Source organism: Rhipicephalus microplus, chromosome 5 (assembly GCF_043290135.1).
Source record: "Rhipicephalus microplus isolate Deutch F79 chromosome 5, USDA_Rmic, whole genome shotgun sequence".
Taxonomy (NCBI): domain Eukaryota; kingdom Metazoa; phylum Arthropoda; class Arachnida; order Ixodida; family Ixodidae; genus Rhipicephalus; species Rhipicephalus microplus.
Genome location: NC_134704.1, coordinates 148,213,934 through 148,274,881, shown reverse-complemented (window position 1 = coordinate 148,274,881; position 60,948 = coordinate 148,213,934). Strand labels below are relative to the sequence as shown.

General features: G+C 45.5%; 1 protein-coding gene and 3 non-coding genes across 4 annotated transcripts; 2 read left to right on the top strand and 2 right to left on the bottom strand.

The window, feature by feature from the left end:
• Nucleotides 1–15,015: 15,015 nt before the first annotated feature.
• On the bottom strand, nt 15,016–29,070 carry LOC142817407 (uncharacterized). Its single transcript, XM_075894432.1, has 4 exons — nt 28,856–29,070; nt 22,680–22,806; nt 19,522–19,775; nt 15,016–15,910 (listed from the first exon to the last, which is right to left on the bottom strand). Exons 1-4 carry the CDS (start codon nt 29,033–29,035, stop codon nt 15,380–15,382), a joined length of 1,092 nt encoding a protein of 363 aa, XP_075750547.1. The 5' UTR covers nt 29,036–29,070; the 3' UTR covers nt 15,016–15,379.
• TRNAT-CGU (transfer RNA threonine (anticodon CGU)) lies at nt 23,303–23,375 on the bottom strand. The gene has a single exon. It is a non-coding gene; the product is annotated as a tRNA-Thr (tRNA).
• TRNAT-CGU (transfer RNA threonine (anticodon CGU)) lies at nt 23,609–23,681 on the top strand. The gene has a single exon. It is a non-coding gene; the product is annotated as a tRNA-Thr (tRNA).
• On the top strand, nt 24,065–24,137 carry TRNAT-CGU (transfer RNA threonine (anticodon CGU)). Its single transcript has one exon. It is a non-coding gene; the product is annotated as a tRNA-Thr (tRNA).
• Nucleotides 29,071–60,948: the final 31,878 nt, after the last annotated feature.

Below are 60,948 nucleotides of genomic sequence, written 5' to 3'. Positions count from 1 at the left end.
TGGACACTGGTGCGGACTATTCCATAATTAGCGAAAAGCTGGCCGCCCTTCTCAACAAAGTAACGACGCCTTGGAACCGAACGCCAATTCGTACACCTGGCGGGCATATCGTCACGCCACTCGGTATGTGCACGGCAAGACTGCAAGTCCGTGGTTGTACATTTGTTGCCAGTTTGAGCGTTCTCCGGCAGTGTTCTCGAGACCTGAGTATTGGATCTCAGTGTTCTCGAGACCATGGATTTTCTCAGGGAGCATGGTGCTATAATTGACATTCGACGACGTCTAGTCACTTTCGCGACCACAAACGCCACAACAGCTTACGACGACCCCAGCCACTCCCGAGTATTTCTTCGCGTCGTCGACGACGCTGTCACGTTACCACCCCGTGCAACTGTTGTGGTTCAGGTGGCTTGGGACGGAGTGATGCTCGGTGAAGCCGTCGTGGAAAGCAATCACTCGCTTCTGCTGTCTCAAGGGGTCTGCGTAGTGAGAAGCTTTGTTGACCTTCGTGAAGATCACTGCGACGTTTTTGTCACAAATTTCAGCTACGAGTACCGGCACCTTTTTCCTGGAACTGTCATCGTCTACGCCAACCCAGTCGCCAATGTCACCGAGTATTTTGCTTCCGAGGCCATCGGCACGGATTAAGCGCCTTTACGCAGCGTCGACATCAATAAAACGCTTCCTGAAGCGAACAAGCAGCGTTTGAGCGAGCTGTTGCTGGAGTTCCACACATGCTTTGCACGTTCTTCGAAGATATGTCAAACGCCGATAACGAAACACCGTATTATCACCTACGACGACGCGCATCCCATACGGCAGCAGCCTTATCGTGTTCCGCCAACCGAACGGCACGCTATTCAAACGCAGGTTAAGGAAATGCTTCAGGATGGCGTGATACAGCCTTCAAGCCACTGATCTCCACTAGGGTGCTGGATGGCGCTTCCAGCTCGCCGGCGTGCGGCCGCCGGAAGTTCGAGCGCTCGTCCCGGAAGTCGGACAAATGGCCGCCGTTCCAGCATAGCGCGTGCTACGTATGGGCTGGTTTCGCGCGCATTCCGCTAAAAATGCCTGCTTGTTGCGCCGTCAACTGCACCAGCAGACCAGAGAAGTCGTCTGGGAAGACGTTCCACTTGTAAGTATTACAATATTCTGTGCGACGTGCGTGATACGCAGCGAAACGCAAACGTCATATCAGTGTCGTTGTTAAGCTGTGGCTCTTGTTACGCAGGTTCCCACGCTCTAAGCCGGATTTATACCGGCGTTGGGTGTTAAACTTAAGAAGGGACAAACGGACTCCATCCCCAGGTAGCAGACTCTGCAGTGACCACTTTACTGACAACTGTTTTGACAGAACGGGCGCACGAACTCGGCTACAGCCTGACGCCGTGCCCACCTTGTTTTCTTTCCCGAAGCACCTGGAAAAGGTATAGTACGACATCTCGGCATTTTGGTATAGCGGCCCGGAAAAAAAAAAGCATACTGTTCGGACATCGCAGTTCGCTCGTTTAGCGTTTGTATAACTACCCCTACAGTTGATGCTACGTTTATTAGACACTGAAATCGCCTGAATGGGCGCTTCAAGAGAAAGGGCGATACCTTTTGTCAGGCAATGATGAGAAAGCGCGTTTTAAAAGAATTTACTTTGACCTGCTGGTTACACACATATGCTTGAATTCATATTGTAAAGGGTTCCGATGTACTAACCTTCAAAGGTAAAACAGGAGCAAGCTGCACACAGCCATTTCAGGATTTTTTTTTTGGCTGGCACGTAGCAAACATCAAATCGGTTATTCTGTTTCAGGCAGCTTCCTCCGCGTTGTTATCGAACTCGCTTAGCTAGTTGATTTTCCGATAATCCAAGGCCTTTCACGGCTGTTGATTTATTGTTTTCGACTAATACAAGCCCCTTCATGACTGTTAATTTATTGTAAGACGTGCATCCTAACACGAATCATAAAGTCCACTCGCCAGCATAAATCCCGTTCGAGCTGCGTCGTCTCCTCTCGAACCGATACCTAAGTGACATTTTCGTTCTCCTTCGCAATTATAAACTGCTTCATATTAACGTCGCATGTTTCGGTATAGCATAAGTTGTGATCTGAACGCGATGTGTATCACCAAAATGCAATTAAGTGAGAACAAAATGCAAAATGCGTCAATGGGAACGCTGATCAGCGGTTGAGAAGCGTAGCAGACGCTCAACTTCCGGGACGAGCCATTGAACTTCCGGTGGCCGTGCGCACGCCAGGCCGCGACAGCGGCGAAGCGCCATTCAGCAACCCTAGTGGAGATCAGTGCTTCAAGCAGCCCTTGGTCATCACCAGTCGTTCTTGTGAAAAAGAAAGATGGCACGCTTCGCTTTTGTGTCGACTACAGGAAGTTGAACAATGTCACAAAGAAAGACGTGTACCCGTTGCCCAGAGTCGATGATTCTCTGGACAAGCTGCGACGCGCGAAGTATTTTTCGTCCGTAGACTTGAAGAGCGGTTATTGGCAAATAGAGCTCGATGAACGTGACCGGGAAAAGAACGCTTTTGTAACGGCGGATGGCCTTTATGAATTCAAAGTGCTCCCTCTCGGCCTCTGTTCCGCTCCAGCTACATTCCAGCGAATGATGGACACCGTCCTGGCAGACCTCAAGTGGAAAAGCTGTCTCGTCTACCTCGATGATGTCGTTGTGTTTTCAGAAACGTTTGACGAGCATCTTCGTCGCCTTCGGAATGTGCTCAAAGCAATTAGATCGGCCGATCTCACACTCAAGCCTGAGAAATGTCATTTCGGCTACGAAGAATTAAAGTTTCTTGGTCACGTCGTGACCGCCGTTGGTGTTCGGCCTGATCCTGACAAAACTGCTGCCGTCACCGCTTTGCCACCTCCAACTGACAAGAAACGTCTTCGACGATTTTTGGGTCTGTGCGCGTATTACCGGCGCTTCATTGAAAATTTCTCTAATATTACGGAGCCACTATTACGCCTCACGCGTGATGACACACCATTTGTCTGGGCTGACGAACAGCAGACTGCCTTGGCGGAACTACAGCGCCAGCTCTCTTCCCCTCCCGTGCTCGGTCACTTCGATGAAGATGCTGACACTGAAGTACTCACTGATGCCAGCAATATTTGTCTTGGAGCTATTTTGGTACAAAGACAAGATGGAATTGAACGGGTAATGGCCTACGCAAGTCGCACACTGTCTCGCGCAGAATCTAACTATTCCACATCAGAGCAAGAATGTCTCGCGGTCATTTGGGCAATTGCAAAGTTTAGGCCATATCTCTATGGAAGACCATTTAAAGTGGTGACTGACCATCATGCTTTGTGCTGGTTGACCAATATACGAGACCCTTCAGGACAATTAGCAAGATGGAGTCTGCGCCTACAGGAATTTGATGTCACCATCGTGTACAAGTCAGGCAAAAAGCACGAAGACGCCTACACGCTATCACGAGCACCTTTTCAATCCGCCAGTACTAGCGCAGAAGAGGACGGCGCCTTCGTGGCAACTATGAGCGGATCGGATCTGATGTCCCGTCAACGAAATGACGCCAATCTAAGAATGATTATAGATCACTTAGAAGGTGGTACCGCGCCCATTCCTCGTCTGATGTCGCGAACGTCGCCATAATTGTGCCTACGAAATGACGTCTTATACAAAAGGAACGCCGGTGCTGGTGACAGATCTCATCTTCTCGTCGTGCCTGAAGCCCTCCGCGATGACGTCTTATTAGCTTGCCACGACGAGCCCACATCTGGCCATCTGGGCTACTCGAGAACTATGGATCGGGTGCGACAACTCTACTACTGGCCTAAAATGTCTGCCTGTGTCAAACGCTACGTGAGGGGATGCCGTGAATGCCAGCGTCGCAAGACACCACATTTAAAGCCTGCACACCATCTACAACCGATCGATTCAGCACGTACACCGTTTGAACAAGTGGGGATGGACCTCCTAGGCCCGTTTCCTTTGACTTCTTCTGGCAACAAATGGATTATTGTCGCAACCGACTACTTGACACGTTACGCTGAGACGAAGGCGTTGCCACGAGGGACCGCATCTGAAGTTGCCAATTTTTGTATGCATCAAATTGTGCTACGGCATGGCGCCCCATCATATGTCATCACTGATTAAGGGACATCATTCACAGCGAAACTCTTGGATGATATCTTCAGGTTGAGTTACACAACCCATCGAAAGACCACTGCGTATCACCCTCAGAGTAATGGTTTAACTGAAAGGCTAAATAAAACGCTAGCCGACATGATCTCTATGTACGTGGATGTGCAGCACAAAATGTGGGACGACATCCTGCCGTACGTAACATTTGGGTATAACACTTCAACGCAGGAAACTACACGCTTCACGCCATTCCGGCTCGTTTATGGTCGAGATGTTAGAACTATGCTAGACGCCATGATTGCGTATGAGGACATCGACAAGCTCGACCAATTAGCCCCCGACATCAATGAGTACATTCAGTTCACTGAGAAAGCACGTCAACTGGCCCGTGTGCACATCCGAACTCAACAGTGCGCAGATGCACGGCGGTACAACATCCACCATCGAGAAGTTAATTATGAACCTGGAGACGAAGTTTGGATTTGGACACCCATTAGGCGGCGAGGTCTCAGTGAGAAACTCTTGAGGAAGTATTTCGGACCTTACAAAGTACTCAGACGTGTGAGCGACGTGAAGTACCAAGTGGTTCCAGATGGAGGCTCACCATCATCCCAGCGCACGTTACCACGCCCAGAGACTGTACACGCAGTCCACCTAAAACCATACTTTACGCGGTGATGCGAATTTTCTTCTTGTGCCAGCGAACTCTTCATGTGAACAGTGAATTCCGTTTATTTCCTAATGCCGGGCCCAGGACGCATTTTCTGTCGCGCACTAATTTGTTTATTGTTTCTTTATGTTGCCTACTTCGACCCACTGCTGTGCGCACTTTTGTTTGAGCATCTGGTTGATGCTTTCTTGGGGAGGAGGAGTAATGCCACCTGGTGTTCTGTGCCAGTGAACAAAGGGTCAGCTCTGTGCCGGTGAACGAGGAAGACGAGGACGAGAAACCCGTGCCAGCTGAGACATCCTTCTTTGTCTCTAAGATTTTGATATCGCGTCCCTTTGTACGTTCCTTCGAGCTCTTAGCGCGTGACAATATAGACGGGTCGCCGGTGAACAGCTGTGCACCGCGTTGTCCCTAGTTGGCGAGAGAGCCTTTTCATCAACGCGTGCTGTTCGCTCTCTCCCTCGCAAGGAATGGGCACTGTGGTGGTGGCGAGAGAGAGCAACCTCTTTCGACCATCACAACTGCTGACGATGCACACCGAAACGATGAGACAAGGTGCTTCACCCCTAAAACGCTAGCACTGCAGGGAAGCTTCAAAAATACACAGGGAAATCTGGCAAAACCACTTTTATAGAGTCCATCCTTTACTCACTTGGCGGAACTCGTACAACTAAAGTGCAACTTAACCACCACGCCATCAGTTATATTTTTTGGAAAGTAAAGAAGCATTCTCTACGCTACAGTTCTTAATTTTGTGAAGAAGCGAGTTACATATATCTGTAAAGCATAACGTGGATGGGGTGGCTGGTGATGATTTAAGGGGCCCTGAGACACTTTTTCGACAGCTTGAGTTAGCACCGGAACGCATGTAGCAAAAATTGCTGAGACTAATGCAACAAAAAATCACAGGATATTCAAGGAGTAAATGATGATGAGTAGGATGAAGCGTCCATCCGTCCGTCCATGCATCTGTGCTTCTATCCGCCTGTCCCTCGATCTGTGCGTCTGTCTACGCAACCGTCAGTGCGTCCATGCATCCGTATACCTCTGTCCGTGTGTCCGTGCATCCGTATACCTCTGTCCGTGTGTCCATTTATCCGTGAGCCCGGATGAACCGATGAACAGAGGCACGGACAGACGGACTGACGAACGCAAGCACTGATAGACGCTTGGACTGACGGATGGTCGGAAGCAAGAACGATCACGACATACAGACGCACGGACCCACGGACAGATGGACGGACAGACGGGCGAATGCACAGATGGACAGACGTATGGGCAGAAGCACGGACGAATTGACTAAAGCACGCACGGACAGAATCATGCACGGACATACAGACGAACGCACGCACGGGCAGTTGAACACACGCATGGGCAGTTGAACACACGCATAGACGGATGGACGCTTCAGCCCACTCATCATCATTCACTCCGTGAATGTATTTGCTGTTAAAACCCCTAACGCCATCTAGATATAAAAATCTCAAGGATATATACACGCAATGCCCTCTATTGAGAAAGCCCGAAACTATCGGTGCCTATGTACCACATACGGAGGAGGGACGACCCACGGCCTAAGAAGCTTCGCCCCTAGTACGATGACAATTGCTGCACGAAAATTAAGGTTATGAGTCCTCAAAGTTTAAAAATTTTTTTGGCATTTAACTCGCCTGCTGACATCACAGACCACTTCCAATCACAGTGCGCGTATTATAAAGGCATACCAGAGATATCACCTCATAATGGCCTTCACACAATATCTCGCTGCCGCTCTTTCTGACGGCGTCCTTAGCATGGTTATGACCATGGGTTACGACATACCACGGGTGTCGGGCAGCAAATGCTACCACAGTCACACTGTGTAAGACGTATACATGCGCTTTGGGCGGTGTCTCTTCTCGACTTGCATGCAAGACGCGTTCTAGGGCAACGCTGGTGTTCATCGCATGTTGTATTTCTGGCTCCCTATAAACGCGGCATGCGTTTGCATCTTTAGTTACTTTAGTTACTTTAGTTACACGGCACTTACACTGCGTACCATATTTCGCAAAGTGAGTGCCGTGTTACTTGTTCTGAAAATTTACATCTGAATAACAACAATAATTTTTTTCAAAAGCTATGAAAATTGTTTTTGCCGTTTTTAGCACTCACTTGTGTGGCCTAGCTACCACAATATGAATAATGCACGCTACCTGCCGCGTCACGCCATTCAGTAGCGAAGGGTTTCGTCGCATCACATGACTTGACGTCACTTCCCATAAGAAAACTAGCTGATGTGTGTCACCAAAGTCCAAAATGAAGGCCCTGTTCATCGTGATTTAAAATCTTAACAGCGCCGATTTGGGCGTTGCCACTTGCGCAACGATATCGGTTCATTGCACAGCAACACAAGGAGTGATGAAAAATACATACACAAATTGTGTCGCAAAGCCCCTTTAAAGGGCCACTCACCAGGCCCCATAACAATTTTTAGTTAGACCGTGGAAGTTGTTGTGTGTCCGATGAGGAACATTTTGATGGTGAAATGGCCGGCATGGGGCCGCCTAGATGGCCGCTTGGAGCTGTTGCTCCCGCGCTGCCTCCAGGGCTCGCTGGACGACCCAAAGTTGGTCCGTGAGTCCTGAGCTTTGCAGCGTGGCTGATCACTGCGCCCGCAGAGGTTCTGTGGAGACCGCCATTTGATCTTGGTATACTCGACATCTTACAACATGTGTTGAAGGGTGGCTCTACTAGACTTGCATAGCCTGCATGTGTCGGTCGCGTATAAGGCAGGGTAAAAATTCTTTAATTGCACGGGATTGGGGTAGATTTCTGTCTGTAACCGCCTCCAGGCAACGGACTCTGCTCTGTTGAGTTTAGAGTGAGGTGGTAGATAAATTCGACTCTGCATTTGGTAGTATTTGGTTATATCACTGAATGTGGTTAATCGATCTTTTTCGCTCCATATCCCCTCCTCCACGTTCACCTGACCTGTAGAAGTCACTCCTTGCTCAGCTCGGCGAGTAAGACCTCAAGCCTCGCAATGTGCTACTTCATTGGGATTGACTGCGGGAACGTCTGGAGCTGTATGTGCTGGGAACCAGAGCAGTTGTCTGTCATTCGTTTCTACGGCGGAAAATATTGCTTCGTTTACACTCATGATGTGCTACGCCTCTGGGGAGATTCGGCCCTTAGCGTAATTTCGAATGGCCGCCTGTGAATCACTAATAATGTATTGAGCATTCATGAAGACCAGTGCTAGTGCAATGGCTACTTGCTCTGCTGCCTCGGAAAACTTAGTATTAACTAACACGCTGGTAATGAGCTTGTGGTTGTTATCTACAACTACTGCCACGTAGCTATTTCTGTTCGGGTACTCTGATGCGTCTACGAAGGCGGCTCTGTCGTCTGACCCGTAGCTCTGGATCATTTTTTCTGCTCTACTCATGCGTCTACCTTTGTTGTAACATGGATGCATGTTCTTGGGTATGTTAGGTACGAGAAGCTTCTCACGAATTTCTCTCGTGATCGTCCTCTTTTCTCCGTTTTGGTTGTGGTAATTCATTTCTAGCTCGCTTAGTATATTCCATCTAGTAGATGTTTTTGTTAGTCATTCCACCTGAGACATTTGTTGTGCTTCTATGAGTTTTTCCATTGTGTTGTGGACTCCTAACTTTAGAAAAAGGTCTCTGCCTGTACTAATGGGAATCCTTAGCGATAGTTAGTACACCTTTTTGATCAGGTTGTTAATTTTGGTTTTTTCAGCTGCAAACCAATTATGGAAAGCACCTGTGTGTGTGACTGATAACAAAAGATTGTATCAGCCGTATGATACTTTCTTCCTTCATACCCTGGGGCTTCTAGCAATTCGTTTTATTAATCTTGTGGTGTTCGTCACCTTAGCTTCTATTTTTTAATGGTTTCCCCATTTGTGCCTTTGTTCTCGATTACAAGGTCCAGTTCCTTGAGTTTGTTGACAATAGAGATATTTTGACGATTCCCTGTGTGTACCTTAATTTCCTTATAAGCCTAGTTTCTGTCATATCCAGTGGGAGGTCTACCCCTAAGCGTGAGACAGTACAGAAGAAGCTTTGATTTGTCCGTGGAGCACGTGAGACCTGTTCCTATCAGGTGTTCCTCTACTGTGTTTATTGCGGTCTGTAGTCGTTGTTCTCTAGAGCCGTCGCTCCCATCACTAACCCAGATAGTAATATCATCCGCGTAGATTGAGTAGTGTAGAGATTCAATTTCATTTAGTTTCCCAGGAAGCATTATTAAGATGAGATTGAAGAGCATCGGAGATAGGACAGAGTCTTGCGGAGTGCCCGCGCCGTCGATGTCGTTCTCAGGCGATTTGAACCCTCCGACGGAGATGACTAACTTACTGTCTGACACGAAGCTCTTAACGTAGTTATACATCTGCTAACCTAGTCCTATCCGTTCGATGTTTTTCAATATGGCTGTATGGTTAGCATTATCGAAAGCCTTTTCAAGGTCAAGACGCACGATGGCCATTGTACAGCGCGTTTTATAGTCGATTATATATTGCTTGAGTTGAAGCATCGCATCATATGTCGAAAAGTTTTTGCGAAACCCTATCATTGTATCTGGATAGATGTTATTGTCTTTAAAGAAGTTATCGATTCGGTTCAGAATTACATGTTGTAGTAATTTTCCGACGCAGGATATTAGAGAAATCGGTCCGAGGTTGTCGATGGGAAGCTTCCTACCAGGCTTTGGAATGAGCGTTATTGTCGCTTTCTTTCAGTCAGCTGGTACTTCTCCTTTTATCCAGCACTCGTTCATGTATTTGGAGATTGATTCATCATCGAGGCTTCTAACAGTTTTGTCACTTATACCGTCAGGTCCTGGGGCTGATTTGGTGTTTAAATTTTGTAGGGCTGCACGTATTTCCACCTCTGTAATTTCCTCGTCTACTTTTCAGTTTGCATTACCATTGTAGCTTGAATGGTTAAAAGTGGCTGCCTGTGTGGTGTATTTCTTCTCTAATTCTTTGACAAATTCCTCCTCTGTGCCATCATAGCCATGTATTACCTTAGTAAAGGCATTGCTGTTGTTTTTCTTGTTATTTTCCGGATCAAGTAGGAACCTGAGCAAGTGCCAGGTTCTGCCGGTGCCTGATTGCCCGTCCATAGAATTACAAATCTCGTCCCATTGTTGTTTACTGAGTTGCTTAACATATTGTTCTATGTCTTTGTTAAGAAGCGCTATGCGCTTTCTCAACTTCCTGTTATGTTTTTGGCCGCTAAGTCTACGTTCAAGTGACTGCTTAGCTTCCCACATGTGGAGAAGTTTGCTGTCACATTTCGTTAAGTTAGCTTCAGGTGGCACGATTTTAGTAGCAGCTTTGAAGTCTTCCCTGAGCTGCTTAGTCCATCGTTCTATGTCTGTGATTGGTTGTTGTTCCGTCGCCTCTCGCGTTCTACGAAGCAGCTCCCAGTCTATTAAATTCATTTTTCTTTTTTTTTTGGGGGGGGGGGGACTACTTGGGCCATACGTGAAGTGTAACTCTGATATATGGTGGTCACTGCCCAAATCTTGTAATTTGTTGTGCCACGCTGCCGTTTCAATATTTTTGATAAATGTTAGGTCTGGGGTTGTGTCCCTGTTTAGCGCCATGCCGATTCTGGTTGGACTGCCGGGATCTGGGACGAGTGTTAGGCCCAACTCTTGCGAAACATCCCATAAGGTCCTTCCTTTTGGTCTTGCATATAGATATCCCCAGGCAGTGTGCGCTGCAATAAAGCCACCTGCTTTGACTACTAGATTTTCTCCAGCCAGGCTAAGTGTTTTCTGGGATAGATTTTTAAATTTATGGTTATGTTGTGAAGGGTTGCTTATAAATGTTCAGAATAAATAAGCTACGCCCTGTCTCCTTTTGCGGGAGGAGTTCCAATAAGATATTGTGAATGTGCACTATCCCTGTTGCACGCACGTGACGCTTCTTTTTACTACCGTGGTTAATGCCATGGTCTCCCTTTCGGCATAGCCAAAAGATCTGTATCCTGCTAGCTTTGCGATACCGTGTGTTTCCTGCGAAATATGACGTCCGGTTTATCTTTGCCTTTTAACTACTGCTGCAAAACTGACTTTTTGTTTTTGTAACTTCTACAGTTTTATTGCCACGTTGGGTAAGCTTTCTTTGGCCGCATCATTGCGGTTGTGGCCATCGTCGGAAATGGAAGTGGGAGGTTAGAGAGAAGCTGATCTTATATAATTTTATGGTTGAGACTTTGATATGGATTGTGGCGCTTCCGCTGTGCTGGAGGAAAGTCCATTGCCTGGTAACTGCTTTGTTTCTAGAACGTCTAATCTATTCATAATCGTTGCTATTGCCTTAGCCATTTGGATCATCATTTCGTCCCGTTTTTCATTTGATTTTTGTAACTCCTGAAGGGTCTTCTGTATATAAGCTAATGTTCTATCTACCATTGCGTCATCCTGTTTAACACTTCTTGCTTGAGCATTGCGTTCGAGAGGAGGAGAATCATCCCCTTCGTTAATCTTGTTTTCCGTAATTTCAGTTATTTCATTTGTGCTCGCATGTGGAGCGGCAGTTACCTGGCTTACTAGGAATTTTTTCTCTTTGAGGCTTTTTATTTCATCACTCATGCATGGTAGCATTATCCTCAGCTGCACGTTCTTGAGCTCTACTTCCCTTAACTCATTGGTAATGGCCGTCTCCCCGACAAACCGCGGACGCGAGCCCTCGAACACGTCTGCCCAGCTCACCTTAAATTTCGGGTCTCCTCTAGTGCGTGGCCTTGTTGTGGTCCTAGACCAGGATAGGAATTGGTGTCGTGTCCCCGGTTTTTGGAGTCAAAATGGGATGAAGATCGACGGGTCGATGGGGGTCTTGATCTCATGCTTGACCTTGTTCTAGACCTGGAGCGTTGTTTCTTTGCTTCTGGGAGACCCAATTTTCCGCGAAAATCAGCCTTCTCTTCTCCTAATGTAGTGTCTTCATAATCTTGTTGTCGCTCCTGTTGCAGCCTTTGCCATTGCCTTTGCTTAACAATGAAGTTTTTTTTTTAATTTGGCCTTGCATGTCCTGTCTACTGTGGCATGGTCCGCACCGCATAGCTTGCATTTGGGTTCGCATCGATGACCTTGATCTAGATTTGGTGTTCAACAACTGGCACAAAGCTTGTTGTCAAGATTGGGGCACACGTCTCTCCGCTGTCCAAGGCAGTTTTATTTGCGACAGAAATCCACTTGTTTCCGGTACAGTGAGCATCGGAGCAGAGTTGCCCTGTATCGGACAAACGTGGGCACTTTGTGTCCGTCAAAGAGCACAATCATTGTGGTAGTGTTACTGTGCCTCTTCACTGCTATCGCCATTAGATTTTTGGTAGTAACTATAGCTGCTGTGATGTCTCTTGGACCCTCTTCGAGTGGGATTCCTTTGATGAATTCTTTGGCCGTCATGTCCAGCACTGTCTCGTAAGCATTTGTCTCGTAAAACTTGCCTTGAACTTTGATAGGTCTTATAGTCTGATATTCATTGGCATGCTCCTGATACAGTGTACTGGCGATCAGAATATTTTGATTGTTGTTGGGGCAGATTATATTCTCCTCCCATTTCTCTAGAGGGATACCCACCTCATCTTGCCCCGCCGCTGTTAGGTAAACAACACCGTGCTCAGATATTTTGGTTCCTCCAGTCGGTCTGATCACAATCTTGTAATCCCCTCTGGGCAAATGTGGCATCCTGCTTGCTTTGCGTATTTGGGCTAGTCTTCCTTTCCTGGGTGCATCGCTGCGCTCGACAGGCCGCGTCGGCGACGAGTTCCTCTCGTGATGTTGGGGGTCTTGCTGGCTTGACCTTCTGTTCCGCACCTCTTTCCATACCTTGCTCTTATCCAGTTCTTCCTCTGTGACGCTGTGTCCCTCTACAGTTACTTCCATTATTGTGAGAATGATCAGCAAACAGTGAGAACCTTGGCTCTACAAAACGCCAGCCGCGGCCGGAAAGTTGCAGGAACGATGCGTCACTGTTCACCAGACGCGAGGCTTGGCTGCCTACGCAGCATCCGCGGGAACGCTGGCGGCGTGCCTACGGGCGTGGGGCCGGGCTTCCTGCTACGCGTTCCTGGGACAACAAACGGCCGTATCTTCGCGACAATCGAAATGCTCACCTAAAGCTTCGTGTCCACTGGTTCCTGGTGATGAGCTCGTTCTGCTGATGTAGAATATCTGATGACACTTGGTGATTTTCATCATGAAAACATGCGAAAACTCTGAGGGAAATTTTGCCACAATTTTTTAATCGGCTCATTAAGAACTGGGAAAACTTTTTTTATTGAAGTGGCGCGAAACGAGCATGAGAGAAGGCGAGGCCGAAATCCCTGCCGCTTCCCCGCGTAGCCTGCAAAGCCTAATCTCTTCCCTACTCTTTCCGGCATTTGACCAAGAGGTGACCTGTGCATGACGTGCCCGAACAAGCCCAACGCCAGAGCACACGAGTGGCGTTGTTGTTGTTGTTGTTGTTGTTTTGACCAGTGGTATTTTATGCTCTACTGCCTGTTTCTGCAGAATGCTTTGGAAACGCTGGCTTAGACGTGGTAGAAATGGTGAGCACAATGAGTGTGCCAACGCTTAGGAGCTTTACTTTCACATCCACGGCTGTCGTCTGGTCGATGCGCTGACCATAGGGAGACGAACGCATGTGAAACGCCCGCACATTAGCCCTGCACCTCATTGCAATTCACCGGTTTCAATAAAGAGTTCTCTTTCTCTCTCTCTCTCTGCAATTCACCGGAGAAAATGAAAAAAAAGACGCGCGCATTGCTTTATTGCTTCGCAATATTTGTCTCAACTTCTATTAATCTCTTCAAGCAACAAACTACATAACTGCGCATGTCGTGGTAAATAATGTTCGCCATGTCACGTGCCACTGTTTGCAACGTCAGAGCCAACACCGACTAAATTCCAAAGCCGAAAGGCTGCCGCAGTGACGTCGGAGGTTGGAGGCCCAGTTACCCAACTGAGCATGCTCAGTAAGACTTTTTTTTCACATCTTTTATTCGGCCCAATCAAGCCGCAGCAGCTGCGAGAGCGGGAGCGTTTGTTCTCCTAAAACGCGAACGAAACACCGGCTTTCCGCAGCGTTCGCGGCGTAACTGGGCCTCCACCCTCTGACGTCACTGCGGCAGCCTTTCGGCCTTGGAATTTAGTCGGTGTTGTCAGAGCACAGTCGTCTACGTAGAGGCCCAACGTCACCGCACTGTCGTGTACGTAAGGCAATTCATGCGTGCACGTTATTCCCTCACTCTCTGGGCGCGCGCCCGCGTAAGTAAGGAGGAGCAGCGTTCAGCTTCAAATTTAACCCAATTTGACGGGGCGTAGCGTTGCAAATTTTGGCAGATGTGATCGTGAGTGTCCCATCTACGCATTGCACTTGTCGGCTCAAAATTGTCAAACCTGGTGAGTGACCCTTTAAAGGCCCCTATTATGGCTGCGCCCTTTAGTATTGGTTGTAGGTAATATTTTTTCTCACAGCGCTACATGTGATATGTTAACATGACTCCTTGGCAACTAGTACAAGTACACTTTTCAGGTACCGACTACACTATCAATCATAATTTTCGTTATGTAAACTGCCAGTTTACCACAATTTTAGATTCCGCCAAGAAGCGACCTGTGACACTCCTGTAAGCGATTATGTGGAGTTGGTTAATGAAGTGGTAGATTGCAATGAAGAGTTATGGCAGAGCCTTCTGTACAGGGTTTGAACCATTCAACATCCCACTCATTACGCAACCCACAGTGTGTGTATGCCTTCCTACAAAATTTGCACACTGTGACGCATGGTAATTTCCTTCTTATATAGGGTCTTTTTGCGACAAAATATCAAGCACTAGCTGTCTCTGCCGTTGAAATACTCAGCTGCCACACAATGGAACCAGGACACTGGCGTAGGCAGTGGCAGCGGCGGAGGCGGAGAATGACTATGGCGCCAAAAACGGCAGTTTTCACCTCATTACAGCTTCTACAAAAAAAAGGCTATTTGGGACTATTGTGAAGCTGCGATAGCTTTTCTGCTAAGGTATTTGTTTAATACATGCGTATTCGCGATTTCAGGCGTAACACACTACGAGAAAAGCGTGCCCACCAAGCCGATTCATAATAAGGGGGAACGTTCGAAGAAACTGGTGAGCTTAACGTATCTGTGAAAATGTGCATTGGTTACTTAGTCTAGATTTTAGATTAATTAAGCTCAATATCAATTTTGCGGACATGGCGGGCTCCATGTCCCATTTCCGGAACCGTTTTATTCCCTGTTAAAGAATTTGTATTCAAACAGTTGAAGGCCCTGCAATAAAAACGTGGACACCACGCTTTCACCTATGTATATTTTTTTGTTACACAGGTCTGTTTTTGTACGCATGGCCTGGCCATTGGTGTTGTAAGGCTCTTGGCGATGTCTGTCGATCCTTCTCTCGAACGGCGTTGGCACTTGGGCTCTCTCTCCCATCTCAAAGATGTGCCACGGCCACAAATTACGCTCACGACGTCTAAAGTTACAAGACCTGTGGGGGCCGCACAATGTGAGCCATGTGCCTTCCCCTGCCACGTGATCTTCGGCTCTATCGAATGGCTGCGACGAGCACAATGACCGGGGTCTGAAGACAGATGGCAGTCTGCGTGTCTCCACCCGGTTCGAGGCCGAACGCGAACGGATTGGTGTCTAAATCCAACGAGCAGGAGGTGCCCACAACATAAGCAGCTTCAGTGAAGGCCAAGCATATGGTTTGAATGACGGAAAGCTTCAGTTCTCCTTCCTGGAAGAAGAGCACCACGACGTCGCTGATGTCGCCGAGACCTTCTCGAAAGGTTTCCAGGTGCTTCCACAACTGGTACACCGTCGTCCAGCCGGCGTACTTGAGGCACTTGGTCGTCATGTTCTCACCGAACGCCAATGCGCCCCAGAAGGCATGTGCAGGCGGGCCCTCTCCAGAAACGTTGTGGTAAACGCGCAGTCGCGGGGTCCAGAGGACGGAGGCGCCTATGCCGTAAAGACTCGGTGACCGTTTGAACAGCACGCCTGTAGTAAAAGAGCTGGTAATGTACAGGGCGAACCGCGCCGGCAGCCCCGTGTTTCGATGCCGGTGCACCTCCTGGGAAGGAAAATATAGGCGCCACAATGTGTGTTCGAGCATCAGTCAAGCTCTAAACACTTCGTATGATGTTTACAAAGTACCATATACACTATTTATTGTTTCATTTCAAAATTTTAGAAGCCCTATGAGGAGCATATTTTAATATGGGTTCTTGATAAATATACCGATACACAAACACAAATATTGAAGACAATACAAAAACAGAATAAATATTAAATTTAGCGTCCCAATAACTTTGTAAATACAAGTTACGTAGGTGTAAAGAAAATGGAGCGTAGCTTGCATACAAGAACACAAATGGCGAGAAAATAGCAGTACTACAGTTAGTCATTGTAATGGGTATGAAAAAAAACATACCAAAAATGCAGAAGTACAATCCATGAAAATTACAGAAATAGAGTTACTACTACAAAATAAAAAAGACGTACTATTATGATGAATCAGAATGTACGACTGTACATTCGTAGGGTTATTTTCCTCTATTCCGACAAAGGGCCACCAACCCAACCATGTACTCGTTCATTGCTGGCCGTGCTTTGCTGTGGTGGAACCATTCCATATTAGTGCACAAATTTTTACGTGGACAGGAATGTAAGTGAAACTGAAGCGCAATCCCAACACGGATTTTCAGAATGTACCTCCACGGCCAACCAGATCTCATTAGGTCACTTGTTCTGTCTGCGCACACCACTTGTCCTCTCTGCAAATGCCCCGCGCTGGAAAAAGTCAACTACTCCACTCTCCCGTCGTGTTTCGCTGAACGTGGCTGCAGAGTGACGCATTCAAGGTTTTAATGCGCAAAACTTTACGGCAAACTCAAAAAAGATAACATAGTTTGGCTTCTCAGTGTGCCACTTCTTGGACCTTCTTTAAAGCATCGCAACTGGCGTAGGGGCGTAAAATATTAGAATACTACGTGTACTCATTATCAAAAAAGGGGTAGGGGAGACGCGACTCTTGGACAACAATGCACTAATATGCAGAAGCTTCGTTATCCTTCTTTTTCTTTCTTTACGCAAGGCCAGTTCATAGTGTTCCGGCTCACTCCTTTGTTGCTGTTTTCAAACAAATAATGTTAGTATTTGGTACATAGTAGCATACCCAAGCTCGTTTAGTCACACATTACAAGAACTGACTTGCACTTGTTCATGTTGTCTAGCGTTAACTGATGAGCTGTTTATATTGATACGTGTTGTTTGAATGGCCAAGTAAGTGCGAAGTAATTATATAGTAATGAATAACTAACGAAGACGGAATTCGGCAGTGAATGGTGGTGAAATGTGGATTGATTATAGCCAACGCTGCTTAGCACTAATTCAGTGGTAGTAAGCATTGAGTTATCTAGGTTGACTATCACTCAATAAAGACGTTATCACTCAACATATATCACTCAACAATATCACTCAACACTCGATAAAGACGTTAAAAGCTAGAATTTTATGTGTTGTAATATCAGTAGATATTCATATTCTATCACATGACAGCACTAACTCAGTGGTAGTAAGCATTGAGTTATCTAGGTTGACTATCATGAAGGCAACACTCAATAAAGACGTTAAAAGCTAGGCTTTTATGTGCTGTAATATCCGTTGATATTCATATGCTATCACGTGCCAGCAAACAACAGCATTACTGAACCCTGCCTTGTATACCTTTTGTGTAGAAGAAGATACAGAGAAAATAGACGAAATACAGAGAGGCTCCTTGAGCTAGTAGATGCATCATCTGACAAAATTTGGAGCACAAAAAAGCGACGCGTCAGTCCTCTATATGTGCCCTAATTTGTCGCGATAACCTAGTAGTGCGACAACCAACTCTAAGTTGTCGCGACAACCAAAAGCAGGACAATTAAGGTTGATTGATTGACTGATATGTAGGGTTCAATGTCCCAAAACCACCATATGATTATGAGAGACGCCGTAGTAGAGGGTTCCGAAAATGTCGACCCCCTGGGTTTCTTTAACGTGCACCCACATCTGAGCACACGGGCCTAAAACATTTCGGCTCCATCAGAAATGCAGCCGCAGCAGCCGGGATCCGATCCCGCGACCTGCAGATCAGCATCCGAGTACCTTAGCCACTAGACCATCGCGGTCCTGTCCCGTTTTACTGGCCCTGGTTTCTTTATACCTCCAATATTTTAACAAGCTACAGATAGTTTTCTGTCCTGAATGTGGGGTAGCTAACGAGGAGGTCAAAATAGTTGTGATCACAATGCCAGATTTAGGGCGTTGAGAGTATATTGCTCTCACACTGTGTTAATAAACTTGCGCCTAATTGTGAGGGAATTAATTTTTTTTCGAAGAAGGTTGATGAACCTTCATCCTCTTGCTATCAAGAAACGTTCTGACCATATCCAGGTTTCGAATTGCCCCACATGAAGCATTGCAAGCCTTCTTCGCCTAACTTGGTTTTCTGCTGCATCGTCAATCTGCACTCCTTTGGCCATGGGAATTCGTTCACCTGGGCTTCTTTCGTTGGCAGGTCGCACGACGCTATGCGGCGTCATAGTGACCGCAGTCATATGGTATCTGAGGTCACGATGACGTCGTCTAGTTCTCGTCTTTTACCACGCGACTTCTTGCATCGTTCGTGCTGAAGACACGCTTTTCTCGTTTGATGAGGCATACACGTTTTTTTTTTGGCCCTTCGTGTCGTTGGCACAAGTGTTAAGTTTAACCGCAATCGTAGAGTTCGTACCGCTTCGCAGAAACGACCCTCAGAGGCCAAACAGAGAGAAACCCGGAACTTAGATCTGCCCCGGCGAGCTTCCGCAAGGATTACAGCTGCTCAGAGTATTTCAATAACCTTATCTAATTAGGTTTTTTCGGGTAATCTGGCAGTCACTTGGAAGTTATCTGAAATAATTTGAAGCTTTGATATCTCATGTAAATTTAAACCTCAAAGGGATACAAGAGTGAAAGGCAATTTTCCTCGTATTAGTAAATTACTGTATCGGAATGTCAAAATGATCAAGCCCGTGGCAAGGAAAAGCTTGGCATGCAAGAAAACGTGCAAAAATAAAATAAAGTAGCGATGTCACATTCAGCAAAGGCACTAATCTCCACGACGTCATTTATTTTAGCGACGTTTACTGGGGCCTACATCGTTCCTCATCGCTAATAATGGAATACATTCTCCAGAGAGCGGACCAAAAACCTACCGTACCATCCTTTAAGAAATTTCGTCTAGCCGATGCCACCAAAACACGATAGATACATTTTGAAATGTGTAACGTCGCGCGCAGAAATTTCGATTCCAAATTTAATAAGCAAATTTCGCCTTGGTTTTCTCCACCACTAGTAAACCAACAACACTGAAGATAGTGATATTTAGAGGTCACAAAGTATCCTTCATAAGTGTATCCTAATTCTTTATGTTTTTTCTAATGTGCCTCTAACATGAACCTGAGCCATTTGTGTTGATACTTATGTTTAATATTTATGAGTTTTCAGAGATTCCTGAGTTAATTATTCACAATAAAACAAGAAAGAAAAACCTACTCCTCGTTACGTGTGCAGCTAAAAACAGAGAAAAAGCACGAGTGTGTAATCCTAGCGAGCGTGTAGGGTGCAGAGCATGTATACTTCCGGACCCCAAAGACGTACCTCACCGCCGCCGAGGGGAATGGAGCGTTTGAGAGTGTCAAAGAGAGCGGCCGTGGATGCGGGCACCCCGCATTCGACGTACGGCGACCACTCGCACTCGAACGCGACGCCGGGTGTCTCGAAAAAGACGAGCACGCAAACGCTGGTGTCCCAGCGTCCCTTGACACCGAGCCTCTGAACGGTGACAGTGCTCTGCACGTCCATCTGAACCACGCTCACGTCCTCGGTGAAGCATCGGGCAATCATACTCGTATCTGCGCAAAGTGTCACTTCATTAATAAATAGGCTTCGTGTTTACAAAAGAGAGGCCTGAAGGCAAAGGTGGAAGCTTGAAACGAAAAACTGGCGAAGAGTGGGCGTGCGGCGGAGCCGGCGTTCCGGAAGGTTGACTTCTTCAATGCTGCAACTTCTGCGGCCTTGAAAAAGTGAAGCCCACTTGTCGAAAAACCGGCTCTACTGGACACTCAGTGTCCGCTAATCTGTTTCTGCTTATAGTAATGTGTTCACATGCAGCTTTTTGCCTCGTTAAAAAAAGTGATTTCTTAACCAGCCCTGACCATTCCTTGCAAGTGAGCGAGTTTCATAAGAGAGTTGCTGGTCACACTATGAGGGTAGTCTTAGAATTTAACAGTTGCTTCGACTGTACTTTTTCGTATCTGCTTTGTTATTTTACTTATGCCAAAAGCTTAAAATTATTTGGTTGCGCTTGATCAGGTGGTTGTGTTAATGCACTGATGCTTTAGTGCTAAGCGTGCAAGAATAAAGAGCGAAACAGGTGACAAAATAAAGAAAAGAAAACTTCTTGATTGATGTATGAACATACAGATTGCTTTTTTTGTCAAAGAGCATAGCAAGACGCACACACCTTGCTTAAGGGAGTAGAATGAAAGCGGCGTTTAGGCATACCTACATTCACACAGAGTAGGAAACAAAACCATCTGTAATCTGATTTAGCTACGCTCAAGATACGCATATTTTGCTTGCATGACACAACTTGTACAAAATATATGCGAGGTAAACATGTGAGTTGTGTAAAAGTGGAATACCAAAAAGTTGACCACATAACTGCATACTTCGCTTCAAAGGATGTCGAAAGACAATAGTGTCATTTCTGCAGGAGTTTCGTGAGATATGGCGCAATCTGGTAGCCATCTGAAGAAAGTGACGTTTTTTTTTTAAACACAGAGACACTGTATAGGTGGCCGCACCATGTCCTTTTAATGAGGCGTAAGACATAGCCATCTTTTTTTTTCAAAGCGTCGCTGTGTCAACGCAGCGGAATAAACACTGCTGTCTTTAAAATTGTGTATCTATGTCTTTTTTAAATAAACACTATACATAACAATTACGTATATATGTTGTTCCTCAAATTCGCGAATATTTCCTTTTTGATTAACGATGTTCAAAAGTATGAACGCAGCCACCAGATCAAGATGGCTGAGCATTGAGAAAACGCTTAAACTTTCGCCGCCAGCTGAATTGCTGGACATAGAGACCAACAACTACACAGACACACCAAAAGTTTTGCGCTTAAGTATCCCAGGAAAGACTATCTTCTTTATTAGGATTTCGAATAGATACAACATTCAATGGAGCACCGCATCATCCTAATGTTCAGCAAACAATGTAAATTTCCATCTCCTTAGCGCCGACTTATCTATGTATTCTGACACAAAGGGTGCACACAATATGGAAACAATAATGTGTATGCGGAGTGACATGTGCTCTTTAGTGTTCCTTTCATAAGGTGGCTGTTAAGGCTAGTTAGCAAATCATCTTGAAACGTCTCTGGCACAGAAACACAGATAAATAAGGAAGGAACCGGCAACGCGAGCCCTCCCCTTTCGTGTGGCGATGGAAAATAGGCGCTTTCTTTTTATCACAACTGCACGTGCTGATCTTATGAATCGAGGTGCAGCAAGCACTTTTGGTCGTTAATTTTCTTCTACTTGAAAGAGGTGGCAAGGTTTCTTTGCCCCCATTACCGCGATAATGCCCTGAAGAATCCGTTATCATCTCTTGGGGACGAGCCTTGATTGCTAGAGAACTGTTTGACGCAAGAAGGGTATCGCTATCCCCTTGTTGCATCGGTCGCAGAATGCCTGCTTGTAAAACCATATTCTGGTCGCCAGTCCGGTAGAAAGGCTAAAGTCAAACAGACGCAAAAAGCCTGCTACTACCACGCATTTGCAAATGACATCCAACACCATGCAGAAGGTGGGTACTAGAGGGCAAACGTTAACGTCGTGCTCGAGGCATCGAATAAGTAGGCTAAACTACGGGAACGGAGCAACCCTGCTGTTCATGGAAGGCTTGGCTGCAGCAATAATCGCAGAGCACGTTACATGGCCTGCAACAAAAGCGTTCTCTATCATGTGGTAATTGTTACGTTGGACAAACAGAGCGATGTCTGAACGATGGGCTCAGGGGGAATTGCAACAATGTAAGGGAAAGAGCGGGTGGCATGGACAGCCCCGCATTGTAGAGCACGCGTCGGGGCGCTTCACTCTCTGATTGATATGTGGGGTTTAACATCCCAAAACTACCATATGATTATGAGAGACGCCGTAATGGAGGGCTCCGGAAATTTCGACCACCTGGGGTTCTTTAACGTGCACCCAAATCTGAGCACACGGGCCTACAACATTTCCGCCTCCATTGGAAATGCAGCCGCCGCCGCTGGGATTCGAACCCGTGACCTGCGGGTCAGTAGCCGAGTGCCTTAGTCCCTAGAACACCGCGGTGGGGCGAACTCCACTCTTTACTAACTCTTTCACTGTGCAAACGCACGTTGACAAGTGTACTGTATTATTTGATGAATGAGCAACTTTTCATAGGCTCGACTATTGTCGTGGTACCCCGTGACTATGTAGGAGAAAGAGACAGTTTTTCTTGATGCAGCTGTACTTGCGTATGCCTTAGTATATTGCTCTTTGTGTGTTGAATGTATGTGATTCTGGTTAAAATTCATCATTTTCTATAGTTGGCACCCTGGCGTTTGCTCTTCGTTCTTCCTCGTTTAGCTAAATCTGCGCTAAACAAAGAACCTGAATTGTGCCGAGTCCTTCGGGGAATGGCATCACCCTCTGTTACATACCGTGGAAGCAAAATACCTGATAATATTACTCACTCATTAGATCGTGTTGCTCGGAACTTACCGTAATGCTTATCCGCGCAGAGGATAAGGGCAAAGGACGGACGCTTTGAGGCTTTCTCGGCGATCGCAAGACGCGACCGCAGCTCTTCAGCAACTTTTTTGGGGTCGGTTCCGTCACGCAACTGGTCCTGAAAACACCACGAAAAAAGAGTAATCGATGGCGGGGCGAATGCACCGGAGAAGGAGATAAAGACAGTGCTGTGAACCACTGAATCTATGCAATGACGCCAGTTTTGACATTAAAAACACTAGAGATGTGGGAAAGGCTGAAATCTGGCAGCGCTGTAAAAATGACAAGGTATGGAATGGCACCGCACTGTTTAAGCTTTCTTTCATTGAATGAGAGTGCTTTCTTTACAGATAAGAAGTACCTCTCATTTCTATTTCTCTCTCTCTCTCTCACTCTCTCTCTCTCTCTCTCTCTCTCTCTATATATATATATATATATATATATATATATATATATAAGGGAAAGAAGTGTATACCTAAGGGCTCGTTTTTCCGTGTTTTTAACACAATAATAATGAGATATAACAGACAGTAATGCCAAGGAATGTACAGGGGAAGTTATTAACATTAATAGATTGTAAATAAGAAGAAAGAAAAGTGGATGAAAAAATTACCAACTGTGAGCAGGAATCGAACCTACGACCTTCGAATTACGCGTTCGATGCTCTAACCACTGAGCTATCACAGCGGCCCTCCCTCCATCCACTTTTTTGGGTTTATCTGTGAGACTTGGTGTGTTTAGGTTGTATAAGAGGGACAATTAATCAGCTGCCCGCTCATAATAAGTTCACGTGCTACGTGACGCCAAACATGCGCATAAGAGTGTTTTCACACTCGTTGTTTGGCTTATAGATGGCGCTGACTGTCGCTCCTACTTCTAAATTCACAGATAAACCCAAAAAAGTTGATGGAGCGAGGGCCGCTGTGATAGCTCAGTGGTTAGAGCATCGAACGCGTAATTCGAAGGTCGTAGGTTCGATTCCTGCTCACAGTTGGTAATTTTTTCATCCACTTTTCTTTCTTCCTATTTACAATCTATTAATGTTAATAACTTCCCCTGTACATTCCTTGGCATTACTGTCTGTTATATCTCATTATTATTGTGTTAAAAACACGGAAAAACGAGCCCTTAGGTATACACTTCTTTCCCTTATTTCATTGAACGAGGGTCTCGTACTGGCAGACTTGGTGTGTTTAGGTTGTATAAGAGGGACAATTAATCAGCTGCCCGCTCATAATAAGTTCACGTGCTACGTGACGCCAAACATGCGCATAAGAGTGTTTTCACACTCGTTGTTTGGCTTATAGATGGCGCTGACTGTCGCTCCTACTTCTAAATTCACAGATAAACCCAAAAAAGTGGATGGAGGGAGGGCCGCTGTGATAGCTCAGTGGTTAGAGCATCGAACGCGTAATTCGAAGGTCGTAGGTTCGATTCCTGCTCACAGTTGGTAATTTTTTCATCCACTTTTCTTTCTTCTTATTTACAATCTATTAATGTTAATAACTTCCCCTGTACATTCCTTGGCATTACTGTCTGTTATATCTCATATATATATATATATATATGTATATAGTAGTTTCCTAGGTGATATATATATATAGATAGATAGATAGATAGATAGACAGATAGATATCACCCAGGAAACCACTAATGGTACAAACGAGCACCCATCTAGGAACACACCCTGTGACACTGTGTTCGTAAACCTATCGTACACGAGCTTGTCACCTGACGAAGAAAAACGGCTATCCAAGGGGCTAAGCTTTTGCCCGACCACAAAATGTTTCGATGAATTCCACTTGCTCCGAGACCTCGACAACTTCGCTCGAAGCTTAAGGTTGCGCGAATATTTCTTGGACAGGCCTTCTAACCACGAAACAATTTACCGTCGTAAATCAAATGATTGGACACCGAAGAGTAATCGAGACAAGTGCTTGGACCTTTATATCACCACAGTACAGAGAGATATAGTACACGAATACCACAGACAGAAGGGAAACCAAGAAAACTTGACAAAATCTGAAAAAGTAAGTATGAGAAATTTGGCATCTAGGACAGACATAACAATAAAACCCGCTGACAAAGGAGGAGCAATTGTAGTCCTTAATACAACCAACTACTTACAGTAATCATACCGCCAACTAGACGACTCAAGATTTTACGAACGCCTCCCAGGTGATCCGACAGACGAATACAAACGTATCGTATCAACACAACTAAAGAAACTGTTGGATGCAGAAAAGATAACCAACACTGACCACCAACTGATGCGAGCAGCATACCCTCGTCCAGGTCGCTTCTACATCCTCCCGAAAATTCGTAAGCCCGGTAACCCAGGCAGACCAATCATATCAGGCATCGGTACAATAACTGACCCCATATCAGGGTACGTGGACAAACTAATAAGCCACATTCTATGCACCCTCGCGTCGTACATAAAAGACACCATACATTTTTTTCGAGACATTGCAGGTCTGTGTGTGCCGAAAAACTCGTACTTGGTTACTCTTGATGTCTCTTCATTGTATACAAATATTCCTCCCGATGACGGCATAGTTGCATTACAAAACATGTACACAAACCATAGACAATCTAACACCCCAGATTTCTCTGCCATCGCAACTTTGACGAGGATGGTCCTCGAATTAAAGTCATTCGAGTTTAACCAAGATTATTTTCGACAAACCAGCGGGACTGCTATGGGCACTAAAATGACACCTAAGTATGCCAACATATTTATGGGAAAGCTAGAATCGAAATTTCTTGCACAAAGTTCCTTGACACCAATGTTATACAGAAGATACATAGACGACATCTTCCTTATTTGGACCCACAGCGAGGACGAACTTCTCAGCTTTATCGACACTTACAATGCTGTACAGCCGAACATACACTTCACACACACATATTCGCAAGTAACCATAAATTCTCTTGATGTCACCATAACGATAGAAGAGGAGAAGCTCTCTACAACCCTATATCGCAAACCAACGGATCGACAACGATACCTCCATTAACAAAGCGATCACCCACGCCACTGTAAAAACAGTATTCCATACAGCCAGGCTCACCGGTTTAAGCGAATCTGCTCTAGAGACGCTGACTTCGACACGAGCTCACAGAGGCTAAAACTTATGCTCGAGAAACAAAAATACCCCCCACATGTAATTAAGGACGCTGTTCAAAAAGCTAGAAAACTAAAGCGTGAAGATGTACTTATGAAGCGACCACCGCAAGAACACCCACAACGAACAAACCTCTGCTTGACTTACAGCACAAACTTCCCCAGTGTAAACAAAATCCTTAAACGACATTACAACATTCTGGAACAAAGTGAACGTCTGAAACGTGCATTCCCATCAGCTCCAGGCGTAGTTTACCGACGACCACGTAACCTCAAAGACACACTTTTCCACTCTCAAATTAACACATCACCTCCCAATAATTCATGCCAACCTTGTTTAAAGCCACGATGTCTTGTATGTAAGGCGATGCGAGAAACACACAAAGCAACCAGCACACAATCCAAGTTTTCGATTAACATACGAGGAAACCTAACATGAGATTCCTCTATTGTGGTATACCTACTCGAATGCAACGTGTCTGGTATGCAGTACATCGGACAAACAGAAATAACATTTAGGATTCGCTTCAATAATCACAGAGTCCATGCGAAATCAGCCCCAAGTCTACCTCTATCAAAACATCTCAATCTTCCCGACCATGCATTTGACAAACTATCAGTAACGCTCTTAGAGACGGGATTTAAATCAAATCGAGAACGTGAACAACGAGAGTCATACCTTATACACCGATTTAACGCCCTCGATAGAGGAATAAATCAGAATCCTGGTACACTTGCAGCAATCAAAGCATTAGAAAACAATAACGGCAATAATGAAAATAGTAACTGAGTTCACGGCACTGCAGCTGCAAAGTGCACTGGACCACTAAAAACAATTCCAAGTGTAACTACTCTTCCTAAGTGCAGCTGTCGTCTGTTTTCTGTCTTATTTTACTACCCAATCAATTGTGCCATGCCCAACAGCAACCCTGTGCACAGCCGGGAGGCCCCTACTGCACGCGTAATCAAGAAGCGGGCAAGTAATTCGCATTGCTTCGCTTACCAGCCTCTGCCGCAATACGCGGCACCCCTCTTTCTACGACAAAATTTTGCTGGGGCTCCGAGTAGTTAAAGGCTTAGAACTTCCTAAAAAAGCTCTTTTTTGCCCCATACCGAACCGCCAGTGCCAGGAGGCGCCGTCTGGTCGGGAGGAATGCGTTAGTGAAAGGAAGCATACACAGACCACTGACATCAGAAAGGTGAAGGGGAGAAGGGGGAGAGAGATGAAGGGGGAAGTGAAAGGAAGAGTGGAAGGGGGGCGCCCGAGGGTTGTCCACCTTATATTCTTTTCTCTTTTTTTCTTTTTTCCTTTTTTTCTCTCCTTTCCTTTTCTTTTTTTCTCTTTTTCTCTTTTTTTCTGTCTTTGTCTTCTTTCCTTTCCCTCTGATTTGAGATTGTATAAAGCTGAGCACCAACAAACTGTACCTTTAATCCTGATGAAGGCCAGACTTTAGGCCGAAACGTCGAAATAAACCACGTTGTGACCGCTCACGAGGATCTACTGGACTATATGCAACGCTACGGTCACTCAACCACCATGCCTGCCTATGTATATATATATATATATATATATATATATATATATATATATTCTCTTTCGGTGGTTGCATCAATCAGCTTGTGATATCCCAAGAAACTGCATGACAACAATGAATGACGTATCAAAGGTTTGCTTTTCTGTCTTCAGTACCGGATGTTACCATATATTTAAAGCCTGCATTCGGAAACATATGATTATAGTATCATTTTTTTGCACTTAGGGCTAACGAATTAAAACACAAAAATACATGTTGGTAACTGATGGCATATAAACCCCCAATTTGTTGATTCCTAACTAGCAACATTTCATAAAAAATGCAAGCAACTCCGTGTCATGAACGCCACTGAGTTGTTTGCACGTGGTCGTAACTCGGATATTGAAAATATGCATATCAAATATATGCAGTCGCTCAGTTGCAGCAAGTTCACATCGAGCTTGTGAGCGAACATGAGTGCGTGTTCATTAGGTGATCTGTATTCATCAAGCAGGGAGAAACGAAGACAGTGGTGCGTCGTGAAGTATTTTTTTTTTCGCGTATGCAATCGCCGAGAATTTGTCTGCGAGTGATATGATCAGCGAAAGTGGTACTACAGCCACCTCAACCGTGACACCGGTGACCTGCCAGTCTTCAGCAACATAAGCAGCGATGCTTGGACGAAAAAGGGTGACTGGAAAGTGTACGTAAAACCAATGACCCCTTTCCTAAGTTGCAATGCATACGTTGTCGGCATTGCGGCTGCCTACTATGGTTGATACAATAAAGCTGACGATTGCGTACCGCAACACCGCTCCCATCAGCGTCTACCGAGGAAGTTGTTTCTTGCGCTTTGCCTGGGTAACAGACTCGTTCATGTATAATACCCTGTTGACTGTGGAAAAACAGCATTCTTTGGCCGAGTTAAAATTGTGCTTTGTCCACTTCGATTTACGAACGTCAGACGCCCGCTCATGACCGATCGGTGCCAGCACTTTTGTTCCACATTGTTTTCTTCGCATCCCTAAAAGAAATTTCTTGTATCTCTAACAGAAGGAAAACAATGATGCCGAATAAGTAAGCAGTGAAATTCAGGAAATGATTTCTTGGCTTCACGTTGTTTTAATCACCCAGTACCTTCTCGGCCGCACCTTTTTTTTTTGAAACAAACCTCAACGTTTCAACCAAGCTTCGTGTTCTTTACTTTAAAGAATGAACATTTTATTTATTTCCTCCAAGTAAATGTACGATTCATAGTATGGTGGTCGTGCGAAAAAGTACATGTTGAATGCGCTTGCTAAACTAAAACGAAACTCGAATGAGGTCAAACTACTTGGCGTAGTAACACCTGTGCAGAAGCTCCGCCCCATATCTTTGGATGTGCTGCCACAGAAAGTTGCTGCCGAGTATAAACCCGTTTTTCAATGACTCATTGGACGTAGGGAACAACCATTGCGCTCTCTTAATCTCAGTCTTAACGTAAGGGCAAATAGCGAATGCATGCATAATGGCGGGGCGGCACATACCTGCACTAACGCAGAGACGCGAAGCTTGCGTCCAAGAATCGGGAGGACGGCCTCTTCCCAGAGCGCGTTGATACGCGCGCAGTTGAAGAGGTCGCTCACATGCGCGCCCTCAAGGATGTCCTGAAGCGGCACTCCGTCTACCTCCAGCGGGGGCCCGTGAACCTCGGCCATGGTCCCCATCCCCACAGCACAGGCCAGCCTTCTTGTCTGCTTCTTTGTCCTCGACTACGATGATCATAGCGATCGGCAACGATCTCGAGCCTTCCGAACATGATACATACACCAAGGAAGCTCAAAAAATCTACAAGGAGTGGTAGATTCTTTATTGCAATATTTATCATATTGTTATGTAAAAAGGGTACAAGAAACAGGCACAAGTACCGCAACTCCCGTATTTTTAAATGAACCTCGACTCGAGCTTCATCCTACATTTGATCGAGTTGAGCACCGCGCCGGTTCTCGATTGAAATAACTCAGTGCTTCTCAAGAATCGCTGCAGGTTATCGGTGATATTCAGTGACCTTTTGTGCCTAGAGACGGAGCTCCCATCGACTTTTTCAAGTGGAGGTAGAGAGTTCAGTGAAACGTATATAGCTCTACACTCGGCGACAACTTTTCTTGGCACTTAAGGGAACGCTGCGGGAGGGAGCATATACCCACTAGGCCAATAATAAGAAGTTTTTTGGGTAGTAGGCCGGCATACGCTATGCTATTTTGCGTCATTCTTTTGAGAATCGTGGTATTCGCTAAAAACTTGCAAGCAATTTTGTGTATATTGTTCGTGCAGCGGGTGAAGACAATGAGGATTTGTGGCAGAAATGGGTATGTGCCAAAGTTAACAGGGGAACAAGAACAAGCTTCTGTAATGGGTTGGAGCATTGGGCGGCCCAATCGTTACGCTATTTGCACTGTGCGACGACTGGTTGTTCTTTCGCTGTTTTAAAACGCTTTATAAGTCGTAATAACGCGATTGCTTTCCCGACATCAAGCCTGGCTCAGACGAATTCGCTCTTGGTGATGAAAAGCAACACGAACTCCCCCAGCAGAAATCACAAATTGAGTCATATGGCTCCATATACACAGACACACAGCAAATAACCGCTTTTGAGTATCTTTACACAAGCCTCTTCACCATGGCTGAGCTTACGGATGGCTATGAAGAAAAAGCTGAACGATTCATTGCTTTAATGCCATGTTTAGAGGAAAATGATGGCCTCACCATCGTTGGACCCATAAGTAATGAGGAAATTAAGAACACAATCGGAATTTTGCAGAGAAACAAAACTCCAGGCCCAGGTGGCCTTAGCGCGGAATTTAACATGACGTTTTGAAAACTTCTCATTCCTTTCCTTGAGGCACTTTTGAAAGAAGCCTATGAACATGGGGAACTTCCTCCTTCCTTTTATCAGGCCCATACTACTTTGATAGCAAAAAGAACCGATCGTGAAGATTTAAAAAAAGCAACTGGATATAGGCCTATATCTTTATGTAACGTTGATTATAAGATATTTGCGAAAAATCCTGAAAAACAGGTTGCAAACAATAATTACTAAATGTGTAGGCGCCCATCAAACATGTGGAATAAAAGGATGTTCTATACAAGACGAATATCGATATAGTGCGATTAGTCCTTGAGTGCATTAACGATGACATTAATCAGGTGTAGCTCTTCTTCAGATTGACCTTTCTAAGGCTTTTGATGAAGTATGACATGATTTTTTGTTTCGACTGCTCAAACATCTACAGATATAGGATGTATTGTACAATGGCATATCACTGTGTTGTAAAAAGTGCACAAGATTATTTGCGAATCGCGCGCTTTCTGGTTTAATAGAAGTAAATTCATCAGGGTGTCAGGGTTGTCCACTTTCGCCTTTATTATTTGCAGTATACTTGGAACCACTTTGTCTAAGTGTACTACTTAACTCTGTAATTAGTGGATATAAACATGAAGCCTAAGAAATTAAAATACTAGCCAACGCAGATGACACTGCCTTCTTCTGCGTAGACAAACTCAGTGTTCAGGAAGCATTAAACACCACTATGTGTTTCAGTCAAATTTCCGGAGCTAATGTAAATTTTGATAAAACCAAGGGATTCTGGCTGGGCGTGTGGGCACTAACTGCCTCAGTTTTGTCAAATATTCGTTCGAACAGAGCTCCAGCACGTTATCTTGATGGGCCTCTTACTAACTACCGTAAAAGTGGCCTTTATTAGACGTCCGCCATAGCCACAATTCGTCGAAAGGTATTAACTTGGCAATGACGGGATCTTCCCGCTTTTTCGGGAGACAAAGCATGCAGCATCTTCCTTGCATTAAAGCTTGTCTACATTCTGAAAGTATTGCATTACTCTCGCATAGATATCCAGGCATTTCACGCGATATTTGCCTGCTTCATTTGGAACTCTTCATGGGAAGCCATGCGAAGAGACAACCTTTTTCTTCCGCTTGATAAAGGGGGACTTAGTCTTGTGCGTTTGTTTGTACAACTGGTGATGTGATTTTTTCACCTTAAATATGTGTCCTCCGTTTTTTCTGGCTGTTATCCAGAACCGTCTTGCTTACCGCCTCCCTTTTCTTTTTGTCATGGCAACTGTTTCTGAAAAATTTCATTTGTGAGTTTTTTAAGAAATTGTTGAGGCTATGCAGTTTTTGAAAGCCAGATTCACTTTAGGGTATCTGTACAATAGAGACAGAACGACACTCACTGCTTCACTTGTTAACATTCTTTTTCCTGAATGTGTTGACCAAAACCGATATGTATCTCGATCTGGCCATGATGTGTTATACCGATAGCGCAAATGGTGTATACCACAGCGAAAACGTTTTACATGCGCATCGTGTTATCCTAGGGGCTAGTCATGCGCCGTCGCCGTCCGCAGCCTCCCCTCCTCCTCCGCCAGCCATCTGTGCATCCCTTCCTCCTCTCAACACAGCGCGTGCTGCGCTCGCTTCTCCCCTCCGCGCGCCGCGCGACCTTTTGTTTTATGTGCGCCAGCTGTATGCTAACGCGCAGATGCACAGGCCGGGGCCGGCGCTCGTTATAAATAACCGAGTGTCGGGGCGCGCCGCCCTTCGTCGGTTGGTTCGTGCGGTCGCTCCACGTCCGATGTCGGTCGTGAAAATGCATGCTAACGAAACCGCAAACACACTTACTGACGTCCCTTCCTATAGCGTCAGCGGAACCGCAAGCAATTCCGAAGACACTTCGTCCGTGTACAAGGCCGCGCTGAGAAGAAGCCGTGGAAGAATATCTAAAACAATGACGGCAACGACGATCCTTCGTGATAGTTGGCGACTTCGACGTCGACGTCACCAAGGACGATTGGGTGGTCGACTACATAGAGTCGCGGCACTCGCTGAAACGAGCAACGCACGACGGCAAACATCATCCGACCACGGTTCGCAGGACGTGCATCGACCACGTCTTTGCAAATTTTCACCTTCGACCGCTGCAACCAGACCCACTCACCCTTCACTTTACGGACCATAAAGCCATCCTGCTCAAAATACCCAGAGCGTCTCATCAATAAACACCGTATTTCGCAGCATACGTGCATGCGTGTTCACTCTTGTTCACTCGTGTTCACTCATAACACACACGCATGTCGCAAATTACAAACCACATTTATCGCAGTTCAACATATATGCTCCGCATGCTAACCAGTGTTCCAACTCGGGAAGCTGCGGTCATTTATTTCTTTAAGATACACACCTCAATGTTACCAGTAAAGACGTCGATTTATGCAAAAAGTAAATACGTGCCCTAGTATTAGGGCACGTATTTACCTTTTTCATGAATTAGCGACATCACTAATTTCAGACTGTGCAACGAGCCTGAAACAGTCGATCATTGTTTTATTCATTGGCGTGATGCGTGTCATTTCTGGGACATCTATAAGAAAATCATCAAAAGAGAGTTTCCTATTACAGCTCGTGGTGTTAGGTTCTTACCGTTCAAAAAGACCATTAACAATAATGCACCATACCATTTAATTATGTTATTGGGCCTTTATTCAATATGAAGGATTGGCAGACATGCATGATTGGCAGACGTGCTGAGCCACCTCGTTCGACAAAGGCTGTTTTCCGAGAAGCAGCAGCCAATGTGCTTAGTGTTGTAGACACTTTCGATCCTGTTCCGGAGTGGCCTGGACTTCTGGACATGTGTACTTGTTTACCGAACTTTTGAAGGTTCGTTGGACTGTATGAAATTGTGTGTGTGAGAGCATAATTTCGAAACACTTAATTGTATACATATATCGGACAAACATTGATTGCATGATTTCCAAGTGTTAAAGAAAATAAATCACAGCATATCCACGGAGTGAATGATAATGAGTGGGGCGAAGCGTCGTCAGCCCGTTCGTGTTTCCGTCCGTCCGTTCGTTCTTGCTTCCGTCAATCCGTGCGACCCCCTGTGCGTCAATACATTCGTCTGCCCGCCTGTCCATGTGTCCATCCGTGAGTCCGTCTATCTGTCTGTCCATCTGTTCGTGCGTCCATCCGTCCGTCCGTCCGTCTGCTAGTCTGTCTGTCCGTCCATTCATGCGTCCGTCCATGCATACATATAGTGAACACTTCAAGTACCGCCCTCTCCCATCTCGCAATTCCTGTGGCACCACATACCCGCTCTAGAGCAGGTATGTGCCGCCGGTGGGTACATACATACATACATACATACATACATACATACATACATACATACATACATACATACATACATACATACATACATACATACATACATACATACATACATACATACATACATACATAGGGAGGAGTGACAGACCCACACCACAAGGAGCTTTGCCCCTATAAGCACCAGGGTAGCTCAGTGGTAAAATGCTGGGCTGGCACACAGCAGACCCGGGCTCGAGCCCTACTGTGTCCTTAGTGCGAGGTTTTTTCTAATTTAGCGCCATGTGGTTACGGACACCGGCAGTGGCGGACCACTAGACGTGACCCGTGTTGTGATCTTATAACAGTTTTCACGGTAAAATCAAGAAGCAAAGCTTGAAAACAGAGAAACAGGGTGTTATTCAATCTTGTCCAAAGATATATCACCGTGAATAAGCTTGTCGCCATCAACATGCGTTCTATAAAGTAAGTATACTTCGAATGCACTGCGACGATAAGAATAAAGGGATACTAAAGAGAGCGATTTTTTGCTTACCAGTACAATACAACTTCACAATCCCGAAAACAACACCCTTACCACGAGGCGATGCTCGCTAAACGAGAAAACGAACGAAAAGAAAATGCGGGTGCAGAGGCCTCCTCGAGATTCCCGCACCAAATACTATGACGTAAGAGAATTTGAAGGTGTCCTTCAAATTCTCTTACCTGGTCTTTTCTACCTTCTAATCAATAAAAATGAAGTGCTCTATTGCTGCCACAGACCAAGCTAGCGAAGTTTCCAATGCTGTGAAACACAAAACCAATGCTGTGAAACCAATGCTGTGAAAACACAAAAATATAAATTTTAATTTTTTGTCATGCACAGACATATAGGCGCTAAATAAAAAAAATGAAAATGCAACCTTGATTATCTCTGCTAGTAATGAGCTTATAACAGCGCAACATATACCATTATGGTTCTCAGAGTGCAGTTTATAAATGCAGACCAGTCATTGTTCCTTTATAAATTAGCAATGGTGTGTATCGCGAAAAAATTGGTTTTGTTTTTCGCTTTTCTTATTCTATGCGATGCAATGTCGGGATAAATTATTGACTTTATTGTGCTCCCATGTAGACGCGCCACGAAAAAATAGGAGGAAGACGACAAAGAAACCAATCCGGCACTCGGTATCATTAATGCCGCCTACGTAGATTAATTGTGTATGGTCCCTATGGAACCAGATGAGCGCATAGGTACGCCATCTTGCCTGACTAGCAACCAGCTTTGCGGCAAAGTAGCCCTCTGTTTTTGCAGATGAGACCCTTGCCGTGTGTTTTTTTTTTTTTGCCGTGTTGCATATTGACATACTATCTGGGCTTGCGTCCTTCGCGCACTGTTTGCAGTGTTTGAAGCACGCTTTTCTGCCCAATTGCCAACAAAGTGCAACGTCAGAGCCGACTAATTAGCGTGGTAAAAAAAATGCGATGTTCATGCTCAGCATGTGGCGAAAAGTGCAGAGCGAACATTATCAACTTCGTTAAGGACGGTAGTCTTTGTTGGGGAACTTTCGACAGAACAACTTTGGTCTGTCTGTCTGTCTGTCTGTCTGTCTGTCTGTCTGTCTGTCTGTCTGTATGTCTGTCTGTCTGTACATTTGTCTGTTTGTCTGCCCTTAACTATACCCTAAACGGCACCCAACGATACTCCAAGCAGCCGACCCTACCCGCAGCGCCCTCCTATATTGCTCAAAATTCAGCGTTCATACTTGTGCAATTGTCAGTTAAAAAGCAATTATTGCGCATATCTGAGGGACCATAACTACCCGTCAATATTCTGCATGTGTGTATTTTACCAAAAAAAGGCATACATAAGTAATTCTAAGGACTGTAGCGGTTGTGACGCTCGCTGATAATGCAACGCTTGCGCAAAAAGGAAAGTATTTCCAGTGCTTTGCTAATACGACATGGTGGTGCCACCTACCCGTCACCTTGCGTTCTACACCTTATCGCCTTCGAGACGGGCACACACGCCGCGTGTATAGTTTGCAAAGATAACTGCCAGATAGCGCTCATGTCTCAGGACACACTCCTGATTGATTGCACATGTGGTTATTGAGGACATGTTTTCGCGAAAAAGATGCACTGCAGTAAACACAAGAGAAAAGACGCTCTCCTGTGTGAGAGCGCATGTGTAGTATAAGAAGCGTTCCTGAGAAAAGGATGCATTGCAGTGGTCACAGGAAAAAGCACGCTCTCTCCGGCGTGAGTACGCATGTGTTGAACAAGGTATCGTTTCATCAGAAACGATGCATTGCAGTGGACACGGGAATGGGGGCGCCCTCGTTCACCTCCACTGCACGCTCGAGGCACTCTAACACAGTGCCTCCGGAACACCATTCACTGATTTTCTTGCGCAGAACATCAAATAAACGTTTTGTTCCCTCTGTCCAGACGCGAGAATATTGTCTTTCGACGACATTTGCAGTGTAACATGCAGATACGGGGCTATTTTTTGTTTTGCGACATTCACATTTTGCAAATTTTTGGAATTTTTGACTGGATAACGAGCAGGAACATTCAGTATTCATTTAACGCTGGTGAAATACGCGACAGTCGTTGACCTTGACGGTACATAAAATCGCCCGATTAGTCTGGGTGAATATAACAGTTATGCCTTATTCTTTTGAAGTACGTAAGAGCATAACGGTGCACTCTTTGCACAATTCGCGTTGTGTGGCACACGGTTGTTACTTCACTGTTTTAAAACAATTAGTTTCCCACGTAAACGCAAATTCTTACCCGATATGCAGCCTACATAAAGTCGAAATGTATGGCTCTTAGTTTTGGCGTGGTTTGCGGCAGATTACTCTGCTGCCACGCGCAACATTCGTATTCGTTTCCCAAGTAGGACACATATGTTTTGTTTTAGTATGGCCTTGTTCCTTTTTTATTTATTTCAGGCAATAGTAACCACAGACACCAGCAGTGGCAAGCATCTACGGCGCTGGAGTTGGTCCTTGTGTTCTCATAGGAGCTTTCGCTGTAAAATTCAGTGACTTCCACAACCACGCCCTTGTCGCTACATTAGTGGTGAATAAGTATATTTCATTTGCATGCGGCTAAGTAACCCGGCTCCCTTTGGACATAAATGAATGCGCAACAAAGAGCAGTGCAGTTCTCTTTTACCATGTACACTACAAACGAAGGAGCACTCAGCAGCTGGCAAAACGTCGTTTACCAGTTTACCCAGTCATTGTAACATTCCGATGGCTGCGATGGTTGAACTGCAGACCTGGTGCACACATAGAGGGGATCCACAATCATCCGCATGCATCTATGAACCACATTCAGAAAATGCGCGAAGAACAGCTGGATTCGCTTTGAACTTGACTGGATATGATTCGCGCCAATGCAGTGGTGGCGTCGGAAAACACAAAATTGTACTGAGCAACAGCTTCTCCGCAATGCATGGTTGCTGGCGGCACCGGTGGCGTTGGAAAACAGTTGCGCTACTCTGGTTCCATAGGGACCATATGCAGTTACTCTACGCCTACGTGTTCTGGTGGCTTTGGTTGTTAAGAATCGGGTAGCTTGATATCTTTAGAGTCTAATTGTATCTCTTCACTTGTATCAGTTTGCTTTCAGGGATCATCAAGGGATCGCAGCAATGTCCAGGAATTCTCCAGGGCAGGGCAGTTCGTCATGGACAGCCTTTCTTCGATATGATGCGCTACCCCTCGATCTTTTTCAATGCAACGGCGTTAGCAGCATTCCAGTTGCACTGGTGCCCTTGGGTAACGGTTCAATCCGGTTGAACAACCCTAAGGCGATTCAGGAGCAGCTTAGGCCGATAATGAAAGCATCACCGAGGTACGACTGTTTGGCCGCGGAGGTATCGTGTGCAGATCACCAGTCAAAGATTGTGAAGCGGATCTTCTGAAATGCTCATCATTTGCCGCCATCCCGGTGAGTGCATATATCCCACCTCATCATGCATGCACCAAAGGCGTTGTACGTGGTGTCGACTCACAATTGAGCCCATATGAGACGCTGGATAAACTATCCTTGGCCGGAGTAATAGCTATCTACCGGTGCAATTGAGTAGTAGACAAAGTAAAGGTAGCCACCGGGTCAGTCATCACAACTTTCGCTGGAAAATCGTGCCCATCCAAAATAAAAGCTTGGCCACTAATCTTTAGGGTGGAACAATCAGCATTGTGTCCCCTGCAATGTGAAAATTGTTGGCTGTTTGGCCATAGTGCTGGTGGGTGTAAATTTGGAACACGGTGTTGCATTTGTGGTCAGGGTCACTCACATACTGATTGCATGGTCCAAGGTGAGACGTGCTGCCTCTGGGAGGGTGCTCATAAAGCAGATTATTCCAGTTGTCCTGTTCTCTTTCAAGGGAAGCAACTGTTGGAAGTAATGGACAAGCGACGACGCTCGAAAAGTGAGGCAATATAAGTTATCAAGGAAAGGACACAAAGCTATGCTGGGTTACCGCTCTACAAAATGCAAAGGCAGATGCTAGCCTTGCCCAAACCATTGAGGCGGCAGTAGAAAAGGCAGTATCAAAAGCAATAGACCAGTTATTTACCAGCCTCTCAGAATGCCTGCATCAGATAATGAGTGCTCAGCTAAGTCAGCTGATGAATAACTCAGCAGCTCCTTTTCAAACAAGTTCTACACTAACATCTCAGCAGGAAGCAGGATGCAGCACGAGAGACGATAGGTTGCCCTAGAAGACCTTTGAGAGAATAATAAGGCCACACAGAGAGAAAGTCGCCTCCCTGCTATAGACCTGAGTGTCAAAACTCATGTTGAAATCGATTCACGTGCCCAGAAACATAGCTGACCTCCCTTAAACCCACCTTCCGTGTCGTCACAGACAAAAGCAGAAAAGGATCCGCCTAGCCAGGTCGTAAAAGCCAGCATACTAGAGCAGGTTGTTTCGACTGTTGGTATATCCCACCATTGAGCCGTGAAAAGTCTTACAGTGAAGCTGTCGTTCTATTTTTACAGCTTTCACAGATATTTTGTCTCTTTGTTGCGAAAAATCCTGATATAATATTGTTACAAAAAACTTGGTTAAATATAGATCAGTATTTTCATTCAAAAATTATAGATCATTTCTTCTAGATCGATTGTCAAGAGGGGGCAGGTTACTCACTTTAGTCTCTACCAGATTTTGCCACAAGGCAAACATAACACTTCAGCTTCTGTCACCGAAGTATGAAATTTTAATAATTTCTTTGATCCTTCCTTCATGTAGAACACTTCACATAGCGAATAGATATTATCTGTTATAGATATATTGTCACGTTCATCCCACGAGAAAGAGGAAGGCGGCAGTGCATGCGCGCATGTGCACGCTTTTATGCGGAACGCAACAACGAGGTGGAATGATAACTGTACTCGGGATTTCAGGCGTAGAAAAGCTGCCTGGAAGAAGCTATTACACAATCAGTGTCCTAAAAACTGATCAGATTATAAATTGATTGCAGTCACATTTAAATGGACAGTGGCTAAAGCAAAGGCAGAGTATGATGAAAAGCATTTTGAATTTCTTTTGAAATCAAATAACAAAGGAGCTCTATTTGGATTTCTGAGACATAAGAAAGCGAATACTCAAGCAGTAAACCCTGAATCTATAGTTTTATTGTCTGAAAAGTTGAAGCAGTCATTGGAAAGCATAGCTCAAGGCTTGGAAAAGCAATTTTCGACTAATGCTTATCTCCCTCCAGTAATCTCACGATCAAGTGACAATTTACCAGAAATATCGATGGAGGAAGTGTCAGAGGTTATGAGAATCCTCCTGACCGCGGCCCCAGGCCCGTATGAAGTCTCTTGAGCAAAGCTGAAAATTTTATTCAATGAGTCACTGGAGGATATACTTAATATAATGAATTATTCGATAGGAGAAGCTTGGATTCTATCTGAATGTAAAATCGGAAAAAATTATACCTGTTCTAAAAACCAAGTGAAGGCTACGTTTTAGACAATATATGAGAAATTGTGCTCACGCCAATTTCGTAATTTCGTAATAGAAAGAGTAGTGCACGTTCTCACAATAAAATTTGTGGACACAGAAAGGATTCTTCTCCGATGTCAAATTGGATTCAGGCAGGGATGTTCCATATGGCATGCACATATTAAAATAGAGAGTCGCATACATCTGGTGCGACGTCAAGGGCAGTTACGCAACTCTAGTTATGCTGTACATCACAAAAACGTTTGATAGTGTTGAGCATAGTGTACTAGTCAGCTCTCTGAGAAAAATCAATTTGCCGGTTCATTTAGAAGCATGAATTGTGGCATTTTTAGAAAATAGAAAGTTTTACTGTTCACAAGATGGTAGTTCGTCACGTACTTATAAACAGGAAAAAGGAGTTCCCCTGGGTGGTGTTTTGACTCCAGTGCTTTTCATTATTTTAATAAGCGCGTTCCCACATAATGAGAATGTTCAGACGAATGTGTACGCTGATTATATCGCGCTCTTTTTGTCAGCTCATGTTAATCACGCTCTCTATCAAAAACTCCAAATGTAGTTATTTAAATATCTATAGAACACTGGCTCGACGTTATTCGTCTTTCTCTAAACGTGAACAAGTTTGCATTATTTGTATTTCTTATAAAAGACCCAATACACATCTCTCATACAAAACTGATACAATTCGACAAGTTCAAGCCGTTAAATATCTAGAAGTGATATACGACAGCTCTCTGGTATGGCGAAACCACATCAAATGTACTGCGGCAAAGGGTGTTTGGGCAGTTGGATTATTACGAAGGATAAGCAACAGGAGATCAGGAATGCGCAGAGCCACGTTATTACCAATACACCACATGTATATGAGGCCAGTTCTAGGATTTTAATGTGTGTTATACTTCGGGGCACCTGGTTATAAGCGGCGCCTTCTTGTTCTTCTGGAGAAGCAGGCACTGCGCATGTGCTTAGGGCTACCTAAATTTATAGCGAATAACGTTTTATATAAAGAAGCTAGAATTCTCTCACTCCTCACCAGATTCAGAATATTGGCTGTGCAAACGTACTTAAGGGCATTTGAATCTCCTTTAAGGCGTAAAGAAAGAGTTTTTATTGCGCAACCTGGTTTATTTTTTCTTGTCATGGGTCTTGATTTCACACAACTCAAGTAAAGTGTGTACAGTCTCTCATCGATTCATTGTCCGCGCAAACTATGGAGGTTCTTCCACATTGTAGCTCGAAAAGTTCTATCCAAATATACTTTGATGACATTCTCTCTAATATTGCTAAACCCCTACCGAATACTATTTTAAGAGCTACTTTACAGGACTACCTGATAGGAATGCAAGCCCATGTCATCATTGTGACGGACACTCATAACGAAATGCAGAGATTGGCATCGGTATATTCTGCCCTCTTTCAGACAAGTCCTTTTCCCTCCGAATTCCAGATTTCACACCTATCTTTAATGCAGAATTTTCAGCTGTGGTACTGGATCTTCGAAAGCTGCCAACATCAGTAAATTCCACCGTAATAATAACAGGCTCCTTGTCGGTCTGCAGTGTGCTCGCGACATCTCGTGATTCGAAAGCATTAAGCGAATTTGATTCCTTTGTACCGAATCACTTAACTCAGGTGCGATTATTTTGGGTTCCGGGCCTTAGATGCATAACTCTAAATGAAACAGCTGATGCACTAGCGAAAGCGACGTTAGGCGGACCAGCCATTATTATTACCCCTACAACAGCCTTTATAGTAGCGTCTAGATTTCGGAGGCTAATGATGATGCGAGAATTCTCTTCACCATCTTCTAAAAAGTTCTCCTGATTTCTACCATCTAATGACACCCTGGAAAAAATCTTCATGTCATAACCGACACCTGGAAGTTTTAATCACTTGATTACGCTGCCGTATTCCTTCGTTAAATTTTTATTTGTTTAGAGCAGGCTTGACTTCCACCCCGCTTTGTTCTATTTGTGGAAAAGAGGACACGGTGGAACACTTTTTGATCTCTTGCAGAAATTTTTCATCATTAAGAAAAGTATTACTAGAAATTGCGTTACAAATCCTTGGATTAGCTTTGACAACGTCAAATTTACTATCCCTAGGTGCACATACTCTAGGGCACAGCAAGAGAAAAGTGTGCGAGGCCATGCAAGACTTCATCGTACAGTCGAAGTGATTTACTCAATAACCTCAATTTCAAAAAGTTCTCAAGTTACCAATGTAAACTATTGAAAAAAATTGTGCTTGAAATCAACCTTTTATTGCTCCTTCAGTAGGAACTAATTCATCCAAATATTTTGTCACGAATACTTTACTAAAAATCAATATTTCTGTCAATATTCATTTGGCTAGTATTTGAATATATGTATTTCTTTTCGTTGAGCTACCCTATTCTTGGCCAATCTCCCATGGTAGGTGTGAGCCACAAGTTTAGGATCTACATCTACATCTACTGCCTAGCAGTAAGGTGAGTGCACAGATTAATGTGGATATTCATGTATTCTACCTAACCAGACTTGCCCTGCAACTTTATGACATCATAATTTTTTTCTAATTGGCCAGCCCAACGCGCTACGCGCATTATAATGAATCATGCGCATCAGGAAGCAGTTGGCAACCGAAGTCATTTTCTATTTATTTCACCATTCTTGATCCTTCAGAATCGTCGCATCGGTACCTACACTAAGTGTTGTTGGTGTCTGCTAGGATGTTATATCTTGATGCACTATACTGGTAAGCAGTTCTACATGAAATTACAGATAAAGGCGGCACACCTACATCAACTGTTACACAAAACAACCGTAACATAAATATTCTAGCAATCGGCACGCACGCATGCAGTGAGCTTTAGTTACGCCTTTAAACATGGCCTTAAGAGCGAAGTTTCTCTTAGTCTAACCTTTTCTCGCATTAGGCGTAACCAGCAGTATCTCGCGAATAGTATATTAGATGGCGCTGTCTCATAAAAGTACATACAAAGTGCAGTTGAGTGAGGATATTCTAGGTGACGCTGTACCACTACTCTCCGACTGACTACTGCGCGGGCTGGGCCTGGGTGCACGAAGAACGGGTGCCTTTCTCAGTCTCCTGAATCGTCGCTGTGCGTGTCAGATCATTGATGGGGCATGAACTATCCTGGATCGTCGACGTACGGGTCGGACAGTTGGTGAGGCTTGGGCGAAGTGGAGCGGTGTATATGTGGAGGGCCATGGCGGCTCCTCCTCGTCGACTCGCAGACAGACAGATGGACGGACGAATGCACGGACGCATGCACGGATGGACGGATGCATGGATGGACGCTGCATGGACGAAGGCACGCATGCACGGACGCATGGGTGGACGGATGGATGCATGCAGAGACACACGGACGCAGGTACGGACGGACACCTCGTCCAACTCATCATAATTCATTACGTGAATATGCTGTGATTTTTCCAAGTTCGTTGCTCTTCTCGCCTTACTGCATCCGCGTTGCCAGCATTCAGTTTTGCTTGTTTAGAGGTACATCCACTTTCTTTTCGTGTGTTCTCTGTAATGTCATTTCTTTTTCCCTTTGGAATCTGAAAAGTGTAAATGGCACGATGCGGCTATTTGAGCTCAGAGGTTTTACGTGGTATACCAATGAAACAACTAAGATAGACGTCGTAGTTGGGTACTCCGCATTAATATGAAGCACCTGTGGTTACTGTTCACCTCAAACCTAATGAACATGTTCGTTTGTTTTTTTTTGCACTTCGGTGCCGTAACAATGTGACAAACATGCACCTTTGTGTTTAGAAGCATAATAGCCCTGGTGCTAGGCTAATTGGAAAAATATCAGTAGCAATGCGTGTTGAAATGCACGCAAGGTCAATGCACCTTGCTTAACATCCTCATGCCAGTGCAAGTTACACAGAGCAAACAATGGTTATCCCGAAGAGAAATATTTTATCGCAAAGCCACACATTAAAGGGACACTTAAGTCAAATATACAATTTACGTCAGAGTGAAAGGTTAATGTATGACAACATCTAAAACGACAATGTTTTCAACAACAGTGCCTTACTAACCGTGAAATAAAGGTAAATGCAGAAGAACACAAGTGCCGCAGTAGAACATTTTCAAAATGACCCCGATGACATCAGAAGGACCGCCCACAATTAATCACCAGTAATCTATCTAGCTGCACTAACTAAAGAACCTTCCGTGCATCAAAAGATGCAATAAAATGCTGCTTTTCGTTTCTGTTTGATTCACGAAAAAGATAACCGCCGGACGTTACTATGGGGATTGGCGCGAGGGATTCAAGAAATCAACTTTAGCGTAGTTACACTGGACATGTGGTGCCGTCTAGCGGGGCGCTATTAAACCAAAAAACGTCTGCCATGGCCTCCGAAGTGCGAGCGCGCGCTCCCGCCACTTCGGAGGTTATGGTTGGTGCTGCTATGTCCCTCTCCGCTTTCGGTCTGCTGCTACTAGCGCTGTAAATACGGGAAACATTGTGCACGACAACAGTGACGTGAACCGGTACGGTCAGTCCGCTTCTTGAGGAGGGTAATTTGAAGTGCGCTAACCCGATGCGAACCACTCAAACGTGATTTTATTTCAAAGCAGGCCCTTCCTTGGCACAAAAGTAACACTACGAGATTTCTAGAGGGCTATTTCAACAATCGATGCCGACGTAATGGTTGCCGTTAGTGTCCCTTTAACAAAAGAGATGGTACTGGCTCAAACTTCTACAGTTGGAAGCTAGTGCTAGTCTCGTCCCCTTAAGCTGTACGTGTGTCGATTTGTGCTAAAATGATTTCGCTCCAGAATATAATACCAACTAGCCCAAGAAACGGTTTTGCTAGGTCAAATGGTTATCGGCAAGGAGTATAGATAACGCTTTCATTCAATGTTTACTTCTTCTGTGTGTTCTTTTTTTAACTTCTATCGTCCAAACATGGTATGCATGGTCTGTCGACGAAGAAAGAAAAGAAAAAGAAACGAAGCTCACTGTGATTGTTGTGACACTTTGCGCTTGTTCTTTGCACAGGTCCTGTCGTCATTCACACGAGGAGGCCAACTTTCAAAGTTCAAAGAGGGGGCCAGCCTTCAGTGTTCAAAGATATGCACGATAAACATTGAAAAAAATATAAACTAAATTTTGGTTCAGTTGAGAGGTACCGCTTGATGCGCTTTCCATTCCCAGCCGAAAGATGCCGGCTACTGACGAAGTCGTTCCCGGTCACGTAAGCAAGCTGTCCCTATATCTCAGCAGCATCCTTCCTGAGTGCCTCAGGCAGTGGGGAGGCTTCATTACTTGCCATGCCAAAGGTCATATGAACCACCTGGTCTCATCCCCTGGCAAGCTTACAATGGTGGAGCCATTGCCCACCATCCATGTCCCAGGAAGACGACGCCATAGATTTCTACCTGCGGTCGTTGGGCGCGGGACTATACTAGAACATCTTGCTCCTCTTCGGTATCGTCGCATTATTCGCACAGGTGCGGCTGCCAGCACCCATCATGTGACTTGCGTTGTACTCGCTCTCATGAGTATGAGCGAGAACACCAGCACCAAATATAATGTATAAAAAACATTCGCCAATAGCTTGTAGACTAACGCCTCTTTATTGTGGTGACTACCAATCTGCATAAAATTTTTGCTACGTGTGTGCGCTTTTCCACAAATAAAAGCGAAGAAACGCTTTATATGATCGCCACCTTTGGAACTCAATACTAGACCAAACATCAATGCACACGTTGGACAGCCTTCGATTAGGTTGCGTAAACACAGAATATTCCGCGTGGTGAAATACGTGGTTGCGCTTTTCAGCTGCTCACTCACAAGCCGCGGATTTGATCCCGGTAGCGGCGGTCTCATTTAGGTGAAGTCAAAATGGCATAGGCTTGTCTACTGTGCGATGTCAGCGAAAGACAAAGTACACGGAATGGTCAATATTTCTGAAGCCCTTCATAGCCATGTTCCTCACAATCATGTCATGTTGGGATATAAAACTCCAAATAATCTATAGGTTAAATATGAGAACTAAATATTGATTACACGCTAAGATACGCACATGTCTTTGATGGACGTATGACACTGCCATACGCCATGCGGTATGCAAAGATAGGTTTTATTTCATCCGTATTTTCCGCCGAAAAAAGGCCTCTCAGTTGATTCTTGGCGAGCATCGGTGCTGTCTCACTGCCTTCGCTTTTGGCAACCTTTGCCCACACACCACTTTTCACAATGACTCCTGAAGCTCCGCTTTACCTAATTCTGACCTTCGGCCCCTCTTTATCACTACATGTCAAACCAGGAGCTTGCGATTCTTATACTGTATAGCACTTTGCTTGGAGCGAGTAACGACGGGGACTATATGAATGTATATTTGATGTATTTTTAAAAGACGTAACATATGACTCTTTCCTTGACAAATGAGTAGCTTACGTTATCTTAGCTCAATCGGCCGTTTCAATGAAGGTAATTGAATCAGGCTGTTACAGTGATGTGAAAAATTTTTGTATGTGGAAAACCCTACGGGTTGAAAAAGAGAGAGAAAAGACTTTATTCACAGGATCATTCGTGCATGTAGTTTCCGGCCGTGCAGGGCTCGCACTACCCTTCTAGTGCTTTAGTCTATAAGAGTCCCAAGAACACTCGGCCTAGATTTTGAGGGTTACGTCTGGCCTAGAATCTGATACTTGGGTCCCTTCGGGTCCATTTGATGGGCCGTTGGTTCTCGTTCTCCTCTGCCTGGCCAGCGCCTCCTCAAGCCGCTGGATCGCCCAAGATGAGTTGCAAAACAGTGCGCATATAGCAGAGCTGGGCTCTTACGCGAAAGAGCAAAACGCACTCGAGTGTGAAGTGTATGTAAATTATGGCTATTGTGACCATTGAGCTAATTCCTAGATGAGCTGAAAATATTATTACGTGCTTTGGCTAGTCTTATGAGAATTTTTCTGCCTTTTCCAGGCTCGCTATAGGAATTTTTAATCAGACATTTTCTACAATGAATAACATGCCTGCATAAATCATAGTTTTCCTGGCAAGCCGACAATACCAACAGCAAGTTTCAGCAAGTAGGCAATCTGCCCGTAAATAGGCATGAATTTCGTGAAACCATGGGATAGACAAGTTATCGCGTATCAACGCCTGCATAAAAACGTAGCCGCTGTTTAACACAACCGGAATTTATAATCCTGTAAAGGGGAGTTTATTGAAGGAACTGAGCAAGCGGCTGGTAGCTCGAAAGGAACGCAGGCGGACCCTGATGACGGTGCTCGATCGTCGATCTCGTGCCTTTTTTTTGTGTTGATGATAGTTGAGCTGATGGTATCAACGTCTTCCTTATTCACTATAATTACACCCGGCGAAAAAGTTGAACCCATCCTGGCAATCTAACACGTGGGGACAAGCGGGTCGAAGTAGGGCTTGAGACGGTTTACGTGAACAATATCACGTCCACGCCGACGACGGTCGCTTGGTGGTGTAAAGGGTTAAATTGTGTAGTTCACGGGTGAGGTACGCTCGACCACGCGGTAGGGACCATGATAATTAGAGAGTAGCTTGGGTGATACACCAGGGGCGCAGGGCGGTACATGAAGCCATACAAGTGCTCCAGGAACGAACGTTGGGGCAGAACGATGGTCGTCGTCACGGGTCTGCTTTTTGCGCTGTTGGTCGGCTGTAGTAAGCCGCTTGGCTAGCTTACGGCACTCTTCTGCGTAACGAGCGGCTTCCGAGACAGGCGTGGATTCGGAGGGATCTGGGGAGTATGGTAGTAAAGTGTCGATGGTGTGCGATGGTTGGCGACTGTACAGGAGAAAAAATGGGGAAAACCCGATAGTGACTTGCGTTGCGGTGTTATACGCGTATGGCACAAATGGAAGAACGAGGTCCCAGTTTGTTTGATCAGAAGCGACATGCGTCGCGAGCATGTTCCCCAGAGTACGATTAAACCGCTCAGTCAAACCGTTCGTCTGTGGGTGGTAGGCTGTACTCTTCCGGTGTACTATATGGCAATGCTGAAGTGCTTGGATTACATCGGAGAGGTAAACACGCCCTTGGTCACTGGGGAGTTCGCGAGGAGGACCATGACGAAGCACAAGACGATTGAGTATGAAAGTTGCGACGTCTTGTGCTGCAGTTGTGGGGAGAGCAGCAGTTTCAGCGTACCGTGTAAGATGATCCACAGCCACGATAGCCCATCGGTTGCCTGCCGTTGTCAACGGTAGTGGTCCCTAGAGGTCAATTCCTACACGGTCGAATGGGCGGTCTGGGCACAGAAGGGACTGCAATGAACCTGTTGCAGGATGTTTTGGGTTTTTTCGCCACTGACATTAGGGTTTTTCGCCGCGAATGAACTGGCGGACGAAGGTAAACATTCCACGCCAGAAATACCTTTTTCGTAAACACTCGTAGGTCTTGAAAACACCGGCGAGAGCACATTGTGGGTCGGAATGAAACGATGCGCAGATAGTAGGGCGCAGCGTTCGGGGAATGACTAGTAGCCATTTCCTACCATCTGCTGAATAGTTGCGCCGGTACAAAAGGCCATCCTGAATACTGAAGTGTGGAGCCTGGCGACGCACGGTTGGAGTGGTTGGAAGTGTCGGTGCCTCGGATAACGCGTCAAGAAGCGAAGCGATCCATGGGTTGTTGCGTTGTGCAGTAGAGATGGTGTCCTCGTCAAGAGCTGACAACGTGTGAAGGTCGAATGAGGCCGCGTTGCAGCATATCGTCCAACTGTTTGGTAATAACTAGGCGTTCCGCCGCAGAGACACGGTATGGTCGTTGTCGTAGTGGCGCATGGGAGCCGGTATCGATGTAATGCAGTGTGGTAGAAGTGCGGCCAAGTGAAGGTTGAACAACATAGAAAGATTCGCGGTACTGGTACAGCAGTTGGAGGAGTTCAGATCGTTCAGATGGTGACAGTCGTCTGCGATCGCCGAATCAAAAGCTTTCGAAGGCTGTAAGTCAGAGTGGCTAAAAACACTGACGGCGGTGAGGTCACTTTGCGATGATTATTGCGGCACGGTAAAATTTGTCCATTATCAACGGGCTTTACGCATCCAAGAGATTCGCCTTTAAGCAATTTGATGGTATGTGGAAAGGAATTGGCAAGGCAGATAGCACTGGCTCCATTACAAATTGCGAGGGCTGAATAAGGGAGCAGAAGTGGTTTCCGACTTAGAAAGAGGCTTGATGGCTCAAAAAATACTAATTCATCGCGCATGCCGTCGGAGACTTCAGGGAGCAAAACAACTGTTGTTGGTGGAATTTCAGTATCTTTTTTGAACACTAGCTTGTGTGGGGCTTGATTCGTCTGGTCGTAGGGCTGGTCGAACACCGGAAGCAGTTCATGTTCGGAACGGGCACAATCTATAACAGCGTTATTACGCGATAGGAAATCCCAGCCAAGTATTATGTCACCAGAGCAGGAGGAAAGGACGATAAACTCAGCAATAAAGTGGTCCTCTGCAATTGTGAGTCGGGCACTGCAGGCAGCTATAGGTCGAACAGGTTCTCCATTTGCTGCACGTAAGGACATCATATCAAGCGGCGTGGTCACCTTTCGGAGCTTCCGGCAAAATTTGGCATCTATAACAGACACAGCGGCACCGGTATCTACAAGAGCGTATGCATGGGCGCCGTCTACAAAAACCTCGACGATATTTGACGTCAAAGTGCGAGGACTTGAACGTTTCGATAGCGCAGCTCTTGCCTCCTGAACTGCGACGGCTAGTTTCCCTCATTTTGAGGGGCTGGTCGGAGACGCATGGGTGACAAGGAGCGACGATTGGGTGAAGGTGAACGACGAGACGAAGTTGCCAGATAGTCACGGGAAGGCGTGCTTGACTGATGATCCGAACTTTCATACCCAAAAGGGGGTCTGTCCATGTAGTTGCTCCGTGATCGGGCGTCTGTGTAGCCGGGCACGTGACGATGGCAGTATCGGGAGATATGACCAGGGCCGCCGCATGCAAAATAGATCGGCCGGTTATCACGCGTTCGTCAGGCATTTGCAGCGAGGGGCGCCGCCCACGCGACATACGGCTGAGTCGGGGCTGTGGTAGCGAGGGGAGGGGCCCATGCGACAGAAGACTGAGTAGGAGCGATGACATGCGGCAGTTCATTGAACGGCGAGGGCTGGTGTGGCTGCTGCCTTTTAAGTGCGTCAGCATAAGTAAGAGGCGCAGCGACAACTTGCTGCTGAAAGGGCACTGGCATAGTCTCGGCAATCTGGTCCTGAAGCACATGTCGGAACATGGCAGCTAACGGGGCCGGTGGTCGCTCTCGCTGCGGCTGCGGGAGCTCTTGGCGCTGACAACACAGCAGGAGGGAAAGCTGACGTGCGACCTCCTCACGCAAAAAGTCTTTCATTTGTGCTAGAAGGCGGGAGTGGTCAGGCACGACGTCCAGTGCAGCGAGTGATTGGTTATTAGGCTGAAATGGACGACGGGTGAGAGCTCGTTGCCGTCGCTATTCTTCCTAGCTCTGGCACAGAGTTACAACTTCAGACACCGTACCAGGAGACTTCGCAAGGACCATTTGAAATCTTCGTCATCGACACCTTTCATAATGTGCTGGATTTTGGCACTTTCGCTCATTGCGGCATCGACGCGCCTACAGAGATCGAGTATATCTTCGATATTGGCGGTAAACGTTTCGCCAGTTTCTTGTGCCCCTGTACGCAGGCGTTGTTCGGCGCGCAACTTCCGCAAGGCCGGGCGACCGAAAACCGAGGATATTGCCTGCTTGAAAGCGGCCCAGTTTTCAAACTCGGATTCGTGGTTTGTGTACCACAGCTTTGCCCCATTCGCCAAGTAAAAGTTGACAGTGGTCAACTTGGCAGCGTCATCCCGCCTGTTTGATCCACTGAATTTTTCGTAGGACGACAGCCAGTCCTCGACGTCCTGGTCTTCGGCGCCCGAAAAGATCGGGGGGTCTCGCTGGTGAACCGGGCCGGGGCAAGTAGCAGCCGCGAGAGGTGGTGTCTGTTGGGCAGCGTCAACTTGCATGGTCGACGGCAGGGTGCAGGATCGGAGTTCCAGGGTGTAGGTGATGTAGTTCCGCAGCAAGATCCACCAAATGTAAAGGGGGGTTTATTGAAGGACTGAGCGGGTGGTAGCTCAAAAGGAACGCAGGCGGACCCAGATGACGGTGCTCGATCGTCGATCTCGTGACTTTTTCTTGGGTTGATCATAGTTTAGCTGATGGTATCAACGTCCTCCTTATTCACTATAATCCTAGCATAACGAATTCGCGCAGTACCAAAGGAGAGAGCAGCTTTATATTGATAAGAATCGCTCAAGCCAACATCGTAACATGATCTTTATAATGAAAACTTCATAATGAATTTAGTCTAAATTCATCCTTCTGAAAAAAAAAGTTAATTTCAACGACCAGTATACCTCACACCGAGGTGCCGTTCCTTCAAACGTTTGGCACATTATCATGTCTCTCGAGCATATTTTGCGAATGCAACTTCTATTGCTTGCCTGTTAATGTGGGTTAATGCGGTACTTACCGTATGGTCTACTGTGGGCCTTCCTCATAGATCCCGGTTGGCCAAACTTCATCATCGGCCCCACAAGCTTGACCTGTGGCGTTCTGTTATTGGAACTATACCAGAAACTAAGTTCGAAAGAATCATGGCAACCAAAGTGCGGTGAGAAGTAGTGCCAAGTTACAATGATGAGATAATGGGTGTTAACTAGCCACCATTGGTAGAATTGATTGCCCGAGAATTCCTTGGGGATAAACAGTCACAGTGGATAGCCAACAAGGTGGCTTGTAAAAGCACTCGGAAGGTAGCAGGAAGCATTTAATTTTCTGCATTGCCTTTTCAATCAGTGCTTTTTTAAAGTTTACCTAAAGCAGATGTTTAACACATCTGCTTTTAGGAGACCTAAAGAGACGAGCATTTTTTTAACACCGTGTATCTTTGAACAGTGTGTATCTGGTTCCAGGCATCTTGCCTTCAATATGCTGCCTTAAAGTTGCTTCCGTGAATAGAGGACCCCTTGACCAAACGTTCGCTTCTGTTATAAGGTTATTCGGCTCAAATTGCAATTGGAGCAAGATAAGAGCAGCCCATATTTATTCTTTTTCTATTTTGTTCCCCTGCCAGTGCCCTAATAATGACATTTGCAGGCCTATTTTGTGAAAACCTATACCTTTTTTTTTTCGCTTTTCTCACACAAGGATACGGAAACTTGATGATGTTTCAATAATACCGTACTTGAAAATGCACCATAACCTATACGTACATTTCTATATTTCGCAGCCTTCTTCGGCAAGGGGTTAATATCTACTGCGTCATAGCATGGTAATAGAGGCATGCCAAAGAGGCCACTTTTTGTACTTCAGTTAACAGAAAGATGAATGGTATTTGAATCCCAAATAATGATCCACCAAACAGATAAGTCACTTAATTATGTTGAATGTATTTTCAGCGTTCACGGTGTTACAATAAAGATATTAGAAAATGAAAAGGCAAGTCTACGAAATGGCAAGTTATGTTATTTTGGTGTGACACCTACAGTGAAACGTGCCGTCTGCTATACATATTCTGGTTATACTTCTGAGCAAGGTGCAATAATCACAGCGTGCTTTTACGTGCGGAACATGTTATACTAGGGACTAGTCATGCGCCGTTGCCGTCCGCAGTCTCCCCGCCTCCTCCGCCAGCCATCTGTGCATCCCTTCCTCTCCTCAACACAGCGCGCGCTGCGCTCACTTCTCCCCTCCGCGCGCCACGTGATCTTTAGTTTTACATGCGCCAGCTGTACGCTAACGCGCGCGTGCGCAGGCCGGGGCCGGCGCTCGCTATAAATAACCGAGTGTCGGGGCGCGCCGCCCTTCGTCGGTTGGTTTGTGCGGTCGCTCCACGTCCGATGTCGCTGGTGAAAATGCATGCAAACGAATCCGCAAAAACACTGACGTCCCTTTAAATAGCGTCAGTCAATGTGTTGGCGGAACCGCAAGCAATTCCTAAAACACTTCGTCCGTGGACAGGGCCACGCTGAGAAGATGTCGCTATGCGGAACGCAAACGTCGGCGTCGAGCGGAAGATCCCCAGCTCCGAGAACGTGAAGCAGCCGCGAGACGTCAGCGCCGAGCGGAGGATCCCCAACGCGAAGCAGCTGTGATACATCAACGTCGAGCGGAAGATTCCCAGCTTCGAGAACGCGAAGCCGCTGCGAGGCGTAAGCACCGGTAAGAGAATCCGGACGGCGAAGCCACGTGCAAGCGTCGACGCCGCGAGGCCGATCTCGATGCCGCCCGCGAGTGCGAGTGTGCCGCGATAGTGGCGTGGCGAGCCAAGCAGTGCGCCACGCCCAACGCTCGCTTCAAGCGCGACTTCCTCGACCAGAGCTTCGGCCACAGCGGCAAGGTGTGTGATCGACTTTGGTTCGACAACAACTTGACGCGGATCGGCAACATTCAGAATGAACTTCATCGTTCCAGAGCGTTTACGGTTCTTTGCGATGCGTTTGGAAGTGACGCCGACGAATTTGCCGACTACGTCACGTGTTCCACGTGCAAGCAGTCGTTAATTGCCGGTAGAATTACATCGCTCAGCGTGACGCACGACGGCAAACATCATCCGACCACGATTCGCGGGACGTGCATCGACCACGTCTTTGCAAATTCCGACTTTCGACCACTGCAACTAGAGCCACTCACCCTTCACTTTACAGCACATAAAGCCACCTTGCTCAAAATACCCAGAACGTCTTATCAATAAACATCGTCTTTCGCGGCATACGTGCGTGCGTGTTCACTCGTGTTCACTCATAACACACACGCATGTCACAAATTACAAACAATTTATTGCAGTTCAACATATATGCTCCGCATGCTAACCAGTGTTCCCACTCGGGAAACGGCGGTCATTTTTTTTCTGACTCATCTCACATATACGAGTTGGTATTAGCTTTGAATTTTTCATGCATCACAATTTTTAAATGAGAAGCATTCCTTAGCGAGATTCAGTGACTTTGAGTCTATCTATTTATATATCTATCTATATATCTATTCATCTATCAAACTACGGCTATTAGCTCTTCTGGCCGTATGACGAGCATAAGTATGTAATCATAGCATGAAAATCGTGACATGCATGTTAACCCGCCCCGCTGGTCTAGTGGCTAAGCTACTCGGCCACTGACCAGCAGGTCGCAGGATCGAATCTTGGCTGGGACAGCTGCATTTCTGATGGAGGCAGAGATGCTGTAGGTCCGTGTGCTCATATTTGGGTGCACATTAAAGAACGCCAGGTGGTCGAAATTTCCTCGAGCCCTCCACTACGGAGTCTCTCATAATCATATGGTGGTTTGTGGACGTTAAACCCCACATGTCAATCAATCATGACATGCATGTCATGGATGTGATGATTTACATTTTGTAATCTTGCTCTTGCGGTGGTTTCGTTCACATAAAAAGTTGCAAAACTGGCATGGTATGACATGACTGCATGGCGAACACAAGCAATCGACCCTAACATGAAATTATACCATGCGTGTCATGTGACAAGATGACCACATGCCACGCTTATGATGCGCTCGCGGCCATTTCGCTAGCTTCACATGTACCAAATTCGGTATTACGTGACGCGAACGGACGACATAAATAAATGACACGTCCAAACAAGATAATCATGAGATGCGTGCCATGTAACAACATGACTACATGCCACTCTAATGATGCGCTCGCAGCCGTTTCGCTAGTTTCTTATGTGCGAAATTTCGTATTACGTCACGTGAATGGACGACGAAGGCATGTGGCTGGGGCAAACGTGATGATCATGAGATGCGCGTCATGTAAGACTACATGCCACACTGAAGGCACCAATACACTTCGACGTGACTCAGTGCGCGTGCAGGCCGGCGTTCATTTCATCGCGTAACGTCGAGGATGCCACGCCAGGCACCCATCGGCCTGCCATATACTTACAGGCGCACGCCAAGCTGCGTTGCTATGACGCATGCGCGTTTGAGCACGGCCGGCGTCTCTCCGCCACAAAGAGAGGCAGACTCAGTGGTGTCCCATGTTGTGCCGGTTTCCGCCGGTCTGCGCCGACGTGTGCTGATCACGCTGGTCGCGCCTGGCGTCAAGAGTGCTCGCGTTAGCTACCAAGCGTCGCTGCGCCCAGCGTGCGCGTGCGTCAACGTGACGTCGGAGTATATTGGGCCCTTCATGAGGCGCTCTAGGCCATTTCACTAGCTTCACATATACCAAATTTAGTAATGTGGGACGTGAATGGACGAAGGTAAATGACACGTGCAAACATGATAACCATGGCATGCGCATCATGCGAAACCTGTCTACATGCTACGCTCATAGCACGCTCGCGGCTATTTCACTAGCTCCACATATACCTAATTTCGTATCAGGTGACGTATATAGATAACTAAGGTAAACGACAATCCAAACATAATAACTATGACATGGAAGTCATGTATGGCATAATTTACCTCCACCTCTGAACGTTGTGCTAATTTTATAGTGACATATCAACCTTCTCCATTCGTGCTTCTCATATCATCGTCCCAATCTGCCAATTTTTTCTTGGGCGTTCTAAATGTCATGTCAGGTTGCAGATGCATAGCAAAGAGGAAGTCAAAGCTGTTGAATCTGAAAGCCGCATAATTTAAAAGAAAGCAGTAACTTACACGTACGCTTTCCCATTGCCAGCGCGATGATTACAACGTCAAGCAGTTGGCATTTTGAGGAATTGGCAAACATGCCATGCACCCCTTAAGATCGTCAAGTTCTCTCTCCCGAACGTGAAATAAGAAATGAGCCACGTCTAATTGTGAGCAAAAAGATAACGAAAACCACATTGACCATTACTGTATTTTATAATTTAATTTAGAGACGTTAAGTTAAGTATAACATCCCGGATCCCAGCTGAGTGCCTCGTCATATATACATTCCTCTGATGGTTGCAAAAATTTCATGAAACTGGTGCTGTCGTTTAACTTTGACACCTGATAATTTAGGCTTATTTACGTCGACTGCACCCCACCGTAGCCATGGTGCCTCATTCGAGGAGCTGTAAAATATTATGTAGCTGTGTGCACCCACGTGCGCGTACCTGATTTAGAGTCACTGTACACTCCAGGTGACAGCATGCGTATTTATATAGACAGGGAAATATATTTCTTTATTGCGGCTATCAAGATGCGTAGCTGCGCCCTGTAAATTACTCTTCCAATCATATTAGCGACCATCTTTTTCATTCCCTAGTTTGCGCAAGAGTCATTAGGCTCTATTTAACTAGCAGGTGCATATACGCCAAAGCAAAGAATGCGAATATTTCTTCTGATTTTGAAGTACCAATTGGTGTTATGCGCCAGACTTATCTAAGAATCAACTATTATTTAGCATTATAAAATGCTCGTCTGTACTGAGTGGTATTATTATAGCACAACACAGCAGTATGTTTGCTTGAAGCTACTGAATAATACGTTAGCTGACCTAAAGTGTTTCCTGAGCCTATCAAATCATTAGTAGAGATGCGCAGACCTTGATAAAACGTACAGTTTGCTATCATGTCCTCTCCTCTATTAATTGTAATGAGGTTGACATTCAATGACACGAGTAATGGGTGTATCAAGTTTGCTAGTCTATAAAGAAATGAGCCAATATATCATGTTTATAGTGAACCTTCGTATAGGCTTCTGTAACAGCTCTTCGTAAGTGCCGAAATGTTCGGGCCATTGCTAAATTATGTGCAGGGACGAGGACAACCCAGTTGCCTCCCGTACACTTGTGAACGAATAGGTCCGCTGCATGGTTGGCAAGTGCCTTAGAGGAACACCACGCCCACATTAATCGTGATATAATGCCAATGGGATTACCTGCTGTGTACCCATTCTTTTGTAAAGTGCAAACGTTAGAAAACTGCAAGTAAAAGCCTTTTAAAGCATGGCACGTGTTAGTATTCACGCTCTGAAGAATCAACTATTCATAGAGAAGCACGTGCTGCTGCGGTTGCTGCCACTTAGGTGTTTATTGTGAAACCCCCCCCCCCCCCCACAAAAAAAGGTAAAAGATCAAAAAGACTGTTTTCATCGACTCGTCGGTGCCGCTATAGTTTCTACCACTGGCACCAGCCCTGGCGCTTGTCCATGGCAGCAGCAGACAATACCATTGAAACGACCACACTACAGAACCGAACCACAATAACACTGGTGCCACCGTATCAATTTTGCAACACAATCATCAGTCAGCACACACTGGGTGTTAGACCTTCATCATGGGCTGTCCGCAGTGAAATGCCAGACAGTTGCCTTATACACAGCCACGGTGACGTCTGCGTAGAGCGTGCTAGCAGCGGGTTTTTGCACTGCGGGGCCAACCCTTGAGACAGTACCGAGCTCTGAAGAGGGGTATCAGGAGTATGCGCGGCCTATTTGCCAAGCTGACTACGTCAGAGCCCGATACTGCCTCAAGGTTTGATTGACCCCACCGAGTAAAAACCGGCTGCTCGCGCGCTCCACACAGACTTGACCGCGGCTGTAAGTGCCTTTAGAAATATGCTTTCACCTCACAGCGTTGCAGCTTGCCGTTTAAGCATGATTCGCAACGTGTAGACGTTGCCTATAACATAAAAACCGGAAGGTATGCTTTGTAAGAGTTCATTAGTACTATAAAAAAAGGAGAATCAGCATTATAGTGCATGACCTATATGTGTGTGCGCTATATGTAGCCTATAAATACCTTAATCTGTTATGTTCCGGTTGATTAGTTCGTTAACTTTCGCGCTGACACATGGTGCAGCCCCGTCACACCAGTTAAATTTGGCCTAAATTTTAAGTCCACGATGGAAGTATACATAATGTGTTCAGAGCCTGTAAACCGCCAATGTGAAGCTTGATGCTCCTGGCAATATATACCGTAACAAGATAATAAAAATAGGTAGGAATGGTTGCAGACAAGCTTTACATATTTAGATTCAAAAAACTTATTTAACTGGTGAGCTATCAAAAACGTGATTTATGCTTATATTTGCAGCTGATTTGTAAAAGAGTAAAAGCCGCAGTAAAAAATCGATACAGGACATGTACTCCATGAGATAATGTATACATTGATGCAAGCCCCGTTGAAACCTGAACAAAATTCGGCACGCTAGATCTGTTGAGAGGCAAGTGGTAAGCTTACATTATAGACGTTTAATTTACGCAATATCATTTTTCTTCATTATCATGCTGTTTTTTTCGTAAGTAATCATTGATTTCATTCAACCTCAGCTTAACAGTGATCAAATTGTAATGGCTTATCATTTGCTGTATTTAACATTACGTTAATGTGTTAATTATGAAATAAGAAGCTAATTATTCCTGCCTTTATCCCAACTTCGAAGTGAATAACCCAGGGTGTTATATTTGATGCATGTTACAGATAATACTTGTCTCCCTCATTTGTAAAAATGTACCGTATACAATTGAGGCGCACGTATAATCAGACATTCTTTAGCCCAAGCTTTATTATTTATGTCTATTATAGCTCCCCACAGAATAATGAGCCAAGTTTGTATTGTGACGGGGTCATGACGTGGACGATGGGAGCAGACTGTAGGTGGAAGATGAAGCTGTTTATTTGGCCGTACTTGTGGCCCATAAACTAAAGGTCAGATTACAGCGATACAGAGGCACTGATAGGGGCAAACAGAGCGTCGGCCGTCGAGCGAACTCACAGGCGGTGAAGCGCGTCGACATTTTTACACGTGCCGTCGAATATTCTACCGCTATCGCTAGCGCCCACGTAGGACCCAGAATAATCTGTAATGTTCATGCACTTGACATCGTCTTAACGAAATGACCTACTGCAGTCTTGACGCTTTTCGAACAGTGCAAGCGCGGTTTGTGCTAGGAATCACTGACAGTGTAACCGGTGATAACCAAACTTGAGGAAGGAACATGGGAATATCGTTGTTTCCAAAACCATCATGTGGCTATGAGATATGCCGTAGTGGACGGCTCCGGAGATTTCGACCACCTGGTGTTCTTTAACGGGCAGTGACGTCTCACAGTACACAGGCTTCTGCCATGTGGCCTCCACCGACACGTGGCTGCCGTGGCCGGGATCGAACCCGCAATTTTCGGGCCACCAGTCGAGCAGCGTAACGGCAACAACTCCACGGCTGACGATAATGAGCAAAGTTACTCCAGCATGTCATAAGCAAATTTACGTATGGTCCAAATTTGGCTTTTGGAAAGGTTACGAAAGGAAGCAGTTCTGCAGTGCCATTGTATACTATTTGCGTCCAGCTTAGCTGACAACCATTCTCTGAGGCTTGTAGAGTATAAAGAGTTTTTAGGTTTGTATTTACTCGCGACATACCTAAAGCCGGCATTAGCAGCTTTTTTTCTTACATTTTCATTAGAGACACAGATAGCAATAATACAAGTGCATTTCGCCCTCCAGCAGACTACATTCCAAAATAGTCCACTAAATGAAATATTTGAACAGTTCACAATATAGCTATGGCTTCCTAGTGAAACATCTGAGGCAGTTTTCCTTGCGATTAAAGTTTCACTCTTGTTTTGTAACAGAATTAAAAGTAGGAGGCCCCACCTCTGGTCTCTAACCTTTTAACGCGATAGTGTGAAAGAGCTCGTTTCGCAGAAATTCCGGTGTCGACGGTGGTATCATTCGTTATGAGCAAAAAAAATCATCTTTTGCGTCGTAGAATAACTGAGAAAGATGCATATGAAATTAAAAAAAGTATCAGTCTAAGTGAAGTTCGAACTTGGGTCGTTTGAGTGGCAAGCAACTGTTCTACCACAGATCCACGCGTCTGCTTGGAAACTGCGCAAATACCTTCTGCTTGGAAATGCAGTGAAAGTAACTTGCCGGCTTTACAAGCACACGCACCCTGTATATATGCTTCACAATGCAACACGTGCACTACCACAGCAATAATGCGTCAGAACATGTGATTATCATGACTTCACGGTTTAAAGTGGGTCACCCGCTACAAAAAGCCCACACGTGACTGTGCTTTTTCTTTTGAGGCCACGTCGTGGGTACATAGCAAGCTTCAAAAGCCTTCACACACACACACTTGTACGCAGTATCAAGCATGCTACCCATTACGCAGAAAGCAGCCGTATGCGAAAGCGTCGCCAACTCAAACCAATTCGAACTCGGTGCGCACTAGAGATTGGATACTGCTATCGCGATCAACTCTTGAAGGCGTCACTTAAGGATCCGCCAATTTTTCGGTTACCTTCTGAATATTTTCTTGCATTACGATACTTTGGCACTAATATAAAGAAGGTTCACGATTTATTTATCTTTAGGGTGACAAAGTTGTACGCCTGATACTTAAAAAAGTATGAGTTATCTAAAGAATTCGCGCTAAAACTACCACGTCAATCAGTGTTTTGCATGTGAATAGAGAGCGAGAGGTGTTAATGAAAGAGGAAGAGATAAAAAGGACGCTTTTCTGCCTCCCATGACATGGGCCCGGCTAAGCGCCAGTATGTGAATAGCTTTTCAAACTCATTATTACATCACGGTACTGATGTACTCCCTTGCTTGAATAGTATCCCTAGCTTAGTTTTCATAGCATGCAAATCACGGCCAACGCACTTTTAATGCAGCCTGGCGGCCCGTAACGTCGCGAGTGTTAGTATATACAGTTAGTATATACAAGCGAAGTTAAAGCAGTCTGGCGACGTCCCTATTGACGTTTTGTATTGTCACCCGTTCGCCATATTACGTACGTAAAGTAAGTCACAATTTTTTCACACATTTTACCAAGAAAGATCAAAACAGATGTTTGAAATTTGCACAGGTGAAAACGTGTTTCCAGCCGCTTTAACTAGATGGCGCCACAAATCCACACAACGTGCTCGTCGTATCTGAATCTCGTCTCGTCGCTGGCGCGTACCGTTCATTTCTTCCGAGAGCTGCACATTGCACTTTTGAGATCGCGGAAAACATAGCTTTGTTCAATAACCGACATGCTCTGTTTCACATGAATGCAAGATTAAAGTGTCATGTCATATACTGTCCAAGGACAGTCTGTTGATCTACAATAAATAATTTAGCGGGACAACTGGACAAACACCAGACGGAAACCCATCCGGAAAAAATATATTTGACCCTTTTTTGTGAAGGTCATCACGTTACATGACAGAGCTACAGGCCTACAGCTTTCTCCACTAACCAAAATTCATCTAAACATTAACGCCCTCTTCCCAAAAAGAGGTACTTAAACGCGTACCTTTTCAATTGGAAAAATTTATTGGCGAACTTCGACTTCGAGCGCGAGAACAACCTCTTTTTCCATCCAAATAAAACGAAAGTGAAATTGTCATTGCTCCTATTGGTATAGCTGCGCATATAAGCTCAAATGTTCTACTATACTACGTCATGTGTCATCGTTTTAGTAGCGCAGTTACGCAGACAGTTCTTATATGCTCTATCGCGAAGGCACACTGTTGTGTTCTGCGATAAGGGTGGTGCGCGCCATTGTCGTAGTG

Coding starts and splice junctions, on each gene's coding strand:
- LOC142817407 (XM_075894432.1), bottom strand. CDS start 29,035: ATGGGGACCATGGCCGAGGTTCACGGGCCCCCGCTGGAGGTAGACGGA. Junction 19,776..22,679: donor CTGCGCGGATAAGCATTACG/GTAAGTTCCGAG, acceptor CACTTTGCGCAG/ATACGAGTATGATTGCCCGA. Junction 15,911..19,521: donor TTCCCCTCGGCGGCGGTGAG/GTACGTCTTTGG, acceptor TTTCCTTCCCAG/GAGGTGCACCGGCATCGAAA.